This window comes from Perca flavescens, chromosome 22 (genome assembly GCF_004354835.1).
Source record: "Perca flavescens isolate YP-PL-M2 chromosome 22, PFLA_1.0, whole genome shotgun sequence".
Taxonomy (NCBI): Eukaryota; Metazoa; Chordata; class Actinopteri; order Perciformes; family Percidae; genus Perca; species Perca flavescens.
The window spans coordinates 2,959,244-3,019,913 of NC_041352.1; the positions used below are offsets into that span (position 1 = coordinate 2,959,244).

At 39.8% G+C, this 60,670-nt stretch overlaps 2 protein-coding genes across 4 annotated transcripts; one reads left to right on the plus strand and one right to left on the minus strand.

Moving 5' to 3' along the window:
• Positions 1-3,290: 3,290 nt before the first annotated feature.
• On the plus strand, positions 3,291-30,545 carry abcd3a (ATP-binding cassette, sub-family D (ALD), member 3a). 3 transcript variants are annotated; one of them, XM_028569276.1, is made up of 23 exons: positions 3,291-3,468; positions 4,823-4,859; positions 4,978-5,076; positions 8,332-8,420; positions 10,923-10,992; positions 14,116-14,213; positions 14,849-14,972; positions 17,478-17,534; positions 18,372-18,514; positions 18,600-18,669; positions 20,621-20,690; positions 21,302-21,399; positions 21,794-21,885; positions 23,130-23,218; positions 23,328-23,400; positions 23,484-23,547; positions 23,771-23,848; positions 26,141-26,206; positions 26,670-26,759; positions 26,852-26,971; positions 27,754-27,858; positions 28,167-28,223; positions 29,509-30,545. In XM_028569276.1, exons 1-23 carry the CDS (start codon positions 3,359-3,361, stop codon positions 29,584-29,586), a joined length of 1,977 nt encoding a protein of 658 aa, XP_028425077.1. In that variant the 5' UTR covers positions 3,291-3,358; the 3' UTR covers positions 29,587-30,545. The 3 variants fall into 3 exon arrangements, with proteins under 3 accessions (XP_028425077.1, XP_028425078.1, XP_028425076.1); XM_028569277.1 differs by lacking the exon at positions 10,923-10,992 and adding an exon at positions 13,557-13,626 and having other exon boundaries at positions 4,826-4,859; positions 29,509-29,586; XM_028569275.1 differs by lacking the exon at positions 10,923-10,992 and adding an exon at positions 13,557-13,626 and having other exon boundaries at positions 3,359-3,468.
• A 5,502-nt stretch (positions 30,546-36,047) lies between these two features.
• Positions 36,048-50,148, minus strand: f3a (coagulation factor III, tissue factor a). The gene is made up of 6 exons (XM_028569467.1): positions 49,910-50,148; positions 46,062-46,173; positions 43,127-43,320; positions 41,073-41,254; positions 40,813-40,981; positions 36,048-36,807 (listed from the first exon to the last, which is right to left on the minus strand). Exons 1-6 carry the CDS (start codon positions 49,974-49,976, stop codon positions 36,662-36,664), a joined length of 870 nt encoding a protein of 289 aa, XP_028425268.1. The 5' UTR covers positions 49,977-50,148; the 3' UTR covers positions 36,048-36,661.
• Positions 50,149-60,670: the final 10,522 nt, after the last annotated feature.

Here is a 60,670-nt window from a genome sequence, read left to right on the forward strand (position 1 = left end):
GCTATACTGCGTAGTTTCTGTCGCCCCCATGAGGAATTCTAAGTAATGACAACAACAATGCATTGGCCTGCCTCCCTCTATTTTGATTATATGATAGATTAATCTGACGACTATGAAGAGAAGCGGGGAAGTGGGGGTCCTGGGCCTTGTTAATGAAGATGACTGCAGAGGGGAAGAAACAGTTTTTATGTCGAGAGGTTTTGGTCCTGATGGACCGCAGCCTCCTGACGGCAGTGTAGAAGTGCACCATCATCTTCGACAGGTTGAACTTCTTCAGCTGGCGCAGGATGTACAGCCTCTGCTGTGCTTTTGTTGATGAGGGAGCTGATGTTCAGCGCCCATAATTTCATAATCATAATACATGTTTTAAAAAATTGCAGTACAGTATAGACAAATGCATATGAGTCAAATAGAGGCAAATGCATGAAGAGATAAAGTAAAAGAAAATAACAAAATATATGAACACACACAAGGTATTTACTCCCTAAGGTATAATATTGAAGAGTTTGCATAAAGCAATAGTTTTGTTCACAGTCATTTGCTATTACAGGTTTTTAGATATGATAGCGTTTGAAAATGCTTATATCTGTTTGATTGAATGTAAGAATTTCATTTTATGAAGGTCAAATTTGGCTAGAATCATAGGCTTAGATTTAGAAGAGGTGCAGGGGATATCCCCCCCCCCCCAATATTTAGAAGTGATAGATGTGTCCCCCCTTTAAAACATATGAAAGAGAACCCACTCCCCAAAAGAAGTCAAAATAGCTGTTCAAGGGGCTCAAAACATGTACGGAAAACTGGGTGTACTTTGCTTCATCGGGAGGGGGGGGGGGGGTTGGTTAAAGAACACAGCAGGAGCATGAAAAATAAAGGTGTGATTTATGTAAACTTTGGAGCTTCTGGCTTTAACATGGTTTTATTCTCTAACAGATTTGTTATTAAGGTGTAGGCAACATGATTCCTAACAAAAAACATCCGGAAACACGTGATGAACACGTGAGAAAGTTTTGAACAATAAGGAGAACATTTTTTTCCTTTACATGAATAAAGACCATAAATTAATGCAGAAAAGGTACAAATTGTTGCATAGAAATCAGCAGAATGCAGGAAATTAGGTATTTGACATTCAAAAATTTGCTGGGGGAGGATCACCCAGGCCATCCACTTATAATGTGTCTCCTGGTTGCAGTTCCACGCTGGTTCCACACGAGGGCACTCACAAGCGAGTGCAGAATGAATGCAGGTCTATGGAGCTATACCCCTCAAAATCCACTTTTCTCAGGATATAATTTTTTGTCTAGTAATTTGAATGTTGCATTTGAAAGGGGAGGCTAAGAAAATACACACTGCTGGGTGTTAGATTTTTTAAAGTCGCTTTTTTGTTCTAAAAAACCTTTTAAAATGTCAATGATGTCATCCACATATACGGCCGGAGATACTGCTTTACGGCAAGCTCCGAGTCGCTTCCTTTGTTCTCTCGAGGCATCGACAACACAGCTGACAGGTTAGTCTCTCCCTGTTAATACAACATAGCTGATAGGTTAGACTCTCCCTGTCAATACAACACAGCTGACAGGTTAGACTCTCCCTGTCAATACAACACAGCTGATAGGTTAGACTCTCCCTGTCAATACAACACAGCTGATAGGTTAGACTCTCCCTGTCAATACAACACAGCTGACAGGTTAGACTGTCCCTGTCAATACAACACAGCTGATAGGTTAGACTCTCCCTGTCAATACAACACAGCTGATAGGTTAGACTGTCCCCGTCAATACAACACAGCTGACAGGTTAGGCTCTCCCTTCAATACAACACAGCTGATAGGTTAGACTGTCCCCGTCAATACAACACAGCTGATAGGTTAGACTGTCCCCGTCAATACAACACAGCTGACAGGTTAGACTCTCCCTGTCAATACAACACAGCTGACAAGTTAGACTGTCCCCGTCAATACAACACAGCTGATAGGTTAGACTCTCCCCGTCAATACAACACAGCTGACAGGTTAGACTCTCCCTGTCAATACAACACAGCTGACAAGTTACTATCCCTGTAAATACACATGCTAGAAAGAGGTTTGCATATGTTTTAAAGACCACGCCAAAATAGTCACTCTGACATTCTGGTTCTGCTTCGGATGCTGTCAAGCGGGATTTCTGGTCGTAATCGGTCCTTCACTGACCAATCAGCATTCATTAGCAGAATGCTAGCGTGTTATGGGCAACAATGACTCAACCTGTAAGAAATCAAAAGGACATAAGTACTCGTTCATTTAACTTTTGATCTATGTGATCCATGTTGAACTTGCAAAAACTACAATCAAATCTGAGATTTCTCAATGACAGTCAGGTGAAAGAGACACATTTAGCCATCTAGCTCCATAGAGTCCCATTAATTTTGCATTCGCCTGTGATCGCCCCCAGTGGAACGGCAACTAAATTCGGTAAAATGGGGCTAGGAAGTGAACAGGCTCTCCGTAGACGGGCTCTGGCAACACCTCTCACACCCACATGAGACTGGGAGTTCCCTGAGCAGCTCCTTCAGCAGCAGACTGCTGCACCCTCAGTGCAAGAAGGAGCAGTACTGCAGGTCCTTCATTCCAGTAGCAGTCAGACTCTTTAATACAACATCATAATGTAGCACTGCTAGCTGTTTCTGCAATATGAGCCATCACTGGACAATATTCTTCACTATGCATATTTATTTATTTATTACTCTGTCTTACTTCCAACTGTGCAATGTGTCATTTCTATTCATCCACACCTTACTCATCTGTATGTCTGTGTATATACACTGTCGGTTTATATAAGGGTATTTATTGTGTAAATATGTTTGTATTACTACTATTATTATTATTATTATTATTATTATTATTATTATAACTAATTCTATTTTTCTATTTCTTATAATACTTTCTGTATATTTTTTCTCCTGTGTCTATTAAATGTGTATTTTTGTACATTTTTTTCTTCTTTTGAGCTACTGAAGCACAGGAATTTCCACAATATGGGATTAATGAAGTATATTTTATCTTATTTTATCTTAAGTATTAAATTAATCCCACCAAAACACGCTTCTAAGTGGAAATCAGTAAAAAACACAACCCATTGACATATGTATGGTTTGGGGGTGTCAAACCGGAGAATATATATATATATATATATGTATATATATATATATATATATATATATATATATATATATATATATATATATGTCAATGGGTCCACTAGGGGGCAGATATGATATGTTATGAAGAAAAACGCAGAAGAAGAAATGGCATGAGACTCCCAGAATGCCATTGGTTGAACTGTAGCAAACTCGAGTAAACGGGACCGGTCGTTGTGTCAGAAACATGGCGACTTTCAGTAAATATCTGACAGCGAAAAACTCCTCAATAGCAGGCGGTATTTTGCTGGTTTTGTACCTGCTGAAACAGAGAAGACGGACGGGGAAACGGGACGGGTAAGTGGGCGGCAGTGTGGAATTCTGAGGTTTGACTCGAAGCGCAGAAAGCGTTAATTTGCGTCGGCTGCCTCTCAAAAAGCTAACGTTAGTTAGCTAGCAGCTGCTAGCTTCCCCAGTCTGACCTGTTCCTGACAGGTTGAGGCGACCTGCCGCTGGGACACTCCTGAATTCACTTCCATTTCTGTTGTGGGCAGGCATGGTTCGGTCGCTTTGCTCACTGATCCGAGCAGCTCAAACGGCCAAACAACGAACGTCTTTCTTCTACAGAAATCACGAACGCTAACGGATCGCTCCATGAATGACCGATTGGTTTAACTTTGTGTAACTAATTTGGTAAAAACTTAATTTCTGAAGTGTCTTTGTGTTGAGCTGTCGATGGGTTTCGTAGTTATGCTAATCCCTGACATTGTTCTAAAAAGTGATAAAATAGAGAATAGACACGCCAAACTCCATTTTGAAAATAGCTACTTTTGAAGTGTCTCTTTCTTATCAGTAAAAGTTCATTTTACCGTAGCAAATAGCACTCAGTTGTTAGGAATTTTTATAAGCCACGTGTAAATACTATTGAACGTAACATAATAAATAAAAAGTTTGTAAATGTTATGCGATAAAAATACGTTTAAAATAGGAATTCAAGAGAGAAAAAAGTCGCTTAGATTGACACAGCTGTCTCTGACCCTGAAGCCTGTTATCTAAATACTATTTGTTGAACTACTGGCACACGTCTTTCAAAAGCATGTACCATGTCCACAACATAGCCTAATTAAAACAAATGAATTGTAATTATGCATGGCAAACTTGACTCTAACATAGATATAACAATGACCAATTGTTAATTGTTCATTTTAATGTCATTTGTGTGCTCCTCAAACTAGAAATGTCCCGATACCATTTTTTGCTACCTGATTCCGATACCTGAACTTGCGTATCGGCCGAGTACCAATCCGATACCAGTGTGTCATATATATTTTATTATGTTTTAACAATTGTATAGTACCTCCATGGATGTAATATTATTTCTATCTTTGTTGTCGGTCTGGCTCAGGTTAAACTCTAAGGTTAAAACTTTCTTTTATTATCCAGTTTGACAGTCAGTTATAATGGAAAAAGAACATAAATAAACTACTTTAACGTAGATTTTCTTTAGGGCTTTATTACATGGTATCAGATCGGTGCATAAACTCCAGTACTTCCCGATACCAGCGTTTTAGGCAGTATTGGTATTGGAACATCTCTACCTCAAACATCACTTCTGACCCACTAGAAGTGTGTGGCGGTGTCTGTATCTGCAGAGAGCCTGCCCTCTGCCTAGTTTTCCTCGTCTGGTTTAATTATTAATCTTTCTTTGCAGTAGAAAAGAAGGCTCCAATCTAGTGTTGAACAATGAGGTATGTCAATCAGATTTTTCTTTTGTCTATATAAACCCTTCTATGAAATCTCCATTTTCATCAATGGTTAATTGTAGTTTTATCACAGTCCAACTTTTGTTATGTTTCTTCATTTCAGAAAGATGGCAAAAAAGACCGTGCAGCGGTGGACAAGGTTTTCTTCCTCCGAGTCTTCCGGATTGTGCGGATCATGGTACCTCGACTTTTCTGCAAGGAGGTAAGACATCGATCTCCTGTTAGGCTGGTATTGCCTTTAACTTGTTGCTTATATTTCCTTCAATCATCCAGATGTTTAAAGCACTTCCGCTAATTAAACCCTTCAGTTTAGGTCCCCGGCTAACGATTATTTTTCACAGTTGATTTATTTTTTTTAATCTTGATTAATTGATTTGTTGTTTGGTCTACAAACAGCAGTGAGTGTCTTCCAAATCCCAAGGTGATGTCCACAACTCAAAGATATTAAGTTTACTGTTATAGAAAAAATTAAGAAACTAGAATCCAAAATTGGAATCACAGAATTTCTGAAAAAAATGACTCCAACCTATTAATCGATAATCAAAATAGTTAGCAATTGATTTAATAATAACCAATTAATCTTTGCAGCTCTACGTCATATAGGAAAGTTGGACTTACTGAAGAATCTCAGTGGTAGCAAAAGGTTGTGTGGTTTCAGTAGTAAAGTCACGTGGATGCGCCGAAAGTGTTGTTGTCATTACTTAGAATTCCTCATGGGGGCAACAGAAACTACGCACTGTAGCTTTAAAGTTGTGTGGTACAGTAATTTGGAATCCCCAGGTCTACATTTTCATCAATTTGCAGCTTCCCCATCTGTTAGTCGGGATTTTTGGATCCAGTTCTTTAGCCGCAAAGGCACCAGAATTTTTAAATAAGGTGTTGATGATATATGTAAAAAGTTATGAGGCTTCAGGGTATTATTCTATGCTCATGCAGCACCTGGGGGATGGAGGGGGGATGTCTTTGTGGTGTGATCTGTATCTTTTGTGTTTTGTTTAAAAAACAAAACAACAACCATACAGAACAAGAGAAAGCATTAAAAAAAGACTTCAAATCAGGTGGTTGCACAACACAGCTGCTGTATGGCGCAAACAAATAGACTACTTGTCAGGCGAAAAGGCAAGTCTGTAAAACCTTGTCTTAAAGTGCTCATATTATTGTGTTATATATCTTTTTTGTGCATGTTTATAGGTTTACAAAGTGAAAAAGCCTAAAGTCCACCCCAAAGGGACTTACCATCTCCAACAGAAAACACTGTTCACAAACTGCTCCAAACAGCTCTATTGTAGTCCAGCCTTTACTTCAGAGACAAACGTGGTCACTTTGGAACACACGTTATAATGCTCACCTAGCTGCTAGCATGGCACGCCCTCATACTCTGCTTCTGACTGGCTAGTAGGGCTGTCCTCGACTAAAGATATTCTTAGTCGACAAACACTTATAGGATTTTGTCGATTAGTTGATTTAATTGACAGAGCTGTGCGCTTTGAGAGGTGGTTAAGACTAGAAAAGCACAATATAAATGTAGTTAATTAACCATCTGTAAAACTGAGTTTCTCCACAATTAATCCTGCAAAAGCACCACTTTAAATCTTGTGTTTACCATAAATGTGCTCAGAAGTTTCTTGGAAATAAGTAATTAAGCATGAATAAGCATAAAAAATGACTAATCGACTAAAGAAATCTTAGTCGACTAAGACCAAAACAACCAATTAGTCGACTAATCGACTAAGAGGTGGTAGCCCTACTGGCTAGTAGTCCTTACCTAGCTACTGTCAGGACACGCCCTCATATTCTGCTTCTGACTGGCTAGTAGTCCTTACCTAGGTACTGTCAGGGCATGACCTCATACTCTTCTTCTGACTGGCTAGTAGTCCTTACCTAGGTACTGTCAGGGCACGCCCTCATACTCTGCTTCTGACTGGCTAGTAGTCCTTACCTAGGTACTGTCAGGGCACGCCCTCATACTCTGCTTCTGACTGGCTAGTAGTCCTTACCTAGGTACTGAGCATGTGCGACTCACTCTGTAGCTTAAACAGAGAGCTCAACACACAGGGTGAAAAGAGGAGCTGCAGCAATGTGCAGTACATTAAAAAAATATGATGTTTTTGAAAATTAAACCATGTAAACCTATTCTGGTACAACCTCTAAATACAATTATGAACCTGAAAATGAGCACTTTAAGACAGGATCTAAAAGCCCAAATGGCATTCAGCTGATTGATCATTAACTGGAAACTGTTCCACAGCTCAAGGTGCCAGTACAGTAAAAGACTCAATCACCCTTTGACCTTAACCTGGACTCTGGAACCGCTAGCTGGCCTAACCCAGCAGATCTGAGAGACCTTTTTGAACTGTGGGGGGGTTAAGAGTTCACTGATATACTATGCCTTGCGAGTCAAGAGTGAAATTTTAAAAGGATTCTAAAAGCAATTGATTGGCTAAAGTAGTGCTGCGTGAGATGAGGAAAATATGCGATAATGTTGAATATCATGATAACGATATTACTGGATATAAATAAACAGATATTAAAGTGTACTCCGGTCTGCTTTTCTGCTTAAATACAACAAACTGCTTGTTGAATTTAAAACGAGTGAAAGGAAATCATTTCAAACATTCTTTTATTGAACATGGAATTGAATATAAAAGGCACCCCTAGGCTAAAGTTATGTACTGTATGCTCTTTCATTACGACAGCGCTGTCGTGGGTGAAGATTACGCTCAGCTTTTAGAAGTGTGTTTTTTGCGATAGATTGTAGTCTCAATTGTACCGTTTCCTTTGTAAGTTAAGTCTAGAATGTGAATAAATATTCAATGCTGCACCATAGTAAAATAAAGATTATCAGTAGTAGGATTTATATATATTCTTAGGGAAATCAATTTTGCTTTTTTTGTCAGAAGCTTTTGGCAAGAATAGAAAGTCCTTTGTAAATATTGATGATGCAGTATTTAAGATTTTAAGAGAAGTCTTTTTTCATTTCATGCAGTTTGCTGCAGGGATTAGACTTCTCTTGGGATATCCCCAAAAATACAGCAGGTGATTTAAGATGATGTTTTCTCGTAATACTTTATAATGTTAGATGGCATCTGTACTGCATCCAATTTACCGGCACAGGCCAGTAGGTCCACTTTGAAAGGCTACTTTAGAAGTCAAGATTACAAAACGTTTAAACATGCTATTCAATGTTAGTCAAACATGTAATTTGGCAACCAGGAGTTGAACATCATTCCAAATGTCATAATGAACCTGTCTGATCCTGTGTACAGACAGCGAAGCCCTTTGACACAGATACATCAGCTCCATAAGCCAAGGCCCTTTCCACTACTTCCATTTAGTCTTATCCGATGAGTTTGGGAGATATGAGCAGAGTCAAGGGCAGAACGATAAAGGCCTTAATGATCCACAATGTTTCACATGCTCTACTAACTGTTCTCTGTTGTTGCTGTCATTGCCACAGACTGGTTACCTTATCCTTATCGCTGCCATGTTGGTGGCCAGGACCTACTGTGATGTATGGATGATCCAGAACGGCACCATGATTGAAAGGTCAGACTCAGCCTTCATGCTTACATTATTATTTAAAGTTTAAGATAAAGGTTTTTAAAATTCATGACCCTAAAAGTATATTGGGGGGGTGTTATGTTGTCGCCATGTAGCAGCCATGACCAACTTATAAATCCTTGATGTTGAATAAATCCACAAAGTAACAGGAGAACTAGGCCCATATACAGTACAGTATAGTCGAGTATTAGGACAGTGACCTTTTGATTTGAGTTTTGGCTCAGCACTCCAGCATATTGGATTTTAAAGTGTCAGTTCGCCCCAAGACAAACAAACTAACAAACAAGTGAAGGTAGTGTGGTATATAGCCATTCAAATATGTTCTGCCTTTGTGTGGAAAGTTATGGATTTCTTACACCTTTTAGAAAATTGTGCCTCCTCCCCAGTACAATGGAGGTGAATACAACTTACACGCTACTAAAAACATTAAAAAAGTGTGTGAAACAGTAATTTTAGTACAAACAATACACTTGTTCCTCAGGATAATCCACACCGCACACTGCCGACTTTCTGCAACGGCAAACCTAATGCCATGTGTGAAGGCATTCCAGGCCCATTAAAACCAAAAGCCTCTTCACAAACTTTTTTTCTTTTTGAAGAGGCTTGTCAAACTCAAACATTTAACCTTTGAACATCCAGAAGAGCCACATGACCGTCGAGAATGGTTTCTAGTGGATAAGCAGGTTAGACATCAAGGCCATATAGAGCTTTATAGGTCTAAACTCAATAACGCAGCATTTCATTGTTATTTTAACAGCGCATTAGTAAAATTGTTAAAATAGGGACCTTAGACTTCAAAAAAACTATAAGACAGATTCTATAGGGGCCTTAATTAAGTCAGTGCTAAACGCTAACTGGAGATTTGAAAATATGACTACATCTAAGTTTCCAACCGAGCTGCCCCACCGTAACTGTAGTTTAAGAAAAGTCTTAAAAAGATTATTCCCAGAGACTTTGGCCTGTTGGGCCACCAGGCCAACATTACACTGGGAGAAACACTGATATACTGTAAGTGAAGCGTACTTGGGTCCCTTGAAATTCCAGCTATTATTATTATTATTATTATTATTATTATTATTATTATTATTATTATTATTATTATTATTATTATTAAAAGTCAGTGTTTGTTATATTGGGGATGTGGCTCTGGAAATGTAGTCGTAAAGTACAGTAGGTCCAATGAAAACCAAAACAAAAATGTGTCCCTGTGCTGCTGCTTAGGGAGTGCACTGTACATTTGCCCTGCTTTGCATAGTTGGAACTAAAGTCTTCAATTGGGCTTGGTATATAGTGCTGTCTCTGCCAAGTCATCCTAACCAAACATGGTTCACATTTCAGTCAAGGCCCATGTAGAAAAGTGTTCATGATCCACATTTAAATGTGGGCTGGTGTACATGTACGTGTACGGGCCACAGTTTGAATATGCAGAAAGAGTTTAGCTGTGTTCAATCAGAAATCAGCTGCTTTTTTTCAGTTGTCTTAACTGTAAAGAATGCAGAGATGCACAATATTGATATATTGTCTGATAACTAATAATTTTATCATGTTCATGTTACTCAATGGTAAGCTTTTTTCCCCTCCTATGCTTCCAGGTTTTAGCATTTTTAATATAGGGTAGATAGTATATTTTTTTTTCTTTCAATTGAAAATTTAAGAAACAAATCCGTCTGACATTTCTGTGTAGATTGTAGCCCAAATAATGTTTCCAGCAATGTTTGCTGTCACTGTCAGTGCATAATCAGTGCAGAATTATATCAGTGCAAACTATGTGGGCATAGTTTATGATATCAGTTCTTAAAAAGATAACATATTTTAAGTAGTTTTTGCCAAATACCAAACATTTGATCAGGTCACTGTTTACCCTTATCAATTTGCTTATGTGGTTAGCATTCAAATTATTTTATAATCGTCTTTTTGCTTAAGGCAGTTAGGGGTCGACCAATCCTGTTTTTTCAAGGCCGATATCGATACCTATTATTAGTAGATAATAAAAAACGATATGCATTTACAGTAAAAATTAAAATCTTTTAGTCAAAATTAACATTTTGGAATGCTACAAACTCCAACACAAAAGTTTGTTTAAATGCTTTAAGCAAGTATGTAATAAAACTGAAATTGTAAACTTATATACAGTCAAAAAAAAAAAAAATAGCTCCCTGAAATCTAAACCTGTAGTTAATGCAAGTGCTGCTTACAGAGCTGTAGTGGAGCCAAAGTAGCGCACTTTTTAATAATTGATTTTATCGGTAAAATAATTCACAGATAAAGATAATCTGCAAATTGCCAAATATCGGCCCAGAGAATCCCAGGCCGATGATTGGTCGATCCCCAGTTCCAGTGTCAATCCTTTGAAAAGTCAATGCGGCTGAAACAAACTTGCTCTCGTTCTCTTTTGAAGATTGTAATGGAAATAGGTGGGGTGTTCCATCATGTGTTGCTGTTTGATTCTCTGCAAGAAACTGATGACTTTGTTTTGATTCTCCACAGCGGTATTATAGGCAGAGACATCAATCTATTCAAGAAGCACTTTTATTCCTACATATCAGTCATACCGGGGGTAACTGTCCACCATATGGTTCTCGTAGAAGTGGAAAACCAAGCTTTTAAAAAAAAAAAAAACTAGCACTGTGGTTTTAACATCTTGCTTTGTAGTTGTGTTGTGCTTTTTCATCACTTACTGTCTGCGGTCTACATTTCCTTCCCAGGTGGTGAACTTAATAACTGTTGGCATACACTTTTACTAGAAAACATTTACACATGGAATTCCATTCAATTTATGTATTTATCATAACTGACATTTATTTTCCTGTAACTACAAAAGTTCTGTTGACATTAGTAAGCAACCTATTTCAGGATTTATCTTTTTCTTGTGTCTAACTAGATATTGAAACCCATCAGAGCAATGCAAAACAATAAATAAATACAGTTAAGTAATGGGAGAAACCCTTTTGTCCATTACAGAATAAAAGGGTTACATAGTAACTTTTATCAGCTTGAAAGTTGGATTCTGTATTGCATGAATTCAAAGCCAAAATCCTGAACGTATACTGTAAATATATTAATATGAATAAACAATGCAGTTGTATAACAGTACCGCATAAACCAGCTTACATTTTTGCCTAAAGGAGGCATGTTTATTTTCATGTTCATACTTGTATTTTGGGTTTTCACTAGAACGTGTTTACGTAACGTTTAAAAAAACCATCTTTTTGTCATATTTGCTGAAACTGTCATTATATCCTGACAGTAGCACATGAGACCGATAAATAACCTTCTGTGGAAATCGTTGCGGGGGGGTTTGCATGACAGTCGCTGATTGGTCTAACACACACAGCTGCTTCGAGCTCGGCGACCACTTCGTTCATAAAACAATAAAGTACTCTGAAAGATACATAAGACTAGATATCGTCTTAGATTTTGGATATCGTAATCTAGTGATATGACACACGTGTTGTCTTTTCCTGGTTTTAAAGGCTGCATTACAGTAAAGTGATGTCATTTTCTGAACTTACCAGACTATCTAGCTGTTTTATTATTTGCCTTAACCACTTAGTCATTGTATCCACATTATTAGTGATTATTTATCAAAACTCTGTGTTAATATTTTGTGAAAGCACCAATTCTCAACCCTACAATATCGCAGCAGTATCGACATTGATGTACAGTACAGGCCAAAAGTTTGGACACACCTTCTCATTCAATGTGTTTCTTTATTTTCATGACTATTTACATTGTAGATTCTCACTGAAGGCATCAAAACTATGAATGAACACATATGGAATTATGTACTTAACAAAAAAGTGTGAAATAACTGAAAACATGTCTTATATTTTAGATTCTTCAAAGTAGCCACCCTTTGCTTTTTTTTGATAACTCTGCAAACCCTTGGTGTTCTCTCAATGAGCTTCATGAGGTAGTCACCTGAAATGGTTTTACCTTCACAGGTGTGCTTTGTCAGGGTTAATTAGTGGAAGTTTTTCCCTTATAAATAAAAAAAGCAAAGGGTGGCTACTTTGAAGAATCTAAAATATAAGATATGTTTTCAGTTATTTCACACTTTTTTGTTAAGTACATAATTCCATATGTATTCATTCATAGTTTTGATGCCTTCAGTGAGAATCTACAATGTAAATAGTCATGAAAATAAAAAGGAAACGCATTGAATGAGAAGGTGTGTCCAAACTTTTGGCCTGTACTGTATATGGTGAAAATTATCTTGATATTTGATTTTTTTTTTTTTTCATATCGCCCAGCTCTACACTCAAATGTTTCAGAAACATCTTTTGGTGTAGTATTTAGCTGTAAAATGAGAAAAGTTTATGCCCAAGTCAAGCCAAATCCTAGCAGCGACACCGGCCAACCAGCGACCGCAAACTTTCCCATTTCTGGTGAGAAATAGGCAATGCGGTAACAGAATATTGGTTCATATCTGATCAGCGCTGCCTAGTTTATCAGTTTGATTGGTGTCCACAAGCTTTGATTGACACTGTGTTAGAACCTCCTTGGCTCTAATTGGTTGTTGTGGCGTAGAGGAACATGATTTCTCATTCAATTCAATTTTATTTGTAGTATCAAATCATAACAAGAGTTATCTGACGGTGCCGGTTCGGGGCATGATGAACAGTGGCATTAATAGTCACAATAAAGATAATGGAACTATGACTAGAAATAGTAGTTGTAGTAGTTCATGGCAGGGCACTGCAGGACTCATCAGTCTCATGTAGTACTGTCAGGATGTAGTGACAGTTTTTTTAAACTTACTTATTACACTACAAGTAAGCGATTTGGGAAAAGAATATGAACATACAGATGTATCAGATTTGACAGTTTATTATGAAAGGATTTTTAAAGGCACACAACTATATGGCTCCACAGCTGTTTTTCCAAAAAGTCAGCGTGTGCACCATAAAAATAATATGGACGTACATAAATTGAATGGTTTTCTTGACTTTATCTATGTCAGGACTCCACTGTTACGGTCTCTCTCTCTTTTGTTTTTTAAAACTGCTTAGCAAAGCCGCATTGGTTTCAAAGGAAAAAGAAGTCTATCAAGCGTCACTATTTGTCCCACTGACTCTTTTGGCAATGCTTGCTGATATTTGTGCATGTTGTGGTTTGCAGTGCAATTATCGGTCGCTCGACAAAAGATTTCAAGGCCTACTTGTTCAGCTTTATCAAATTCATGCCACTTGTAAGTGTGTCTTTTGTTAACTTTTTAAACTTTTTTTTATTTGGTCACACTCTTAAGTGTGATCTTAATTTTCTATGCTACATATTATTCTGTAACACATTTTAGTTTAATTTTCTGATAAGTGTACAATGGAGACCTGATATGAAAAACACTGACCTCTTCTGCTGTGTAATTACTAATTTCCTGGTGATGGTGGAATATTTTCATTGAATCATTTCATGCACTTACAAGAACTACCATTTCGCATGGTCATTATTTAGATCTAACATTAGCAGTCAATGACTGTAGTGTAAATATTCTGCTATTGCCTGTTTTCTTCTTTCCCATATCCTATGCTTCTAATTGGGGAAAAAAAAAAATCCCCAACAACAATCAGCATGAATACTATTCAGTTTCTCAAACCCTGTCACTTGCTATGCCATACTTAAGCAAAGAGCTGATAGTGAGAGATGGATCTGTTTTACGTTCTGTGTGACTGGGTCATTTCAGATAGCCTTGGTGAACAACTTCCTGAAGTTGGGTCTGTACGAGTTGAAGCTGAGGTTCCGGGAGAGGCTCACTAAGCACTTGTACGACCAGTACCTGGAGTAAGTAGTAAAGCCACTTTCCCATCATATGGGATCTTCTGGTAAACATTAGGCATGTAACAATAATTACATAATTGTCTAATTGTATATGTGATGGAGAGCCTGTTGAGCTAGGGAGGTCTAGTGTATGTTGTTTTCTTAACTTTATCTTTTGGGTATCCTTGCTTTGGTTCACCCCCCCAGTCCCCTCCCCTCCTCTTCCAAATGTTACAAAATAAAATGGTTAAAAATAAGTTGTATAACAGAAAGGAAAGAATTAAGGGTTATCTGTGTGTGGTTATGATTTACAGTTACAGTAGTGATGGTAATATTTATGTTGTAGAAAACTGGTCATGCTTTAGAGAAAACGGCAGTGTCAGCTATAAACCATAACTCCCTTTTGATAACCTTTCATTTTCAAATGCAATTTAGTGGCAAATTACAAGATAATGACTTATACCGTGGGTGAAGCAAAGAAGGAACAAGGAGTTCTTAGAAAAACCTTGACCTCGTTTTGACTTATCTGGAACCGGTGACACACATCTAGAGATGAATTGGTTCTCCCATCGTTCAGTCACGGGGGGGGGGAACCATGTGTTCATGTGTGTCTCCTGGCTTCTTTGAGTCGTACGTAACCCTGTGTTCTGGCTCTTCAGGGGTTTCACCTACTACAAAATGGGAAACCTGGACAACCGGATAGCCAATGCAGACCAGCTACTGACACAGGATGTGGAGAAATTCTGCAACAGCGTGGTGGACCTTTACTCGAACCTCAGCAAGGTACCAAACTTTGTCGGCTCGTTCAAAACTCTTCTAGCATTCACAGGGATTGGGACATTTAGAATGAATAGATTGGAGTGCTGTGTAAGTCTTCTGCATCACGTATGGCAGCCTCATATGCTTCAGCAGTGTACACTGTATGCCCTCTGTCGAAGGCCAGTAGAGGTGTAGTTTGAGCCCCATTTATTTAATTTTTTTTCATGCACCGTAGGCATTCAGATATTTTTGTGTTGAAAATGTTAGAACTACCTTCATCCATGTGTCCTTCAATGATAAATCCAACTCCAACAGGGCAGTAGAAGTGTATTATATTCGGACTTTGGATAATTACAGAAGCTTTTTGTACCAGTTAGAGGTTACATTGGGTCGTTGCCCTCACCGTCACGCTGCTGGGCATTGTACCTGGCCTACCCAGCAAACTCTAATCTGAAACCAGGGCCCGTATTTATCAAGCTTCTCAAAGTGCCATTTTAGTCTTCAGTGCTGAGAATTCATGAAATTTACTCTTACTTTCAAACAAATGCAAGTTATCAAATTTCTTAAAGTTATTTAAGACCGCTTGAGAGGTCTCAAGTGGATGGGAGTTTCCAGTAGGGGCTTGTGATGGCTTTCAGGAGAGAAAGAATGTTTTTGAAATGTTTGGCGACAAGCAGTTTAATCAAACGGTATCGTTTGGATAGAGCAGGCATAAAATATAATTAAAATCTAGGCTATATATAGACAGGCCAGTTAACAGCACACCAGTTTAAAATAAGTAATTAAGACGTGGTGGAAAATGTCTTTATCTTTCATTTCCAATGTGTCTATCATAATGTATTCTCTAAATTCTTTATTGTCAAAGGTGTGTTGAATGTAAACTCGGCTTAGGAATTTCACCATTCAATGTGAATGTATCTGCGAATATTCTTAAATAAGGAAATCTATTCAGTGATTGGTCCATGCCTATGTCGTCATCTAAAATCCTGTTTGTGGCACAGCAAAGTGTCGTGAATCATCTCTAATGGCGTTTTTCCATTACATGGTACCTGCTCGACTCGCCTCGACTCTACTCGCCTTTTTCCTTTATATAAAAAAAAAAAAAGTCCCTGGTACCTGTCAACAGGTACTTTTTTTAGTATCACCTCCGTCGAGGTTCCAGGCGAGCTGAAGCGATACCAAAAGGTGACGTGAAAACCTGCAGACTACTGATTGGTTGGAGAGAATCGTCTCTAATCACTGCGTCATCATTGCTAGTGACAGAACCTGACAGTGTCCTGAACAAACCCGCCATTTTTACAGAGTTTAGTCAGCAGTGTTTTTTTTTTTTTTTTTTTTTGCTGCCTCCAGCTTCTTTTCAAACAAAAATAGTTTTCTAGCAAACCGCCACATGCTGAGAGTCAAAAACAACTCACCTTCCACGTTCTGTGTGTGACGCGTTAGATCATGGCAGTTTCCTCAGGCGTCACTATGACGACCAGCCACGCTCACCTCGCGCATGAGGGGGTACTAAATCTAAATCTGCAATGGAAAATGGAGGACGGGGCACCGCAGTCGAGCCGAGTAAAGCTCGTTCTAGCAGCGCCATAAGACTGACACTTAAGATATAGGGCCTTGTCTTGCACCCGGTGCAGCGCAGGGAGGTGTGTTCAGGTGCATTCTGGGGGTATTGCTATCTTGAGACATTGGAAAGTGATCGACCATGAAAAACCTGGTCTAATGTTAATATCGCAGCATTTTATTGTTATTTTAACAGAGCATTAGTAACATGCTCCTAGGCTCGTGCACAGTGCGCGCCCCCTATGCTTGTTGCACACACAGGGACGCAGAGCAGCACACAAACAGAAGATTAAAAATAAAAATATTACAATGTGAAATAGTATTATGATATGATCTGCTTGCGTGCTTTTATCAATCACGAGCAGATCAGTTTCTTCTCCTGAAAATCTCTCCTTCCAGCTCAGCAAATCCTCCATCATAACAGCAATGCACCATGGTCCAAACGCGCCTGGCTTTTAAAGGGAATGGGAGATGACTCTCTGATTGGTTTATTGCATATTACGCCAAAAACACACCTATGAATTAATGAAGACACTAAGTACAACCCTTTAGAACCATGCGCCCGGCGTACGGACCCTTTTTTACGCCATTAAACTAGCAAAAGTGGATTCCTACACGCCCTAAACACACCTGCACCAGGTGTTTCACGCCGTGCGCTTAGTTGGTTAAAATAGGGCCCATAGTCCTACACTCCACTTAAAATACGACTGAGATGCTTGATAACTAACTTTTAAGCACAGCTTTGAGCCAAGAATTTGTTTTACTCTTAAGTCACTTCTTAGCCGTGTTTTTGTGAGTAATTCTTAGAGGCTTGATAAATCCGGGCCCTGTTTTCCCCAAATGAAAGAAAAAAGCAAACTGCTAAAAGCCCAGCTGCTTTGCTGGTACAGGATCATTGTTAGTGCTCCTCTGATCGGAACATCTGGGAATATTATTTGTTAATCTATCTGTCCTGTGTCTGTCTTGCAGCCTCTGTTGGATATCGGTCTTTACATCTTCAAGCTGACAAGTGCCATTGGTGCTCAGGTAAGCAGGTTATCTCCCGCATGTTCTCTTCAGTCTATGGAAATACAATACATACTGTAAATACCACACAAAGACATAAGGGTGCCTGTTATTTCATATACGTTTAAGTTTTCTAATTATATATTGCATCATAATTAATAGAATACATGTCAAATATCATTATTTGCTTTCCATTTAATTTAAAGTAGAAAACAGAAAAGTTGTGTTCCACTCTTGGACAGTAGAGATAAATTCATCCTGCCTCCAAGTCAGCTGTGGGGACTCAAATTTTTTTTTTTTCTTATTTATGAATACTTTAACCAGATAAAACTATTTAGAACCATTATGAGGAAAAAAATGATATATATAATGATAGCGGTTGTTGGTTTACTGTGATCTGTTCCGACTCCACGTGGGTTTAAAAACAACGAATTGTTCAAACAAATGATTAATAATGATTAATAATAATAAGATCAGGATGGCAGCATCTTGAAAATAGGTTCAGTTGGATTGAAAAGTTGGCTGAACTTCAGTCTGCGCACTGCAACTTAATGAAACGCACGCAAATAGACAAAACACAAGCAAAGTATTTGCAGCGCGTTTGTGTATTTGGTTGTGTTGTGTGTATTTGGAGCGAGTTTGCTAAATGCTGCGCATGTGTTGTCAAATCAATGAAGAGGTTTTCTTAATTTGCTTGTGTTTGCCCCTGTCGGCCGCCGTAGTATTGGCCTTTTAAAAACCAATATCGGTCGACCCGCAATAAATACATTTACATTTAATTCACACTCTAGGCTGAATGTAAATCACACCACCTGCTCCACAGTAAGTGACTTTGTTGTGTCTCCCTCCCCTCCCTAGGGCCCAGCCATCATGATGACCTACCTGCTGGTCTCAGGACTGTTCCTGACCAGACTGAGAAGGCCCATAGGCAAGATGACCGTCACCGAGCAGCGGTACGAGGGAGAGTACCGCTACGTCAACTCTCGCCTCATCACCAATAGGTAAACCCAACATCAACTGCTCAAACCCTATTACTGTACAGCTATTTACTAAAAAAGTACATTTACTTACATCTTTTTACTGTAGTGAAGAGATTGCCTTCTACAATGGGAACATGAGGGAAAAACAGACCATTCACAGCACCTTCAAGAAGCTGGTGAGTAACAGTTAGGCAGTGTTTCCCACAAGATGAGAATGTTAAGACAGTAACCAGGGTATGGTCTTACCCCGGTTAAGTGAATAACCGAGTTATGCCAGTTCTCCCCGTATACATGAGCGGGGAAGAATGGGGAGAATGACAGGAGTAACTCTACCTCCGGTACAGTAGGTGGCGCTCTGCCAACGTACAACTGGCTTTTTCTTCCGGTTGACCTGGTCAAAATGACACCGACCAGCCACTAAATTAGTAAAATTCAACAACTTAATGTTTTACAGGGTTCATACGTTTTGAAAAAACCTGGAAAAGTTAGGGAATTTGAAAAATGCAAATTCCAGGCCTGGAAAGGTTTTGGAAACCTAAAAAGACCCAGAAAGTTTTGGAAAAGTCATGGAATTTTTTTTTTAACGCAGCATAATATGTCATTAATAAATGTATTTTCACGTCGTCTTAACCTCAACATTCTATTCGGGGAGCAATATTATGAATCCCACTATGAACCACATAAATTGTCATTCATTTTATAGTTAAACATCTGAGGGTAAACTTTAACACAGATTTCTTATTGTTTAATATTGACTGACATTTTCAGGAACACATAGTCATGGAAATTTGCTGAAAAGTATTGGTTAAAATGCGTATGAACCCTGTGTTTAATTTACATATTATTGTCACAGCGTAGGATAGCACAGTATTCTCGCCAGATGACGCACTACTTGTTATTATATTTTATCTAACCAGTGTTGGGTAAAATTAGCATGCTAACTTTGTTAGCTAACTTACATTAACGTTAGCCAGGGGCCGGAGCGGAGGCTGCTCGGTCCCTGCGCTTTTTTGCTGAGACACAGCGTTGACAGCCCCAGTGATGGACAATCTGTCTAGCCATCACCCGATGGCCGCGGCTGCCTCGCCGCCGGCGGGGAGTAAAACAGGTGGACCGCTTTCTGCCGATGGCCCGCCGCCGCTTTGGTTAACGCTGTTTTATTGTATTGTATCTAGTGTTGTTTTTGGCGGCCTGTTTCAATTTTAGTCTTAGTCTTTGTGTCAAGCTGTCATTTTAGTTTTTATTAGTTTTAGTGACGTTCATACTTTTTTTTTTAAGTCTAGTCAAGTTTTAGTCGACTAAAAGTCTGAGCATTTTAGTCTTATTTTAGTCAGAATTATCCATGACTGTTTTAGTTTAGTTTTAGTCAATGAAAATTGTATTTTAGTCTCTTTTTAGTAATGCAATTTTATTTAATCCAGTCAATATAGTAGAAGTACCTAGTAGTATAGACAAAACCAACACAAAACCATTGAAGACCCCTGTGTTTAGAGTCCACAAAGAATCAATGATTTACAGCAGAATGAATGGTGTCACCTCTGGCCACAGCCTTGATCTTGTATTGGTGTGGTTGGTGTCTATGGGGTCAAGAGTGTGTTTTTGTTGCGCCTGCACCTCATCAAAAACAAGTTCTTCAGGTAGTGTGAAGTTACTCCTTAAATTTTACTGCAACAGCATTAACCAGGTCCAGGATTTACTATAAACCGGTACAATCCCCTGTCCCTGAACCATTAACTGAATGGCAGTGTTACTCATGTAACAGGTTTTTTTAAACTTAACTCTAAACTATAGTGCTCTCTGGCTGTTAAACTTCAATATTCCGCACATTGATAGCTGTGTTGTAATTCTGATTGAACATTAGGCTCTAAATCACATTCAGTCTCCTTTTAAACTGCTGTGTGGATATTTGTCCATCGGTTTACTTGAAACTGGAAGATTCGGAAACGAGTAAGGACAAAAGAGCCCGAGGAGATCGTTTTGTCACTTTTATGGACAAAAAAAACCCCCAGATACATTTTTTATTTATTTTTATTTAATTTGATTAATTCTACACAGGGGAAACATAGTCCTTATAACTGTGTGTTTTCCCCAATTTCAGATTGTGAACATATTTATTTTGTCTTCCAGGTGGACCACTTGCATAACTTCATCTTCTTCCGCTTCTCCATGGGATTTGTGGACAGCATAATTGCCAAGTGTAAGTAGATGTTTTTAATTGACAATAATTTAGGTCCTAGCTTTACTTTACCATTTACAACTTTCATCAGGACACAATAGTGAGCAAATAAAACCTCAAAGATAAATACGTCAAACTATAAAGAAACAAAAACAAAATACATGACAATAGTTTTAATTTTGTTTCTCAAAACACCCTTTCCACAAAAAAAAGGGACCCCATAATTTAAAATGAGTTTTCCTTAAAGGGGACATATTGTGCAAAATGCACGTTTTCATGGATTTTCAACATGAATGTGTCCCTGGTGTTTCTAGAGACCCCAGCAGAGAGAAAAGACCATCCTCTCTCTCTTTCACCTGCTCCATCTAGCAGAACATCTGTGTAACAACGAGCAGATTTGAGGCTGGATAGGACGTCCTATGGAGTCGTTGGCAATAATGGCAAGAGACAACTTCCTTGTCTCGGGGCCATGTGACGGAACATTTGTAGAATTTGTGTAAACACGAGCAATAGAATGTTTGTGAGTACCATAGAGTTATTATGTATAGAATTAGGCCCTCTCGAAAACATTATTGTTACGTGACCTGTTATAATTCTGTGTTCCTTATGTCTCCACATGTGTCCCTCCGCAGACCTGGCCACTGTAGTAGGCTACCTGGTGGTCAGCCGGCCATTCCTAAGCGCGTCACACCCCCGACACCTGAACAGCACACACTCTGAGCTGCTGGAGGTCAGAGAACACACACACACACACACACAGACACACAGAGTATTCACATTGTTATTGGTGGCTAAATCGAATCATCTTTTGTAAAAAGCCTTACAGATTTGTCTCCTTTGGAGTTTTAAAATGATGCGGGGATATCAGTTTTGACTTTGGATAGAAGTGCATGAAAGTCTGGCCTTGCATGTCAATACTTACCAGCCAGTGCCTACAACTGCATGAGCACACAGCAATGAGCTCGTTTTATTCCAACGATGCCATCGTAAAATGAAGAAGTGCCAGAGGCTCCCTGGTAGAATAAACAAATTAAACCGTACAGCTTACTTTGAAAATGTTTTGCAGTAATGTTTTGGGGCTCTGCTGTTTTTAACTGATGTGGTTGGACCTGTGTCGTCTGTAGGACTACTACCAGAGTGGGAGGATGCTCCTGAGAATGTCCCAGGCCCTGGGCAGGATTGTACTGGCTGGCCGAGAGATGACCCGCCTCTCAGGGTGAGTGTTCCAGAATAGTACCAAAAAAGGTGAATATATTGCAGGTATGGCTGGGATATGGACCAAAAATCCTATCTCTTTATTTTTCAGCTGAATTAAAAAAATTTTACAAAGTGGGCTAAATGTTCAGTCGTAATTCAAAGCTACATGTGAGATGTCACAAGCACTTGTATTAAAACAGACTGTGATTAAAATGAAATGCAAAGGCAGTGTTTAAAAACATACAGCTGCAACACAAAAATGATCTAAAATAAAAAGCCTATACTAAATTAAAAAAAGCTCAGGCTAAGAAAGCTCCTTCAGTTGTTTTTAACAACAATAACAGACTGATTAAAAGAGGTAGGGAGAGAAAAACCTAAGTTTATGGTACAAAAACGTCCTTTGACCATAAAGCCAATTTGTGTTTGTACAATTCACTGGTGTATAAGTGAAGTATCTGAACTACACTGCAGACTGGATTCTCTACTCACAGAGTGACAGCTGATTAATTATAAAAAAGGTCCAGCACGGGTTGAATGCGAAGCGCAGGACAGGTCCTCGTCATTACAAAATGTCTCGTGCACGTAATGTCTGTATCGTCACTACGCTGCATGTTTATGAACTATAATAATGTGGCCATGGTTCACATTTCTCGCCGGGTGGAACAGGCGCCGTCTCACACGCTGTTGCTCATAGGACTGAAGTTAGTTGTATTCAGTAATACTGTTCTTCAGTGTTTTTCGCCATGGTGGCTGCCACAACAGAAAGTTACCAGCGGAAACACTGCTACAAATACAGGTTCTCCCTCTCATGCTTAACAGAATAGACAGCTGTGCCAATAACAATTAACACTGTTTGTGTTTGTGTGGCTACGCGGAGAGTGAGAGGGGTCATTTTAAGAAATGGGTCATGTAACGCAACATAAAACCATATCAATATAAATGTTATTGTCTAATCCCATATCTCGTTTGAAAATATTCCAATATAAGGTCAAATATTGCCACCCCGCCCTAATATCAAGTAAAAACTGATCATAGGTTACGTACATTAGTCCAGCATCTGAAGAACTTATAAAAGACTATCCAGTTCAATGGCTCAAACAATCTGTATTGTACCTCTCTTAAAAGCTTTTTTTTTTTAAAGTCCTTTGTAGTTTATACCTTTTTGGAGTAGATTGAGCTCAAACTACTCCCGTTTGGAGCTCCGTTAAGTCTTACAGCTCTGTGTTTATGTCATTTTGTTCTTGATGTCTGCGTCCCTCACAGATTCACATCTCGTATCACTGAACTGATGAAAGTCCTGAAGGAGCTGAACGCTGGCAAATATGAACGTACCATGGTCTCCCAGGAGAAGGGTAAACACGATTCCTGACTGCAAAGAAATATGACAGAAATCATCTGGGCTAGTTGGAGCTGTGCAGCCAAACCGCTTAACTGATTTGTGGTTTCTTCCATCGACCTTAGAATCAGACAGTGCAGAGAAACTCATACTGGTGCCTGGAAGTGGTCGAGTTACCAACAGAGATAACATCATCAAGTAGGTCTCTTATTCTGCACTCGAATATACCTTGGCCCATTGTTTTGAGACCAGATTTAAAGCAACAATGTAATATTTTGCAGGTTTGACCATACCCCACTAGCAACACCCAACGGAGACATTTTGATCAGAGATCTCACATTTGAGGTAAAGCTCATCATTTATTGCCACACCTCCATCCATCTAGACAGGCAATCAAACAAAACACGGAAAAATGAAGTTGAAACTTGGTTTAGTTTATTTACTTATTATATATGTCATATGTCTGTATTATCATACAGACATATGCATAATTTTGCCAAACTTAGTTAAATTAAATGAATCTGTCCTATTGTGTTCCAACTAATCATTGTTTGTCTGTTCTCTGAAGGTGAGGTCTGGCACCAATGTTCTTGTGTGTGGACCAAACGGCTGTGGAAAGAGCTCTCTGTTCAGAGTGCTCGGTGAGGTGAGACACCGGCCGGTTAATGGAGGCTACTTGGAAAGCAGGGGTGTGAATCTTCACTGGTCTCACGATTCGAATCGATTCAATATCACGATGCGTCACCTATTAATATACCTTTATTGCTACACATGGTTTACATCAACAAATTCAAGCAGTCAGATATAGAGTATATACAGTGGTGCTCATAAGTTTATGAACCCATGCTAAAGTTGACTGAAAAGAGGAATTAAAAAATCATCTTTTGGAAATTGATCTTAATGCCTTAATTAAAAAAATGAGGAAAAATCCAACCTTTGAGAACGCCAATTTTCTTTGTGAATGAATAATGTATCGTAAATTAATAAATGTTCTTGCTTAAAATACAGGGGGCATAAGTGAGTACAGCCCTATGTTAAATTCCCATAGAGGCAGGCAGATTTTTATTTTTAAAGGCCAGTTATTTCATGGATCCAGGATACTATGCATCCTGATAAAGTTCCCTTGGCCTTTGGAATTAAAATAGCCCCCCCCCACATCATCACATACCCTTCACCATACCTAGAGATTGGCATGGGGTACTTTCTATAAGATCATCTCTCAATGCAAATCAAACCAGCTATTAGGCTAACTGAAATAAAACCATACCATGAAAATTGGTGTCCTTAAAGGTTGGATTTTTCCTCGTTTTTTTTAATTAAGGCATTAAGATCAATTTCCAAAAATTCTATAGGAAATTGATCTTAATGCATGTATATTAACGCCCCTTTTTATTGTATCTGCTTGGAGCTGTAGATTAGTTGTCAACTCTTAAATTAATCGCCAACTATGTTGATAGTCGAGTAGTCTTTTTGAGTAATTCTTTTTAAGACAAAAGTAAAGATTCGTTGATTCCAGCTTGTTAAATGTGAATATGTTTCTAGTGTATTCTCTCCTCTGTGACAGTAAACTGAATATATTTGAGTTGTGGATAAACAAAACATATGAGGGCGTCATCTTGGGCTTTTGGGAAACAACTGATCCTCATGTTTCACCATTTTCTGACATTTTACCCCGAGACCAAACATCTAATCCATTAATCAAGAAAAAAATCAAATAATCGCAGTCCTATATCTGCTCTTAAAAAAGACACTTCCTGAATGTAGCGGCGTTTGAACACCGCTACAGGCAAAGGCAAAAACAAAAAAAGCAGCGACCAGAAAATCCACAAGTAACATCAGTAGGCCATAATCGATTATGGTCTGTCACTGCATCGGTGCAGAATCGTCCACGTCTGCATCGCGATGCATCGAAGCAATGGTTAATTTCAGCACCCCTATTTGAAAGCACAGTTGATAGATTTTGTCTGTAAAAAAAAATGTCTCTGGTTTTAATTCACATGATTGCTGTGCAGCAGTGAAGTGAAGGTGGGTGAAATAATTCATCCAGTAGCAGCAGCTGCAGTAGCTGTACTGTGCACAAATAACCACCAGGTGGCACATGTGAGCAGTCCAGGTGCAGTCTGTTGGTTAGGATCAGAGAAACACCATGGAACTCCTCAGAATGGGTCACATGACTCAAAATTATCTGCCGGGCCTGTACAGTATACTTGCACGTAACACAGCCTTATTTTTTATAATATACATCTGTTAGGATATTCAAACCAACCAAACCACCAGGCTTGCAATTCACTGGGGGAAACGCTGTAATTTAAAGTATCAAAAACTGTTTTTGACAGATAAGTCTGAACAGTGTTGACGGATGTCAACACTGTTCAGACTTATCTGTCCCAGACTTATCTGTCCCAGGCCACCGGGTCTAATTTGCCCCCCACAAGGCCTAAGCCACCAGGGGAAAAATATGTCTGTATTTTTAATACGTTGACTACAGTTAAGGTGGGGTGGCTTAGACAAATTTCCAGTTAGCTTTTAGCACTGACTTTATGTAGAGCCCAATTAAATCTGTCTTATAGCTTTTTTTAAATTCTCAATTTCACGATTCCATTCATTATTCTTTGACAGACAGAAACTATTGGGCTCTGCATTAGTCTGCCGTCAGTCTGTGACTGGTCCGCCACCGGGCCTAATCTCTTTTCTGGGGTAACCCTGAATAATCACTAATAATAATCTTTGTCGGGTTCATAAATAATGGTATATGGTTTTAAGTCTATCAAGCATTCTGCTGACACCTACAGAAGCATCTACAGTTAGTTAGCCCACCTTTAACCCCGTTTTTACCGCTGTGCGTCCAATGAAACCAGCAACATCTGTATTGTACATATGTTCTACATATATGTTTTTCCCTCTATCATATTAAGTAATTGTATATGTTTTTTGCAAGCTGTGGCCTCTGTTTGGAGGACACCTGACAAAACCGGAGAGAGGCAAACTCTTCTATGTTCCACAGGTAAAAATCTATCTATCTTCCAGCTCTAGCTTTTAGCAGCAACTTAGTCTATGCTTGGGAACATTTAGCTAAACAAATCACATTTTCTGAGAGGCAGATACATACACACCAGTAAAGTTTACTCAGAATTATACACTGTTTTTATTCAGTTTTTATACTTTTAGCCTGCAAAGAGACTTATAGAATTGACTTATCTGTTGGAAAATGCATATAAATAGACATTGTCATGTTCAGGTGGCAATCCAAAATACACATGAAATGTATATTTTAACAATCAAATACTTCTGCTACTGTAAGAATAACCCAAGTTTTATGGTATACTTGTACGGAATGTTTAGGAGTAGTATCTATCACAGTTTAAACATGCTCAGTTCAACTACTCAGATTAAATAAAAAGAAAACTACAACAACTACAATGTTAACTACAATGGGAAAAATTAATCCAAAGCTGTTGTTTGTCCAGAGGCCCTACATGACTCTGGGTTCTCTGAGGGACCAAGTCATTTACCCTGACACCTATGAAGATCAGAGGAGGAAAGGCATCTCTGATCAGGTGGGACACCACACGCTCCCACACAACTTCACTTCACACACTCCATTGTCTGTGTGTGTGTTTCTAATTACATGCGGTACATGTGTGTCCAGGTGTTGAAGGAGTACCTGGACAACGTTCAGCTGGGCCACATCCTGGAGAGGGAGGGCAACTGGGACACAGTCCAGGACTGGATGGATGTCCTCAGTGGAGGAGAGAAGCAGAGGATGGCTGTAAGGACTCACTAACTCACTAACACAGTGATTGATTTACATTATTAAAAGCACAGGATGGACTGTCCATCCATTCTCTAAACTGATTATTGTGCTCGGAGTGTATCACCAACCGCTAAAGTGGGGTTACTGATTAACTACTCTATATCCATGACGTTCCACTTCTGGGAAGGACTATGGTTAACTGCTCCTCAGATCTCTGCAGGGTAAATCCAGACAGCTAGCTAGACTATCTGTCCAATCGGAGTTTTCTCTCGCACGACTAAAACAACTTTTGAACGCACACGTTCCACCAAAACAAGTTCCTTCCTGAGGCTATTTTGCAGAGACACCGTGGCTCCGTCTGGCGCTTAGCCACGTTTTTCTCCCATCCTGGAATGCTGTGTGGACTAGCCAGACCCTCCTCCACAGAGCTGTACAGGAAGGTCTGGCAACGTGAGATCCACTTAACCCGCATGTCTTAAAACTGTGTGAGAAAACCTGCACAGTCGTGCAAAGAACATGCAACTCCACAAAGAGTTTTTTTAGACTGAATGATTTGGCCATAATTTAAGAATTCATACACTAATTAACATTTAAAACATTTAACACAAATGTCTCATAGGGTAAAATGATTAAGTGATAACATTTTATACCCCAAAGGTAAACTTCACTGTGACTTCATAATGTTCTGCAAAAAAAACGCTTTTCTGGCCATTATTTAATGCCATACCGTAATTTTAGCTCTACTTTCTGTTTAGATTGACTTTAGATGACTCTGGTGTTTCTGTGTCTGTATGTAGATGGCCAGACTCTTCTACCACAAGCCCCAGTTTGCCATTCTGGATGAGTGCACCAGTGCAGTGAGTGTCGATGTGGAGGATTTCATCTACAGCCACTGCAGGACGGTACGACCCAAAAACACATCGCACACACACAAACACAGGACATTATTTAAAACGCCAACAACAAAACATCCCGAAAAAGACAACATCTAGATGTGGTGGAGAGATTTTTTCCGCGACTAAGGAATTAGTTTTGTGCCATTAAGCTCTAAGAAAACTATTTTAGTATAAAAATCACTAAGGCAGTGAAGTGAATCTCAAACACACTCCCATATCACCAATAAGCCAGATAATTGTACAGTTAGTTTCCTTAGGTTTCTGCCTTGTTGAACTGGAGCCTAGTAGTAGTTGTGTGTCCTTTTGATCCACAGGTGGGAATCTCCTTGTTCACAGTGTCCCATAGAAAGTCTCTGTGGAAGCACCACGAGGTAAGCACTGAATGTCACCCACATTCTTATGACTTTGAATTAAATCCTCAGATTTCCACAGCCACCCTTACTGTTCTTTTAATGCCGTCTGGTTCTGTCACAAAAGTTTCCTTCTCGGAACAGATTTAGCTTTTAGTTTAAAGGGTAATTTTGTTTTCAACCTGCCCGCTGTATTCTTGTGTTTTTGTAAGTGACTGATAGCAACAATCCAATCCAAAACTAGAGTTGTGATGGTTGGAAAAGTGGAAAGACAACCCAAAATTGCTTTTTTTTTGTTTTAATTTGTTCTGTTGAATTTGAATGGAGTCTATTTTCAATGCTAAAATTACGGTTTATTTACATGGAGTGTGGTGGGTTTAGGGAACGCAATTTTGCGGATGTTTTATAACCTTTAACAAAAAAAAGGATCTTATTCTTTAACAGAAAGGTCGACCTCCTTAGAAATCCTTTCCATAATGTTGTCAGAAACTTAGAATATTAATCTGAGTCTGTCAGCGGCAAAACGAGCACTTTTGTGAAGGTAAATACAAGCTGGACAGTTATCCTATTAACTTACATTGTAGCTTGTTTCTCCGCTGCCGATTGCAGCAATCTCGCTTAATACTGGACCAATGTCAAAGATTGTTGTTTTTGTGTCACTTAGACACAAAAAACGGTAGTTACCCTTTAAAGTGTAGGGTTTTTCACTACTTTGTCTCATACTACAACTGATCGTCAGACAATAATACACGTTAGGTTCCAGCAGGGCTGCCCACTAAATGTTTATTATTCAAATTATCAGTAGTGAGCATTGTTTCGGAAGGTTACAGAAATTGTCATCCAACAATTTCTGAAACTTTGGTTTAGGACACCATTGGAATGTCTGATAAGCTCTTCATTTGAAGCATACTGACACCCTAAATGGATGTTGTAGATACAGCATGGCAGAGCAACACAATGCACTGCTTGTTTATTAATCCACATTTCTTTACTATTCAATGTTGTCAGCTCTATTGCTGAATGTTAGCCAGGTTGGCCAGGCTCCCCTGCTTCAGTGCTTCTGTATATTTAATCTACTTGCACTAGACACTCTAAGGGACTATGACATTTCCTTGTTTGGTATAATTATCTATGTGACAAATACAATTTCTGTTACTTTTGTTAGTAAGACAGTCCAACAGATTTCCATGCATTGACATATTTCTGTTTCCGATTGTTCGTATTTGTTAGAACACTGCTGCCTTTAGATATCTTCTTTCTTCCTGACTGACTTTGTATTTTTTATGTTTTCATCTCGGTCATGAAGTTTTACCTCCACATGGACGGTAGAGGGAACTACGAGTTCAAGCCCATCACAGAGGAAACGGTGGAGTTTGGCTCGTAACTGATTGCCGATGTCAGTCACCAATGCACTGCTCTGATAAAAACCAGTCCACTAATTCTTTGCACTCAAGACAGAAGTTATAGCTAAAACTAGAACATCATGTTTTTAATCATTTGTCTCCGTTATCACTTTGTTTCCTCAATGTTTTCCGTTATTTAAATCACCACTTTAGTCCTGTCTAATCATGTATTTGTTCAGTGCGATTGTAAAAAGAAAGAAAAAACTTTTTTGTAATTTATATTGCCAACTTCTAGGTTGTTTTACACATGCAAGACATGTTTGAGTGAAGGTAGAAATATACCATACTGTTTTTATCATCTCTTACAACAGTGACCGAGGTTAGCCTGTAGAGATAAGCTAGGACCCACAGTCATCTGTGGGGCAGCGTGTCCTACTGTAAACTGTCCTGACCAGAATCATACGGAGGGTTGTATGCTCCTGGCTGTCCTGTAGCTCAACTCTCCACAGCTGACAGAAGCTAAGAGCGGTGGAGGCCCGTTCTCTTCTTATCTTAAAATAACAATGTGAGTTTTGGCTTTTTTTTTTTTTTCTGTTTTTAATTTTTTTTTTTTTTTAATTATTCCAATTTCCAATTTAAATATAATTTATTTCCAAGGAAACTGTTAATCATCTTGTCACCTCCAAGTATCAAACTATTATCATACGATTAAAACCAGGGCTTTACATTGACACACGCAAACCCACCAAATGCGGGGTACAAATTAACTTTGGCAGGTAACATTGTGAAGTTACTAGCCATTTTGGCTGGTGATGAATGAAAGGAACCTGCGTCTGTTTGAATCGGCCAGCTATTTTCTGAGTTTTCCGCCAAGAAATTTGGGCGGCTTTGTGTGTCTTTTGCTTGGAAAATCTTTATCTGGCAACACTGCTTGTAAAACTAATCCTACATTTCCCATGAACACCATGTCGTGACGTGTCAATAAACCTTTGGCAACGTGCCTAGCGTACGCCGTATTCAATACAAACTACGTTGAAAAGGACCAGACGAACGGAACCACGGCAAACCAATCAGAGGAGCTGAAATTCAAGTGAAATCAGTTAGGAAAAAAACAACGTGGCTAGTGGCAAATCTCATTGTCTGGTAACTTTAAAAAATCTACTAGCCGTGTTGGTTGGTGATCAAAAAAGTTGATTTAAAGTCCCGGTTACAACATAGTTAAAAGGCATTAGGGCCTACTTGCTTCATTTTAGCTCTGCTCATTCCTGGCTATTTTTCTTGAGGCGAATGCCGTAAAGGCCTAAAGATAATGAGACATGGAAATCTAGAAAACAAGTATGATATAGCCAGTAATAATTTAAATCAGTGTGAAAACTAAAAAGACTTAATATGAGCCAGCATTGGTTATCTCGAGATAAAGTAATAATGAAGCTGTGATGACATGTTAAAACATAAAAGTCAACCACAGCTTGCTGCTCTCAGCTTCTGTAGCTACAGGACAAACAGTGCTCACTAGAACTGAATGAACTTTTTCAGAGGCAACTCCAGACCCAGCTGGTTTTGAGGGCTTTTCAAGTGCTGACAGAACAACATGGCAGCAAGTCTCTTTGAGTAAACTCAGCAATCTGGCGGAAGGTCAGCAGCTTTCTGTCTGACTCAGAGGGAACAGGAACATCTCATTCACTCAGGCCTTCAGGCTTCATTTACGTTGCTACGTTTTGGTTTAAAAACGAATATCTTTTGCTGTGTTTACCCCTCTCATTCCCCCATGCTCTGGTGTTTCCGAGCCCCTAAACCGGAGACATTAGGAAACCCTTCTGACCCGTTTTGGTTCTGAATCTGCGGGGTTGTGTTGCAGTGTCAACGGCCGCAAACCGAGACCTTTGGCAACACCGACACAGACGCCAATGATTCGCCACCTGATTGGGTGATGATGTCTCGTTCTCGGAGACTAAGCTACTAAAGTTACCATGGCAACTACCAAGAACGGGCGGAGTAAACGTTGCTGCCTCCTGTTTACACCGGCATGCACATGCCCAGTATACCAGAATGTTGATGAGATATTTTGGTTTGGCCGTGTTAGTTTAAACAGAGATTAGTTAGAGCTAAAAACACTTGTGTGCACGGAGATCACTTTTGGCTCAAAACTCCGCTTAAAAAACCAAAACGTAGCGATGTAAATGTAGCCTCAGGAGTGTGTTGAAAATATGAAGTCATCAGAAAGAAGGCTGTCTCCCGGGAGACCCATAAAAAAGCAATCTGACCTGAGACCACGAGTGTTGCATTGCACTCAGTGCTGCTTCTGGCGGTCAACCTACATCTGTACTGTAGTAGAGTTTAAGTTTGATACTTTTTGGGAATTGGCACTGTTGAGGAAGTGCAGATTTTTGTTGGAACAGAAGTATACCAGAGCATACAGAAAGTAGGAAGCCTTCATGTTAAAGAGATTGTTTGCTTGGATTTTTTTAAGTGGGGGTTGTATAAATACTTATCCATGGTCAGTGTATCACTTGTCTCAAATTATACACAGCGCTGTGAAGATAGGAGTGTTTGTATTTCTAGAAACCAAACACAACCGTCCTGAGCGGTGCTAAGCCCTGAATGAAGTGACGGTACCCTTGCAAAAGAGAGAGCAGAAGGGGAGGTGTCGGGCTTTATCCCAGCACTGTACATCCTGACTAGACTAGATGGCGGTCGGCACAACGCCGGCAGGAGTACCGACACAGAAGCTAAGCAATGTACTGTGTCTGACGGGGGCAGCAGCTAAACTTATTACTTAAGTAACGTAGATCCGTCTTGGTCTCAAGACCGTCGCAAGGCCACTTTTTAAAGGTCTCGGAATCGACCGCATATTTACTTGGTCTTGAATGAAGAGACCCAAACAGCAAGGATATTGCTAAATTATCTGTGCATTACTGTAATTGGATGTATAACTTCCTGCTTCAAATGCAACATAGTCAATAACTTGACTTATTTCTAATTCTAAATCTGTTGCTGTTAATCCCTTCTCCTTTGCCCTTTAACACGTGCTCCCAAGAAAGTAAATGTGAGAGACAGCAGAATAAGCTCTGGCTGTCTGGCACTGGTCTTGGTCTTGACTCTGTCTGGGCTTGCCTTGGTCTTGACTCAGTCTGACCCTGTCTTGGACTTGGTCTTGACTCGGACTCGGTCTGGCCCTGCCTTGGTCTTATTCTTGACTCAGTCTGGCCCTGCCTTGGTCTTGGACTTGGTCTTGACTCAGTCTGGCCCTGCCTTGGTCTTGGACTTGGTCTTGACTCAGTCTGGCCCTGCCTTGGTCTTGGACTTGGTCTTGACTCAGTCTGGCCCTGCCTTGGTCTTGGTCTTGACTCGGTCTGGCCCTGCCTTGGTCTTGACTTGGTCTGGCCCTGCCTTGGTCTTGGTCTTGACTCAGTCTGACCCTGCCTTGGTCTTGGACTTGGTCTTGACTCGGTCTGGCCCTGCCTTGGTCTTGGTCTTGACTCAGTCTGGCCCTGCCTTGGTCTTGGACTTGGTCTTGACTCAGTCTGGCCCTGCCTTGGTCTTGGTCTTGACTCGGTCTGGCCCTGCCTTGGTCTTGGTCTTGACTTGGTCTGGCCCTGCCTTGGTCTTGGTCTTGACTTGGTCTGGCCCTGCCTTGGTCTTGGTCTTGACTCTGTCTCAACCCCTCACCCCTTGGTATTGTCTAGGTCTCCATACACCCTGGTCTTGGTGATGACTTGGTCTTGGTTTAAGTGGTCTTGACTACAACAGTGGTGTACAATATATTTAGAATATTGTCACAGATTCTTAGTGGAGTCCGAGTCAAAGGATTAGAAAAGAGCATAGACGGATAGCTTCGGTTCCCGTTGGAAAGGGCTTTTTGACGGCTAGGTAAAGCTGTGAAAATATTCTAAAGATGGCGTTTACTAACACTGATACTTTTTTTTTTTAGGTGGGCCTTTTAAAGAGAGTACATCATGAAAAAGAATCGAAGCTAACCCTTTTACCACGTTGCTTCATCCATTTTTATAAAACCTTGCTCCAATGAATTGACTGGGCTTTTAGTTAAAGTCATGGACTGAGTAATGATTGGAAATGTAAATTTGATAAATAAACATGGCTAGAAAGCTCTAATAAATAGGGAACACTTATGAGTTTATTTTAAATTCCAAGAGTTCACGAAATGGTTCGGCAAACATCGTTTTTTGCCTTTTCCCCATCGGTTGTTTCAGATAAAAGCTGTATGATGGTAGTTGCTGGGATATACCTGTAGTTCATGAAACACAAGGCAGTCGCTAAGGAAACGAGACCCATGAAAAACTGAATGGGTGTTGTTATCCATCCATGTAGAGTACCCCCTGGTTGCTAAGCTGCATTAAACCTGATCTGCCGTTGATTTGATTTCGCCCCAATGTTCAACCTTAAAAGATTGAGCTTGGTCTGGTGATAGCCAGAGTAAAGCTCCATTCCACTTCTTCCAACTGGCTTGGTGATTAGGTTATCTGAAATCGCTGATCAACTGGCAAATTATTATAATTATTAGGCATTTTCTTCTAATTATAATCTTGTTATTAACCTTGTCTGTTTATGGAATTTGGTTAAACTCTTACATTAACTCGGGAGGTGGGATTCAAAGGTTTTCTTGGATTTTGAAGCATTCTGCTGATAACTGATCTGACACGAGCTTTATGAAGCTGGGGACTGGGTCTACAGTGCAGCGCTGCTTTCTGTCTCTCGGTCACTGATGGATGAATATGCAGACCAGATCCTTCCCCAGCCCCTCGGCCATAACTCCCACCTCTCTGTTCCCTTGCTCTGATCTACTGTAACTTTATTTTGTAAAGTAGCAACCTCGGCTGTAACCATGTTTTTATATGGATAATAAAGCTGTAATGATCTCACTGTGCATTAAAATTATAACCTGTAATGAAAAAAGGTCTTCCTTTCTAGTGAGTGACTGAGTCAGTGAACCTAGACTTCACACATCGGAAGAAGTATTCGGATCCTTTACTTAAGTAAAAGTACCAATACATCACTGTAAAAATACTATGTTACAAGTAGAGATGGTTTGATACCATTTTTTGCTTCCTGATTCCAATACCGAGTACCGATCCCATACCAACGTGTTATATATTGGATCATGTTTTACCAGCTGTATACTACTATATCCCTGTATGGATGGGATATCATTTCTGTCTTTGTTGTTCGTTCTGGCTCAGGTTCAACTTTTTATGAAACATGAACAAACAATGAACACCACAGAACTTTCTTTTATTGTCCAGTTTGACATCATCAGTCATAACAGAAACCGAACAAATAAACTACTTTCAAGTAGATTTTCTTCAGTCTTAATTACATGGTATCGGATCGGTACATAAACTCCAGTACATACCGATACCAGCGTTTTAGGCGGTATCAGAGACTTTTGTGATACTCCTATCAGATCGTATCAGTACTGTACTTAAGTCCAAATGTTGAGGTACTTGTACTTTACTTGAGTCTTTTCTTTTCACGCCACTTTGTACTTCTACTCCGCTACATTTCAGAGAGAAATATTGTTCTTTTTACTCCACTACATTCATCTGTTACAGCTTTAGTTACTAGTTACTTTACACATTAAGATTTTTGCACACTAAACCCTGATGTTTGATTCTAAAGTAAACTAGCTAACAATATAATTGCTACAAGTCCAGCTGAGATGATGAGACCATTAAACACACGACTGGTTGGATCCTTTACACACACTACAATTGGAGGAGAGTTCTGCATTGAGAACTTGATGTCTGTTATTAAAGGCCAACTCATTGTAGAAAAGAACGCTGGGAATTCCACACGTGCTCAGATGACTCTCTGCTTCGGGCTGATACAAATGAGAACTACGCGGACATGTTTTCAATTCAAGTCATTTTAACGTACAGATAATTGGTCATATATTGATCATTTTGCCATCCAAACCCTAATATGTTGTTTTTACGGGTTTGCCAAAAATTCTAAACAAAAAAAAGTAGTATAACATATGATTTCTTAACGTTCCAGTTTGACTTGAGCATCATCATTTAACCCTGCTGTTGTCCTCGGGTCAAATTTGACCGGTCTTCAAAAAGTTTCCACATCAGAAATTTGGGTTCCTTTCAACCACATTGTCAAAAACAATAACATGGATGGTTCCATGCACCGCTCTTCACCAGTAAAATAAATCGTCAGTTCACTACTGTCATTGAATTTGGGTGTATAATTCAATTTTGTAGCATTTGAAATTGTTTTTCTTTCTAAAAGAACGTTGGAAAAAAAGTGACAGATTTCGGAAAAAAGCTTCAAAAACTTGGGGGAAAAAAAACATCAAACGTCAAAAAGCGCAGCAGCATCGACAAAAACGTCGTCAAAAACATCGGAAGAAGTGACAAAAAAACTTCAGAGACATCAAAAAAAAAAAGTGACATGTCGGGGAAAGCGACAAACGTGTCGAAAAAGACGACCAAAACGAAACAAGGGTTTCCATTACTGACAGTAAAAATAGAAATAGTCGTGTTCTGTAAAATATTTATTACTCCAAAATTTCACCACGTAATAAAATGATGTGCAACCATCTGAAGTATAAAATAGCCAAAATCCTACAAATGTTAATCTCAAATAAACACAATAAATTAATCATCACTTACAAAAATAATGTATGCTAGGGTGTTGATTTCATCAGTCTCCCAAAAAAATCATGTGATCAAGTAATTTCAAGTTAGAAAATACACTATAAAATGACATAAATAAATAAAAGGTAGTGATTATCTACAGCCATCAGAGGAGGTACCGCTCACCGAATATATAAAAAGACAAGGTGTGGAATATTACAGCTTCAGCAACATGACTAGTGTGTACAGCAGGAGTGTTCAAACAGTGTTTTCCTAAAGTCTCTTTTTCTGCAGCATGAAATGATAAAAAAAAAAAATAATAAAGAATGTCTGACATATTCAGAGGCAGTTTCACAGAAACTAAAGAAAGCATTTGATTCCAGTGTTTGGCTGAGGAATGTTGGGACTAAATCTGGGTTGCGTCCTGCATCCTCTGTACTACATACTCGATGTGTATACTAACGTTCAACATACTTTTGTGTAAAAAACAGTGTCTGTCTGTCTGTCTGTGTGTCTATACATCGCGTAGTGGCTTTTCTTCTTTCCCCCTCTTCAGAGCGTTCTTCCTGCGCTTGCAGCAGATCACGGTGACGGCGATGACGAGGCCTATCAGCAGCAGGACGAGGAAGATGGCCGCAGCGACCACGCCCACCGAGTACACTGTGGAACACAAAAACAAGACCTCACGTTAACCCTTGGGTTGTATTCCCGTTGACCATGCAACTTTTATGTTTTTTTTTGGTATTAGTGAGTATTTTTGGACTGAGTCAATGTCAGTGTGTTGATGGCAACAGTGTGGCTTGCTGAAAATTTTTAAAGTGCTCATATTATGCTTTTTGGCTTTTCCCCTTTCCTTTATTGTGTTATATATCTTTTTTTTGTGCACGTTATAGAGTTACAAAGTGAAAAAGCCCAAAGTCCCCTCCCCAAAAGGACTTACCATCTCCAACAGAAAACACTGTTCACCAACTGCTCCAAACAGCTCTATTGTAGTCCAGCCTTTACTTCAGAGACAAACGTGGTCACTTTGGAACACACGTTATAATGCTCACCTAGCTGCTAGCATGGCACGCCCTCATACTCTGCTTCTGACTGGCTAGTAGTCCTTACCTAGCTACTGTCAGGGCACGCCCTCATACTCTGCTTCTGACTGGCTAGTAGTCCTTACCTAGCTACTGTCAGGGCACGCCCTCATACTCTGCTTCTGACTGGCTAGTAGTCTTTACCTAGGTACTGTCAGGGCACGCCCTCATACTCTCCTTCTGACTGGCTAGTAGTCCTTACCTAGGTACTGTCAGGGCACGCCCTCATACTCTTCTTCTGACTGGCTAGCAGTGCTTACCTAGCTAGGGAGCATGTGCAACTCCCAACAAAGATGAAACAGAAATGAGATGTCTCACTCTTTAGCTAAAACTGAGAGCTCAACACACAGGGTGAAAAGAGGAGCTGCAGCAATGTGCAGTACAACGAAAATATTTTTTTTTTATTAAACCATGTAAACCTATTCTGATATAACCTGTAAATACAATTATGAACCTGAAAATGAGCATAATATGAGCACTTTAAATATTTTCTGGACAACAATGGTCCTCTATGGCACAGAGGACTGAGATATATCAGGCTTTGAATACACACACACACACACACACACAACATAAGACTTGTCAGTAGGTACGACCATTGTTGGTTTGGGTCTGCACATGGGATTTGTTGGCTATAAGAAAACCAGAATATAAGAATTTTATATGTCCTTATCAAATGTGTGTGCAAAGTTGATGTTCTGTCCTGAGGGTGGAGCAAAGAGAAAAGTATCCCGAATGGAACAAGTTCCTTCCCTGGGAATATGAATATGCTCCAAAAAATGCCATTAGGTTGAAATACTTCTCTTGTGTAAGTAATAGGAGGAAAGGCCAGGGGCTTCACAATATCAGTGACTATGAATACCCACATCCGATTTCAACGCAATCGGTCCTGTAGCTGCCGAGATGTCTTGCTCTGAACTTTTGGGGAGGAGTGGAGGAGTTGTCTTACTTGCGGCAGTCTTGCTTTATACTGGGCTGATTTACAAAAAAAATGTTGCTCCAATCAGTCTCCAAAACTGAAAACTAACCAAAGTTACCCTATAAGGTCAGTGTTAGGACCGGACACACCAACCCCATCTTCAAAGAATTAGCTCTGACAAAGACCGACAGCTAATGTCTTCTGTTAAAAGTTGCTCCAAAGAGACACAAAGCTTGAGTCTGTTAATAAGCTTTGCCCATGCCACTCACACACACACACACACACACACACACACACACACACACACAGAAAGCTTTAAAGGTCCCATGGCATGAAAATTTCACTTTATGAGGTTTTTTTAACATTAATATGAGTTCCCCCAGCCTGCCTATGGTCCCCCAGTGGCTAGAAATGGTGATAGGTGTAAACCGAGCCCTGGGTATCCTGCTCTGCCTTTGAGAAAATGAAAGCTCAGATGGACCAATCAGGAATCTTCTCTTTATGAGGTCATAAGGAGAAAGGTTACCTCCCCTTTCTCTGCTTTGCCTGCCCAGAGAATTTGGCCCACCCATGAGAGAGAGACATCATGTCTTTCAAACGAGCAAAGTGGCAGTTGGTCAAGGCCACACCCCACCCTCCACCTTGCTCCTTGAGATGTGAGTCACAGCTTCATCTCAACTTCCCATCATCCTCTGAGAGATGCGTTGGAGGGATTGTGTGTGTGTGTGTGTGTGTGTGTGTGTGTGTTTTCAGGAATATGCCACAGAGATAGAATTATGCATTGCTTTCACAAGAGGGTGCTGTTTGATTTCTGAAAAGAATGTCAGTCTTTTTTAAGAAATCCCAGCCGATGCGCATGGTGCTGAGAGGAGGAAGCAAGTATCCCTCATCGATCCGTCCGTCTCGGGGCAAAGATGGAAATCTAATCTCCTAATCTGCTGCCTGACCATCCATCACATGACCTCCGTTAGTCTGACATCGCTAACTTAATCTTCAAACCAATGTGACGTTGAGCCTCAGCTCACGCCTAATGGCAGGCTTGTTAAAGGGACTGAGCACTCTGATCTCTTAAGCAAAAAGATTTCATGGGGAGCAGAGATCTTCAACAGGGGGTTCGGGACCCCTAGGGGGTCCTCAGAGTCACTGCAAGGTGGCCACCAAATTATTGTCAATTTCTGAACATTTTTTAAATACATACATAATACCAACCTATTATAAGCAAATATAAATCCACACTGATGACAGTCTTACTGGCCTACTGGCCCTTGATCAAGGGCCAGAGAACCTAATGGACATGTTTTTTATGCAAAAAAGTATAAAGGCTTTAGGCTGCCCTACACGTTGTTGAAGGCCCAGTTTAATGTCAAAAAAAGCGTGGGCAAAAGGGACAAAAACTAGGTGAGCCAAACTTTATTGGGATCCTAAATTGATCTGCGGACCGGATCAAAGTGAGCGAGGGCCTGGATTTGGCCCGCGGGCCTTGAGTTTGACACGTGGCCTAGAGCCAGCTGAACACCACTATGATCCTGTTCACATACTCCAAAGAGACACACACCTTGTGAGTACCTATCTTGGTATGGAAGTTCCTTTAGTAATAAAATAAACAGCACCAAAACTATGGAGTTTCAGCACTTTAATATTGCTGTGTCTTGCCATAGAAGTACCTGGCAAACAGCCGGTGTGTCATTCCTGTGATATTTACACAGGTTTTTACTTGTATGTCTTATGTCGGGACAGTTTGTGCACTCAGGGAGGGTGTAACTGAATAACTTCCCCTTCCAGTTTTCCTGTTTGCAGCCTCTATGAGAACTAGGCACGGCTGGTATGAGACTCTGACAGTACGATAACCTTTGGCAAAAATATATCACAGTTTCACTTTTTTTTGCGGTATTGCAATTACAGCTTTAAAATGTATTATTTTGACATTTCTGGGTAAAAAAACAACAAGAATGTATTTTATTTTGAAAGTCACTGCGCCAGGGGCGATTCTCCGAGCTTTAGCGGTGCCTGGCTCGCTTTTAACGTCATGGTTTTTAAATATTATTCTACTGTTAACTAGGGGTGGGAATCACCGGAGGCTTCACGATACGATATCATCATGATACAATATCATCACGATACGATATTATTACGATTTTAAACATATTGCAATATCCTGCGATATATTGCAATTTATGACCTTTTTTCCAACTTCAAATTTTTCCCAATTTCAAATGATTGAAGGAAATGAAGGAACATTTTGTCAACATCTGTTTTATCTAAAAAGATACATGTCTCTGTTTGTTCATCTCACTTAAATTTTACTGCTGCAAAATCAGATCAAACTGACCAACTTAAATATATCATAAAAGATCGATACTTGGCGTCTGTGTATCGATACAGTATTGCCACGAAAAATATTGCGATACTATGCTGTATCGATTTCCCCCCCCACCCCTACTGTTAGCGGTAAAGCAGTTAACCGTTATCCACCGGAGTTTAGAACGCCAACGCAAAGAAAGAGGAAGGTGACGGACATCCGGACTGAAAAGAAGGACATCCGGTGGAATTTCCGGCGACAACGGAGCAATCCCGGAAGTGGAAGTTCATGGATGTAGACGAAAACCGCTGTATACCTTGAAACGGGTAACCGGGCCACGCCCAATAAGAAGCAGGACTCCTCACCTTCAAAAATGGACGGGTTGTCATTGTCGGAGCACTGCGCCTGGCTCATCTCTCCCAGCTGCTTGTCGATGCTGCGGCTGGGAATGTAAGCCTGGACGTTGAAGCAGTAGCTCTGCCCCGGGTCCAGACCACTCAGCTCTATCACGTTGGTCACAGAGGTGTTCACTTTCTGCGGACAAACACAGAAGGGAAGCATGTAGTTCGCTTCGTCTTATTCCTGTGCGTTTGAAGCCGACGTTGCGACGTGTGCCGTTACTCACCTTGCCGCTGCTCTTATTTTTCCCGTAGGTGACTTTATACTGCAGCTGATCGGCGAAGGCGTCCCTGATGTTCAGCTGGCGGCCGTCTTTGAACAAGGCGGTGAGTGGGTCAGTCACGTACAGGGTGATCTTCTTTTTGTCTTCGCTCACCATCATCTTGAAGTCAGGTCTGCTTATATCAGCTGTGGAGGGTGGGACAACGGGATCAGAGGTTTGTACAGTATACTGGCAGACAGAGAGATCACCGGCGCATGCGTCTCTGAATATAAAGATAAATGGATGATACGCTGCAAGGGCAGACCTTGCAGCGTATCATCCGCTCTGCTGAGAAGGTGAAGATTGTAGCCGACCCGTCTCACCCCAAACACAGAGTCCCTCTGGCAGGAAGCTGCGGTCCATCAGGACCAAAATCTCACCCCATAAAAACAGTTTCTTCCCCTCTGATAAGCTACATAGTCAGGAACAGGAGTTCTTTGTATGCAGATGACTGTTTCTCCATGTCTGATTACTGAAAAGGAAAATACTGCTGTTTACATTTTTTTATTTGCTGACAGAGAGCAGGTTTCCAGTTAGATTACTGAGGCTTTCTTCAACTTGGCATCAGAAACTTGCAGGTGAAAACACAAGGAGCCTGGAGACTGGTGTTAGCTATGCCAATAAATATCATCTTTGAAATAGGTCAAATTGGGTCTGTGAACTTGATGGATGTTTACCACAGTTTGGGTAATAACTTTGCCGTTCACTTTTGTTTTCTTTGAGTCGCCTGACTGCTCATGTTTCTTGACCTTCTTGGCCTCTTTTTTTTCGTGAGGTCACCTTGTTCCCAAGGTTCGGCAATGAACTTACTGAGTCATTTAGAGACTATGGCCCGCAGAGAATAAGACGTAAGATGTAAGAAACTGGAATAAGCCTTTAAAACATGTTAAAACTGAAGGGATAACACTTCCTTCAATGGCTGTTCTTAAGCCGTCTAAGCTGAGCAATGGATGAAAAAAGCATGCACATTCATAACTTTTACTAACACTGAAGTTAGCTTTGACTTTGTGAATCTAAATGGAATTAAAATGCAAGTTGTGTGAAAATGTTGAAACTAGCTGACTTTTGAACATTTTAAAGTGCAGCTTTCTAATGATATTTTCTTTCAACTGACACAAAACATGTCTGTCTTTCGCTATATGTTGCAGCCTTCTGCGGTGTGTAAACTGCGCCACTTGGTATCCCCGTGATGATAAAAAACGATACGTTGTGTGTGTATGATATTGTGACTTTGCTGCACACGTGAAATGTGATTTCCAAATAGAGCTGGGCGATATGGAGAAAGTCAAACATCACGATATTTTTGACCAAACACATGGATGTCGATATTGCGACGGTATTGTAGGGGATGACTTTTGGTGCTTTCACCAAATATTTACACAATGAGATTTTTGATAAATAATCATCAATAATGTGGATATAATGGGAAGGCAAATAATAGAACTGCAAGAACAGTTTGGAAAGTTCAGAAAATGACGTCACTTTACTGTAATCCAGCCTTTAAAACCAGGGAAAGACAACGCTTGTGTCACATCACGATATTACGATATTCCAAATCTAGGACGACATCTAGTCTGACATGGTGTCGATGTCGATTTGATATCAATATATTGCCCAGCCCTGATTCCAACACATGAATGATAAAAAATTACTAATCAATCCTAAACAGGATGGATAAGCACATAAGAAGTCCAGACTAATTTAATGATAACCACCAGCTTCTTTTAAGAGGATGGAAGAATGAAGGGCTGCCGTCTATCCAGGAGTGAGCTTGTTGTGAGATTATATATTGTGTTACTATATTGTTGAATTGTCTTGAATATTGTAGTTACTGTGTCATCTTTTCTTGATGTTTGTCTGGGTGGGTGGTGATGACGGAAGGGGGAGGGCGGGGGGGGGGGGAATCAACAAGGAATCAACTTGTTCATGTTGCAAGTTGTATGTTTTGTTGAAAGAATAATAAAAAAAAATTGATAATCACAAAAAAAAAGGAAACGCATTGTATCAAAAGCTCCTACTGTCTTTGTAGGGGTTGAATCGCGGTGAGCTGGTGTGGGGGAACTCCACGAGGTCCGAGGTGGCCCCCAGCGGGGGTTCAGACATGACGTCAGCTGTGTAGTAGGCATTCAGGTCCGTTAGAGAGCTGGACAGATCGCACGCTGTGGATTGGGAGCGGATGCAGTGGCGGTTCCTCTGTTTGTCCCCGTTAGCCCTGCAACACATGATGGAGGCAAAGCAATCAGGTGGGTGTCAAAACAAGTTCAGACACAAGGAAATAGATCACATTATGTGACTATTATTGCCACTGTTCATCACACCCCCAACCGGCCCCGTCAGACACCTCCTACCAAGAGCCTGGGTCTGTCTGAGGTTTCTTCCTAAAAGGGAGTTTTTCCTCGCCACTGTCGCACTGCTTGCTCTTGAGGGAATTACTGTAATTGTTGGAATTGTTGGGGCTTTGTAAATTATAGAGTGTGGTCTAGACCAACTCTATCTGTAAAGTGTCTCGAGATAACCTATGTTATGATTTGATACTATAAATAAAATTGAATTGAATTGAATTGAATTATGTCGCTGTAGGGGCTGATTTATGCTCCTGCGGAGGCTCCACGCAGAGCCTTCGCCGTAGCCTACGTAAGTGGCTTGAAGTTTATACTTGTGCGTTGGTGTGTGCGTCGATCTCTTTAAGGGAGTTCTCACACCTACAGTTTTTTTGCTTTGGTCCGAATCAGTTGCTGAGTTTGTAAACTTGGGAGTTATTTCTAGGGATGTCTCGATCAGGTTTTTTTGCCCTCGAGTCTGAGTCATTTGATCCGATACTTCTATAATATATTAAAAAAAGAATATAGAAGAGCGAAAAAACAGATCCAGGATGGTCCTTATTTTTTATTTAATTCACGTCTGGACCGCAGACATAGTCGCGCTTTCCGCTTCAAGCTGCTTCCGTGTTCTACTTTGCCGGCATTTAACCAATAGCGTCTCTGCAACAAAGTGATGTCATGCCGCACGCATCAGTCAAAAGCTCTGTGCCACCGCATAACTATAGATGTGTTAAAAAATAATGAGAATATATATACATATATATCCGAGTCCTGATTGGGAGGTAATGTCCGATTCCGATCGAGTCTGAAACCACGTGATCGGGCCCGATTTCCGATCACGTGATCGGATCTGGACATCCCTAGTTATTTCCCCTTGGTTGGGTTTTTTACACCTGGAAAAAATCCAAGCGTACTAAAATGCGTTAGTACAAATCCTGCAAGAATCTCTTATTGGTCGAATGTGTCTAGGGGCGGGAGCAAGAAAGTAAATACAGGAAGAATGTCCTGTGTTCTGGACAAGGGGGTAAGCTTCGCTTCAGAACTCGAGCCATCTATGGCGCCATTTTTTTGCTAACTGGCCATCACCTCCTGTTAGCATTCCGCTGACCGCCATTTTTTTTTTACGTCACTTGACTGCGAATAACTTTACATCTGAAGCGTTTAAAGACTCTATTTGTCCGTTGTTTAGTTCCAAAGAAACACGACAATGTATAAAAGGCTCCATTACCTTGTACCTCACGTTATGGCTCCGTAGCAGTTTTTGTAAAAATAGGCTAACGATTGTGTCATAACCAAGTGACTTACTGTCGCATAGTAGAGGAATTACCGTATAGTACAGGAGAAGCTCGCAGGCAGTTTCAACTTACATGAGATGTTTAGGTTTAATTACTAATGTTAACTAGCATGTTAGTGATCAGTAATTAAACTGTGCCCATGTTATCTCCTTACATCCACCTACACTCTCCGTATCTGTAAGATTGGGAATGATTGAGATTTCTCTTGGCACAGCTACCAGAAGACTTCCAACTTTCAGACACGTTGCTCACGTCACATTCTCTCAGTTGGAGGCTGCGCAGTAAAGCTGGCCATCACCGGAAAAGTGCTTCTAATAGCCTTCACTGGTCTCCGTCCAGAGCAACGGGGTCTATTGGTCCATTATATACTGTCTATGGTTCTGGACTAGTGCATATTTCGTGCATCTCCACGGTCAAACCAGCTCAAACCAGAACATTTTAATATTAACACATTACTGTCAGAATGCAATATTTAATCACAGCAGGATACACCGTTGCAAAAAAAAGTCTAGATGTGAAAGTAGAGTATGTAGGAGAGCATCGATACGCCATTTGTAATTGATGTTTGTCAGATGTTTAAGGGGAGTTTAACGTCCCCAGTTCATTACTGACATTAAGACAATCATTTTTTTGTATCACAAGTTTTCGAAACTTGTATGTTAAATATGCAAATGAGGCAATAACTAATGCTAATACTGAATGAAGCCAGGTTCAAAATTCTTGCTTCATTTTGATTACATGTTGGAGTCAACAGTTTTTGCAGAGGGGATTTTGTATATCTCTCTTTATCACTCCATAAATCAGAAAATACTGTCAACAGCCATTACAAGAATCATTTTTCTCCATGTTTTTATGAGCAACATTTTGTAGAAATCAGGCTGTGAGTGATACTGTATATGAACAACACCTCTGTTAAACCTTCATAACACAGTTAGGAATGAAACCAAAAATCAACAAACTGTAGTCAAATAAACGTTTTCTTTCCACTAGCCTGAAAAAGACTAGATGAAAAAAAAAAGGACACCATTTTTGCTCGTAGAGTCTCGCCTTCAGTTGTAATCTTCTTGCCTCTTTCATTTTCCTTCTTATTGAACCATTACGGTCTGTGTGACTTTTCACTATCTCTCTGTTCTGAAATCAACATTCCACTTGAATCTTTCACTGGATCAGTAATGGATTCTTATCGTGCGCGGCTGCCGATAATCCTTCCTTCAAGGTTACAGAGCGGGCGTGTCAGAGAGGAGTGCACTTCAGTCGACACACCGACCTCGAGAGGAACAGATGACTGCATGGGTAAGCTGGAAATGAAAGGGTTGGGATGCAGGTACTGTACTTACGTGTAGAACTCCACTGTGTAGGAGTAATTCGCTGATGGTTTGGGCTCCCAGGTCAAAATGGTTTTAAAGTTGGTGGATTTCCAAGTGACATTCTGTGCTCGCGGATAGGAGCCTGCGAATGAAAGAGGCCGCGTGAAATACTGTTCCTGATATGAGGTGTTTGAGGTCACAGAGTGAGGAAATCAATCAAAGTAGTTGATCTTTGCCGATACATTGCACTTCTACATGTAGCCCATTAAACTATGCTTTTGATGGAATGAAAACTTAATAAGTGTGGTCCTTTACAGGACTTTGACATGTGATCACACTGACTTATTAAGGAGAAAAACACTCCATGTACTGCAGAAGTTTAGCCTTTCATCAGGCTCACAAGGTGAGATGATGTTGATTAGAGCTGCAAACATTAATCGATTAGTTGTCAACAAGTCTCGCATTGCCAGACCTTCCTCCACAGCGCTGCGGTGGAAGGTCTGGCTAATCCACACAGCATTCCGAGATGGGAGAAAAACGTGCTCTGGTTTATTGGCATTTCTTTAAACCAATCACAATCGTCATGGGCGGTGCTAAGCACCGGACGGAGCCACGGTGCCTCTGCTAAATAGTCTCAGGAAGGAACTTGTTTTGGTGGAACATGTGTCGTTTTAGTCGTGCAACAGAAAACTCAGATTGGATAGTCTAGCTAGCTGTCTGGATTTACCATGCAGAGATCTGAGGAGCAGTTAACCATAGTCCTCACAAATCCACCGGAGGTTAGAACGGCAACACAGAGACAGAGGAAGGGGACGGACATCTGGCCAAAAAGACATCCGGCGGAATTTCCAGCGGCACCCGAACAATCCCGGAAGTGAAACGTTGTGACTAGTTGTCAACTAATAAATGAATTGCCAACAATTTTAATGAATCAGTTTGAGTCATTTCTTTATGAAAAAGAAATAGAAATTCTCTGATGTCAGCTTGTTAAATGTGAATATTGTTCTAGTGTCTTCTCTCCTCTGGGACAGTAAGCTGATTATCTTTGAGTTGTGGACACAACAAGACATTTGAAGACGTCACCTTGGGCTTTTTGGGAAACACTAATCCACACTTCACTATTTTCTGACATTTCATAGACCAAACTAAATTGAGAAAATAATAATCATTAGTTGCAGCCCTGAGCTTAATGAAGTTCTGAGTGAATCGTGTTGCTCCTATATATATATATATATATATATATATATATATATATATATATTATACATATGGACTGACTATCCCTTGAGGAATGTAGCACATTGACCCTGCACCTTCTAGCCATATTCTAGATTGTGATCTAGTCTTGTTCTGACTACAAGTGCGTGTGCCGGCCAAAGAAAACGCAAGAGAAAAGCTGTTTTGATAACAACAGTCTGAGGATCAGCCTGGTTTCCAAGTTGAGTCTGCACAGAGGATTAAAAAGCTGCCAGGCTCAACCTTTTCCTGAATCGTTGTAGTTTCTGGTGAGAATTGTGTAACTGTGTGTGTCTCTCCTCCAGCTAGTTCGGCAGCTCCGGCTTCTCACTGGTTGTAACAGACGGCATCACGTGACCCCGATCCTGGCTTCTCTCTGTTGGCTGTTACAGTAACAGTGTCCTGGACATTAACCCTTGTAGGTACACTGTTATACAGCCGATGATCCCGGGTCTGGTGGACCCACCACATTATTAGGCTTTTAAATCAATACAGCCATAACAATTGTGAAGGGCACAGCGAGCCAATATTGCCAAGAAATAATTGGACACACTCTTAAATAATGATATTTCTGACAATGTTGGTATAAAGACAGACGGTTAGAAGCATATCACAATGTAGACTGCAGAGCTTGTAGTCGCCTGCTGATTGTGCTGCTTGAAAAATCATCAAAAGAATGTATTTTTTTTTATTTCTTACTCATGTTTAATACGTTTGATTGTGCATGCATGCGCCGATCGGCAGGGCAAATCCCACGTAGGTGTAACTTACTGTGGCACTAAACTCCTTTCTGATTGGGATTCTCTTCTCCTTTTCACTGCTGCTTGGTTTCAGTAGTTACTTAGAGCCATGCTATCTTTATAAGACTCTTATTGGCTTCTAACCTCCTCTGCACAGCCTTGAATCAATCCTTATTGCTGTTGTTTTAAAATAAATCTAAAATCGTACGTGTAGTGTTTTTTTTGTGACGATTTTGAATTCTTTTCCCTAGACTCATTTTCTTCTTTTTTTAAACCAATGTTCACCTAAATATTTTGTCCGACGGCGACTACATCATATCCGTTTCCAGGAAAAAACAGAGCGAAAGCAGAAAAAGCAGAAAACACTGTTGTTATATTCTTATGTTCTTCTTTAAAAATTAAATAAATGTCAGACTGACTGACTGACATGTGATGTGCATTTTTCTTAGAAAAACAACTAGTTTTTATATGATATATTGTCTCTAGAAGTATATGATTCAACTTTTGTTTTTGTCAAAGAAGGAAAAGATCAATCACAATACTTCTAGAATCACAATAAATGAAAAATCGCAATACAAAAACAATCGGCATCCAATCGGGACAAAAGCATAACGTCCCCAGCCCTAGTGAACAACTTAAAAATAAAAATAAAAAGTCTCTACATAACAACTTCAAACTCTAGAAAATGAGAAGCGATACATAGAAACAAATATATATAGGCCTACAAGCATTTGTGGCAAAGACAATAGTTGTAATAGTGAAGAGAAGTGTTGTCAGGAAAGGCAGAGTGTGACTTGATGCTGATGTCCATGTGAAGCCATGTGTTTACATATTCTGGTTGCAACAATATAGCCTAATAACTACTCCATACATAGTAATGTTGTACTCATATTTTCTCCTGCTGCACTGCTTACTTGTTCTACACTTTCTGATTTTGCCATCTAATAATGTAGACTAACTGACACACTATTACTCACACACCCGCATCACCCTGACTTTACAGATGCTGAAATGACACGTTGCTATTAATGCTGAAAATAAAACCAAAATAGGAAAAAGATTCCAAAATGATGTAATTTTCATTAATAAGGTTGAATTTACTCCAGTACTGTATTAAGTCCAAATGTTGAGGTACTTGTACTTTACTTGAGTCTTCTCTTTTCATGTCACTTTCTACTGTCTACTCTACATTTCAGAGAGAAATATTGGACTTTTTACTCCACTACATTCATCTGTTACAGCTTTAGTTACTAGTTACTTTACACATTACCCATGTAGTTTATAAAATCTGATGTTTGATTCTAAAGTAAACTAGCTAACAATATAATGGCTACAAGTCCAGCTGAGATGATGAGACCATTAAACACACAGCTGGTTGGATCCTTTACACACACTACAATTGGAGGAGAGTTCTTTACTTTTAATACTTTAACTACATTTTCCTGATGATACTTACATACTTTTACTCAAGTAATATTTTCAATGCAGGACTTTTGTAGAGTATTTTTACAGTACAGTATTAGTACTTTTACTGAAGTAAAAGATCTGAATACTTCTTCCACTGCTGCTTTTATAAAGTTGCTTTTATGTCATGCTGTCTTTTTATCCTCTTTCTCATAGTCTCGTTTTCTGTCCTTTAACAGCTGACCCATCTTTTCATTTTTCACTGTTACAATGTTGTGTATTTATGGGCATGTGTGGTGCCTGTATATATATATATATATATATATATATATATATATATATATATATATATATATATATATATATATATATATATATATATATATATATTGTGTATTGTGTATTGATTTGTGTGTCCTTTATTTCCACTGTCAAAGCACATTGTAAACCATTGTCCTATTAATGAATAGGACGAGCGCGCGAGCTGCTAGGACTCACCTGAGGCAGGGTGTGCGGAGAGACAGAAGGTGATAAGTAATAGAGCTGCTGCTTTTAGTTCCACCATGTCGGCTTCAGTTGTTCTCAGGGAATGCACAGAGTTTGTCCGACAGCCAGATCCAGATCTCTGTCTCCCTGTCTCTCTCTCTCTCTCTCTCTGTCTGTCTGCTCGGTCCTTGACAGGTTGAACCGGACCGCCGAATGTAAAATCCCTCCGTCTCGCTTCTAGTCGGACTACTCTGAAGCCCTGGTTATATTACCGATCTGAGAGCGCAAAGGCTTGGCCAAATAAGGAGCGTCCGGCTGTGGCGTCACCGCCAGTCTGGGACAGCTATTATATATGCAACTATGCGCATGAATGTCCCGCTGAGGTCATTACAGTGTGATGGTGGTGGTGGTGGGTGGGGGGTAATCTCCTGGATTACAACAATTTATTCCACCACTCACAATCTCAGACCAGACTAGATGCATTGTCTCATATGATATATATATAGACCAATGTATTTATTTTTATTATTTTTTCCAGAGAATGGAAGATTGTAAAACTGGGATTTTTTTAAAAATTGGAACTGTTTTCACTTTCCGTTCTTCTTTCAAATCACGTCAACAGACCGCTTAGTTGTGTAGAACGACTCAAAATAACACGCCAGTGTGGGGAAAAGTATTCAGGTCCGTTACTGAAGTTAAAGTACTCCACTTCATATATATATATATATATATATATATATATATATATATATATATATGGATTGTTAAATTTTGAAGACTCCAGGTGAACAGGGTCAACATGTTAACTAACACATATCACCATAAAACGTCTCCAGTTGATTACTGACATTAAGACCATTATTTCTGTTGTATTACAAGTTTTCTGAAATGGAATGTTAAAACATGCAACTAAGTGCATGATGTTATGCTAACCCTTGGTGAAGTTAGGAGAAATCTACAGGCACAAATACACAAAGTGTAATAAAATAAATGTTTTCTGGCCGCTAGTCTCAAAGAAGACGTCATGGAAGATAAATAGCCCCAAATCTCTAAATAAATCAAAAAACGTTTTTTGCCTGCAGAGTCTCACCTTAAATAGTATTCTTCTTGTTATTTATTTTTTTCATTGCAGATTTTTGTGTCTCATTATTTGTAGTGCTGACTCAACTGGGATAGTTTCATGCCATGTTGGAAATGCTCCAGTGTCCAGTCACATTACGTCGGACACATACACGGATTGTTGCTGATTGATGCCCAATGCTGACGCCCATGTCTGATCACCTTTTACAGTAAAGAGTTACTCATAATACAATCCATGCTGCAACCTACAGGCTTTTATTACAGTAACTCCACACAATAGGCCTGAGATAAAGGTTTCCTCACGCTGTAAAGGTGAGGCACAGGTTTATGAGCTGAGAGCAAACATCGTTTTGCTGAAACATTTCTCAGCTACGACCTTATCTGACGCATTGTTCATATCAACAGCTTGGCCTGGATCTGCCCCAGGATGGAACTGAGGAATTCACCCCAGTGCCGGGTGTAAAAGAGGTCAAATTGTAGCTTAAGATTTTATAATTTCCTTTTGATCATGTTTTATCAGTTTGGAATCAGACCTATCCGCATGTCAGAGGTGCGTCATTAGAAACCTAGTCTGGGTCAACGGAAGTACATTTTCAGGATAGAGCCTAACATCGGGCTTGTGGCTCACGCGCCGGATGTCGGGCTTTGCCCCTCTTCTTCCGCTCTCTGTTTGTTGCCATTCTCAAAACCCCTTCGTACTTGGAACACGCAACAAACTTCGAGCTGGCAAGCTACACGCTGAAAACGTCAAGTTTTGAAGAAAATGGGACGTTTTGGGAGCGATCGGTGGGATTGCTGTGGACGAAGTACACACGGAGAAACACTGGTAAGAGCCAATGAGGTATAACCATGAATCAGCTAATTTAAATAGCTCACATGTGTAAACAGTTAACTTCAGTTCATTTTTGTATGTGGAGCTTTCTTTTGCGGGGTGCAAATGTTCCACCAAAACAAGTTCCTTCCAGAGACGATTTAGCAGAGCTACCGTCGCTGAGTCTGGGACTTAGCCCCGCCCAAGATGATTGGGATTGGTTTAAAGAAATGCAAACTACCCAAAGCGTTTTTTTTCTCCTATCCCAGAATGTATCTGTGGTGTAGCCAGACTTTAATCCACAGCGCTGTGGAGATCAAAAACTCGAAACTCCATCCATTTGCTCCATTCTAACATTATGAACAGACACATAGAGATAAATAAATGGTCACTTTAACAAGGACGGTATGCTCACTATGGACTACTATAGAGACTTTATTACATTACGTATCTATCTATCTATCTATCTATCTATCTATCTATCTATCTATCTATCTATCTATCTATCTATCTATCTATCTATCTATCTATCCATCTATCCATCTATCTATCTATCTATCTATCTATCTATCTATCTATCTATCTACACACATTCCTCTCATTCTTCACTGAGCCCTATAGTAGTTGTGGTGAAGTCATAGTTAATGGATGGATGACGTGTTTTCCAGTAGCATGCCACCCCAGAAGCCTGTTTGATGGGACTATAGCATCATTATGGGTCTAACAGACGCTGCAGTGCAGTGCATGAGTCAGGACATCCACTCGTCGGCCAGCACCAGTGGCTGAACTGGAGCTCTATTTATAGACATTGTTGTTTAAAGGCATGCTAAAGCTCCAGACATTCAGTAATGTAACTGGGAATGAGATATGGAATGTTGATAGAAAGGTTTCACTGTACTAACCACAGTTGACATCAAGTTTCCATCTGAACCTTTTGGTTTAGTCTGTTTTTATTAGTGTTGGAAGTCAGTCTGGACTCACAACTGCATTACCATCAAGGCTGCAGCTGAAGAGAATTTACATTGTCGATTAATGGATGAGTTGTCGGGTCTCTAAAATGTCAGAAAATGGTGAAACATGAGGACCAGTGTTTCCCAAAAGCCCAAGATAACGTCCTCAAATGTCTTGTTGTTTCCACAACTCAAAGATATTCAGTTTCCTGTCACAGAGGAGAGAAGACACTAGAAACATATTCACATTTAACAAGCTGACATCAGATACTTTTTACTTTTTCTCATAAAAATGATTCCGATTAATGGCGATTAATTTAATAGTTGAGAACTAGTCGATTAATCTTTGCAGCTCTACTTACAATATAGCGTAACTTTTAAGACAATGTAACAAGAATAAAGGTCTGTGCAAGTTGATTTTCACATGGAGATGAAATCTATTGAAACCAGTAGTGCAAGAACAACACGTATCCTACAATTAACATGCTGAGCAAAACAGTACATGACTCATAGTAAATGGGCTGAAACGAGGAAAACCTATATGTGATTCAATCTTTTGGCTTTTGTTTTTCTTAATTTGGAGCTGGTTGGGCATATCTACCGGGAATATCTGCCTGTGTGTGCCAGACCTTGTCTGTCCCCCACCCCCCTCCTCCTCCTCCTCCCTGGCAGCGAGGGGCCCTGCTGTAGCACGCTCCACTGTGGCTTTAATACCAAGGAACCCTCTGCACAGGACTGAATGGAAATGCAAATGCAAGTCTTTCCACTTTATAAAAGCACAGTTAAAGCCTCTAGTACACACGCAAGCACGCACGCACGCACGCAGGCACGCACGCACGCACACACACACACACACACACACACACACACACACACACACACACACACACATTTATTCATGGAAAATGAAAGAGTAGAGCAAATACTCAAATAAAACTCCTTTGATGTTCTTTGGATTTCTTTCCTAATTTGTTCCTAATAAATCCTACTCACAAGCTAATGCAGCAACTGGTCAGAGTGCGGTGCGAGTCTAGTCATGCATCATGGATGATAAGATAAACCAAACATTCTGGGAAAAGAATCTTCATGTTCCCAGGACACTGTTGATGGCAAGTTTTATGTACCGCTCGCAATAAATTCCCTTTGTCGTCCCATCTTGAAGTTTTTCCTAGCGATATAATTCCAACAAAGTGATCTACAACTACAACATTAGGCTGCATTCACTTGGCTGTCTGGTCCATTGCATGATGTAGAAATATACAGTGGTTGAAGAAATATTCAGATCCTTTACTTAGATAAATACTTGGTGACAAGTAAAAGTCCTGAATTGAAATATTAAGTAAAAGTATGTACGTATCATCAGGAAAATGTACTTACAGTATTAAAAGTAAAAGTACTCAATGCAGAAAAATGCATTGAGTACTTGCATTTTTGAGTTTGGAAAATGCAAATCCAAACTCTGTCAATGATGTCACACAAGTCTACAGTCAGGGTTAATCGGCTGTGCCTTAATTACTTTCCCAGGCCTTTTCCTGGAAAGAAGGAACGGGGCAGCTGTACTGGAATGCATGTGCTTCTCATAGTATTGATATTCAAATTCAACAACATTTCTTTATATAGTAGAGTCCCTGTTACCATAATCATAAATTGGGTCCCAAATCTGCCTTGTTCACGCATTCACTATGCACACTCAATAGTTCACTCAATAGACGACTGAATGGAGATTCTAGACACTTACTTATTATCTTTAAATTGCGTCATTACTGACAGCTGTTATTTTCTTATCCATAAATAACACTCTTTGGATATCAAAGCTTAAATTATTATTGTTACAACGTCAGCCTAATTCTAGTTCATTTTTTGTCTGGGCTCTCTTCCATTAAACGCCGCCTTTCAATAGAAGTTCCACTTCCCCTTGGCCCTTTGTTTTTTTTTGACAGCAAATGTCACACGGAGGCCACTTGGTTATCAAAGTAAACGAAAATACACACATTACTACCCCCCCCCCCCCCCCGCTTCGTGTGAATTCCTTATGACTTTATTTAAATCTCCATTTGCTGCAAACAATGCAGCAGCTACTCTTCCAGGGGGTCAATATACAACAATCACAACATATACATAAAAACACCAAGCATACAATTTTACATAAAATTTCTTAAAAACTTCTTAAAAGAAGACATATACTGTAGTGCAAGTAAAATAATATCACTGTGTGCACATGTCAAATAAAATAACAGTCCAACAATTATAGTTATAGAAATTATAGAAAATATGTTTTATGATAATAAAGAGGAGTGGTTTACTTCATAGATCATAGATCATTACATTATCTGGGTCACCTGACACTGATATAACCAAAATATGTATCCTGGAATTCATTCAAAACTTGTTTGTTTAATATTTTTTGACTGAAAGAGACAATTCTATTGTAATTAGCAATTATTTCTAATATAACTTCTAGTTCAACTGTAAACCTTCGATGTACATTTGCAGCTAAAATCTCACAGTATCTTACTGTTTTAATGTTGTACAGAATCATAAAATGTAAATGGCAATGCATTCTGGGAGAAAATAATAATATTACAGCACTATCTGCAAATGTTACAGATATTACAGGTATTTATTGTTAATACCAATGCATCTTGGGAAAAAAGTACATTACTGTAAATTCAAATAATACAGTACGAAATGGTATGTCTATTTACAGTTAAATACCTCAAACTTTAAAAACAGTATGTATACAGTAAATAAACACTAGTTTACTGGTGAAGCCGCTGCCAGTACTTTATATCACTGTAAATTCAAATAATACAGTAAGAAACTGTATGTCTATTTACAGGTAAATACCTCAAACTTTAAAAACAGTATGTATACTGTAAATCAACAGTAGTTTACTGGCGAAGCTGATGCCAGTGTATTACTGTAAACTTACGGTGAAAAGTTTTACAGTGTAACTATGAGACACACAAGTGTATAACTCATTATAAGTCACATCCATCATGTGTTATGACTTGTCATATGTTGCATCAGAGAGCATTATGTGTGTTCATGACTGTACTCATAAAGAATTATGTATGCATACATTTTGAATGTCCTCATAATGCACTTTAGATTTGGTCTTTATAGAAAGTGTTACCAAAGGTGCTAATAATATTTATAAAATGTATTATTATTAGTTTAGTTTAGGAGCAGCTTTAGCCTCTGCGGCTAATTTCCAGCTGTAGTCCCCGGCCAGTTGACAATAGGCATCCTAAAATACAATGGTTAAATATTAAAATGAAATAAATTACATTACATCTATAATGACAGCAGGCCTAATAGTGATTTCCATTTACCTCGGAACTCGGTGGGAATGACGTCCAACCCAATTTGAATTTGTTCCATTTTCATTGTTTTCATTAACTCTAGCCAGGTTAGCCATTGTTAGCAATGCCAGTTTTATACAAACAGCATAGCAGCATGTCCACAGAATATGGTACAGTGCTGCGTGTGCGACTGATTTAGTGAGACACAAATAACACAGAAGTGCTTATAACTGTATGTTACTACAACTTTCACAACTGTTGATGCACGGAGCAGCCATGTTGGATTTTTAGTTCGAGGTAGTCGGTGCTTACCCGAGTTCCGAGTTCGTAAATCTGAGGTCAGGGGGCGTGTTTCCAACTTTTCGAGTACAAATGGAACGCGCTATAAGCCTAAGGGAGTAAGACATGCAAACAAGTGGCACACAGTTGGAGCAAGCACAAACATTCATTATGGCAAAATTATTATCATTGTTATTATTACTACTGCTTTTTACAAAATCATCACAAATACCTGCAGACTCAGTTCAATAAAGCTTGGTAGTCAGCGGCATGAGTTTCTGATATAGAAAGTTTGCGATCTGTATCACGATTGATCATAACTGTTATTGCTACGGGTTTATAACATCTCGCAAAAACAACGAGATTTTATACTGTAGATGGATTGGATTAGTTCACTTCAGTTTTTCAGCTACGTGACAGGACACATACAATGGCATTGGGTATTCTCCCCCCCCGAGGGGAAGTGCTGAGGGGAAGTAAACGAGGGGATGACAACATAACGACTAATGAAACAGCCTAACTCTCCTGTCTTTTCAGTAACCCATGTGTTCCTGCCATTTCGCCCACGCCCACCTGCTCCCACTATCCCCCGATGACACTTGTAGTAGAAATATTATAGTAGTATTATAAATAGATTCTGTGCATTAAAGCTGTTCAAATAAGAATGAACCTGCCTTTACAACTAGTAAGTGGAAGTGTTGGACAATACGAGTGAGTGTGCGAGTGATTGTGTAGGGACACAATTGAAACTGAAACTGGACTTTTTTTGTAATTATGTAAGATAACTCTGAAATTCTTTGGTTTAGCTGATGGGTGTAGGGGAGTACAGAATGAGACTTTAAGCAACAAACCTATGAGAATGACCGCTGATTGTAAATGCCCTAGTCTTTAAAATGAATTTATAGTTCCCTGGCACTCATGGAGCTTCTTCTTCATTCTTTTTCTCATTCCCAAATGACCATCTTTTGTATTTAACCACAACTAACAACCCTAAAGCGCGATTTATGGTTCTGCATCGCTTTCGCCGTAACCTTTATTTATCCCGGTAAGTCGATTGAGAACAATTTCTCATTTGCAACAATGACCGGATCACATTCACACAGTTCCACATTCATACCTGGAAGCTGCCCGGTACACAGACAACCACAGTCTGACATGCTCGCCACTGAGAAGCTCCACTGGAGCGGTTGGAGGTTAAGGGCCTTGCTCAAGGGCACCTCAGTGGTGGTAATGAGGGAGGGACAAGCGCTGCTCTTTCACTTTCCCCACCCAGATTTTATCCTGGCGGTTTGGGGATTGAACCGGCGAGCTCCCGGTCCCAAGCTCACTTCTTTAACCTTTGTGCCAGAAACAAAGTGTCTCCCCTGTTCTTTGTGACCACGGTGGGAAATCTGGAGCAGCCACGGCGCCCATTTAACGCAGAAGCACAAATCAGCCTATTAATCCGAGATCTTCAACAGGGGATCCGGGACCCCAAATTATGGATTTTTGGAAAGTATTTTCTAAATTTAAAATGTCTTTATATGAATCCAAGATATTATTAGCATATATAAATCAGCCTTTTTGTGAAAAAACACACATTGATGATAGTCTTACTGGCCTATAGGTAAGGTAGTCTCTAAGGTAGCCATCCACAGACACAGTTTATTCTAAAAATCCATTCACATGTATGTTTAACATTAAAACATGATTTATAATATCATGCCAACAATTATCATTTTAATAGCTTAGTTTTCTATGCACTAAAAAGGTATGTATAAAGGCTTTAGGTCGCCCTACACGTTATTGTAGACCCAGTTTAATATGCAACTTAATGTTATACAGTATATGTAGTATGGGGTCCCTGCTCCGTCTCTCTGTCAGTTAAGGGGTCCTCCTGGGCTTAAAAAACGTTGCAGACCCCTGTATAAATGATTTAGTTTGGAGCCCAGATATCTAAATATCTCCAAACTCAGCTCCTAACAGGTAATTACTCCAGATTCTTTGCCAGTTATGACGTGAGTAAGCCCAGCCTTCGGCAAATACATTTTCAATTCGTACATTCGCCAGATCATCACCAGATTGTGGCTATGACTCACGTGGCGTGGTCGGCCCATCAATGAAGCCATTTATCAAAGTTGTATCTCAATCTTTGGGGAAAGTATTGTATGTGCAGTCTGTTACAATTGAGGAAATGACTTATTTTGACTTCTTGAGAATAATTGTGTATGGATGTATGGATATAGTAACCAAAATGTAATAAAACAGTGGCTCACAGTAAAAAATTAGAAGATGACATAAATGTTTATGTGTTTGTGAAGGTTAATACTTTCATAATTACTCATTGATAAAATGTTATTAATCACTGACTAAATGTCAAGACCCATAACTGATACCACATTGTCTTTCTGTAAGTCTCCCACACTCACTGCTGTGAGGAATTCTTTCTCCTTACAATCCGAAGTGGGAGTCAGATTTTTCCAACGGTTTACCATCTTCACTTCACACGTGAAGTTGTTTTGAAGGACCAAGGAAAAGGAAATTCTTCCTTGATTCCTTGGGGGGAAATGTATCCAAGACAAAGGCCCGCGAGACAGGGCGTCATCCAACACTTCCTGTTTTGCTAGCTTATTAGTGATAATATGCTGTATATACTGAGAGGCTGAGGCAGCATTCTCTGCCACAGAGTGTTGTGAATCTCTAAGTCACCGCAATGATGTGGACTTTTAGAGTACCAACATGTAGGCTGCAAAATCCGAGATGTCATTAAGGGTTGATGCCTATTGGGGAACAGTAGCATGAGGGACATTTTGTGGAAAAAATTAGGACTCTTCCTCAAGGGGCCTCAAACAAAGGAAAGTGCTTATTTCAAATTAGAGCTTATGGTTAATTTCTGGTTAACTGACATTATGCTTCTTTGATTGGCCTTCTCCTCCACCAGTCCAGTGCAGGTTTCCACTGCAACAACAAAAACGGCATAGTTTACAGACATGAAAATCACTCACCTTTCGGCGAAATTCGCCGTTTTGAAACCAAAATAGGTGACCTATGTGAATCGTGTAGATTTGATGAGAAAATGTTTAAGGGGGGAGGGGTGTAAGTACTCGGGCCTGGTGCCCGTTTTCTGGCGTATGACTATTTTAGAAAAATAAATAAATTAAAAAGTCCACATGGGATTTTGTTTTGCTGCGCTGGATTTATATTAACCATACTGTGTATGGATGTAACCAATCATCGAACTTCCACCAACCAATGAAACGAGTTCTAGCCAATCAGATGCAAAGTAGGGCGGGTCTTTGCCGAAATGTCAGAGTGTGTTGCCGTTGTTGGTCTCTGTGGTAACACGGCTAAAAAAATGGAGGCAAAGTTTATCAAACTTGGAGCATGTAGATATAGGCAGCTTTAGTTGAGAAAGTAGTTAAAATAAATGGCGCTGGGCATGAATGGAGGACAAGAAGAAAAGGGTGGAGACGGGAAGCCGTTTAGCACTTGGTGTCTCAAATTGAGGGAGCCGGGTGCTTGCTTCTGCAGCGCATGTTTCGGACGGCAGCAACGGTAAGACGGGGCTTGCTAGTCATTAGATGCTAGTCACAAATCTTCGGTCCGTGCTCTCTGTCATATGAGTACGTTACCGGCAACGACCGCTACATAGCGGAACGTGATTTGTAAAAGCTATGTGAAGCCCAAACTGCCTTGACAAAGCTGTCTGTTTGGAATTAGCATGGCAAGTATTTATACATAACGCCCTTGTCCCAGAGTTTAGACGTCTAGCTATATGAAAAGATAAACAATGCAACGTTTTTAATAAATGCAGGGCTTAACATATGATTGGAAGAAGTAAAAATGTATCCAAAACGTTTGTCTTTAAAAATTATGACTTGTATTATTGTGTAATGTCAGAAGGACTTTAACTGTTTTGCCAGTCAAATTAACTGTAATGAGTGCATATTGAAATATTACACTGTTGGTTGGCAAACAATTCATCTCAAAATGCATCAGATTGATGCTTTAAAATATGGAATATTTAAAAAATTTCTTCCAGGGGGCATGCCCCCGGACCCCCCTAGAGGGTTAATAGCCTTCTCACCTTTTTCACCCCTGATCCGTTTTCATGCCTGAGTTTAGGCTAATTAGACCCAGTGGTGGAAGGTAACTAAGTATATTAACGCAAATACTGTACTAAGGTACTCATTTGAGGTACTTGTACTTTTCTTTTCATGCCACTTTCTACTTCTACTCCGCTACATTTCAGAGAGAAATATTGGACTTTTTAAGGTGTTAACTCACAGGACTTTCAAGCCAGAAAGCAAAGTTTGCTTCCTGGGGAAAACTAAAGCCTAGGAAATGCATGTTCCTTAGGACTGTTCTA

Excerpts from the sequence above, each read along its gene's own strand:
- abcd3a (XM_028569276.1), top strand. The coding sequence starts at position 3,359 with ATGGCGACTTTCAGTAAATATCTGACAGCGAAAAACTCCTCAATAGCA. Across the intron at positions 27,859-28,166 it reads TCTACAGCCACTGCAGGACG|GTGGGAATCTCCTTGTTCAC; the intron begins GTACGACCCAAA and ends TTTGATCCACAG. Across the intron at positions 28,224-29,508 it reads CTCTGTGGAAGCACCACGAG|TTTTACCTCCACATGGACGG; the intron begins GTAAGCACTGAA and ends TCGGTCATGAAG.
- f3a (XM_028569467.1), bottom strand. The coding sequence starts at position 49,976 with ATGGTGGAACTAAAAGCAGCAGCTCTATTACTTATCACCTTCTGTCTC. Across the intron at positions 41,255-43,126 it reads ATTCAACCCCTACAAAGACA|CTGATATAAGCAGACCTGAC; the intron begins GTAGGAGCTTTT and ends CACCCTCCACAG. Across the intron at positions 36,808-40,812 it reads CAACCCGTCCATTTTTGAAG|TGTACTCGGTGGGCGTGGTC; the intron begins GTGAGGAGTCCT and ends TGTGTTCCACAG.